Source organism: Oryctolagus cuniculus, chromosome 13 (assembly GCF_051225735.1).
Source record: "Oryctolagus cuniculus isolate XC-2025 breed Fujian yellow rabbit chromosome 13, ASM5122573v1, whole genome shotgun sequence".
Lineage (NCBI taxonomy): Eukaryota > Metazoa > Chordata > Mammalia > Lagomorpha > Leporidae > Oryctolagus > Oryctolagus cuniculus.
The window spans coordinates 83,821,373-83,893,461 of NC_142879.1; the positions used below are offsets into that span (position 1 = coordinate 83,821,373).

Genomic DNA, 72,089 nt, shown 5'->3' on the forward strand with positions numbered 1-72,089 from the left:
GTTCAGGGCATGGGAGGAATAGTCTTTTTCAATCAGGGCACAGCTGTTGGTTTGCTCCAATTCTGGCTTTCTGTCATGGTTTTGGGTGCCTCAGCTGAGTTTTGGGTTCATGATTGACAATTTCCTAAATTGTTTTTGGCTCTGAGTTTGTTTTGCCTTCTTCCATCCCAAATTTTGTATTCTGATGCAATACAAACAAGAGTTAAGACAGAGTATCCATTATGAAATAAAAACACAACAAACTGGCATTTCACGCTTAGACATTTACAGGTAACACGAACAACATGGGTTTTGTGTTTTGGAAAATAAAATGGAACGCTTCCAATTAGTGGACAGATATTTATTCCCTCTAAATTGAGTGTGAGTGCAATTTTCATGTTAAATCAATCAGAATTCAACAGCCAGTTAGCTGGGAGGTGTAGATGAATCTGGAAGCAGCCAGTTTCCTTGTGACTGAATCAAGCCCAAGATCACTAAGGACTCTTGGATTTCTTTGGCTTTTCCCACATTTTTCTTATTTATCATTGTTTGTAATGCATTTTCTGATGTAAGCTTTGGTATTGAGGCTGGCATATTGAGTTCAGGGCATGGGAGGAAGGTTCTTTTTCAATCAGGCACAGCTGTTGGCTTGCTCCAATTCTGGATTTCTGTCATTGTTTTGGGGACCTCAGCTGATTTTTGGTTTCTTGAGCGTCAATTTCCTAAATGTATTCTGGGTCTGAGTTTGCCTTCTTCCTTCCCAAATTATGTATTCTGACACAATACAAACAAGAGTTTACACAGAGTATCCATTTTGAAATACATAACACAACCAATTCATATTTCATGCTTAGAAATCTACAGGCAACACGACCAAGAGGAGTTTTTGTGTTTTGAAAAATGAAATGTTACCCTTTTGCTGAGGGGACAGGTATTAATTCCCTCCAAATCGAGTGTAAATTCAATCTGAATTCCACAGCCAGTCAGGTGAGAGGGGTGGATGAATCCAGAAACAGTTGGTTTCCTTGTGAGTAATTCAAGCCCAATATGACTAAGGACTCTTGGATTTCTTTGGTTTTTTTTCACATTTTTCTTATGTATTATGCTTTGTAATGTATTTTCTCATGTTACCTTTAGTTTTGTGGCAGGAGTATGGAGTTCAGGGCACGGTAGGAATGGTGTTTTGCAATCAGGGCACAGCTGTTGGCTTGCTCCAAGTCTTGCTTTCTGTTGTGGTTTTGGGTGCCTCAGCCGATTTTTATAAGTGTGGTTTTCAGGTTAATTAAATCAGAATTCCACAGCCAGTCAGCAGGGCGTGTGGATGAATCATAAACACCTGGTTTCCTTGTGACTAAATCAAGCCAAATATCACCAAGGACTCATGGATTTATTTGGCTTTTTCCACATTTTTCTTATTTCTCATGGTTTGTAATGAACTTTCTGATGTGAGCTTTGGTTTTGAGGCTGCAATATGGAGTTCAGGACACGGCAGATATGGTCTTTTTCAATCAGGGAGCAGCTGTTTGTTCGCTCCAATTCTGGCTTTCTGTCATGGTTTTGGGTTCCTCAGCTGATTTTTGCTTTCTTGAGTGGAAATTTCCTAAATGTTTTCTGGGTCTGAGTTTGTTTTGCCTTCTTCCTTCCCAAATTTGATATTCTGACACAATACAAACAAGAGTTTAGACAGAGTAGCCATTATGAAATAAAAAACACAACACTTTGATGTTTCATGCTTGAAATCTACAGGCAACACAATCAACATGAATTTTTGTGTTTTGGAAAAAGAAATGGAACCCTTCTAATGAGGGGACAGATGTTAATTCCCTCCCAATCGAGTGTGAGTTTGATGCTCAGGTTAATTCTATCAGAATTCCACAGCCAGTCAGGTGGGAGGTGTGGATGAATCTGGAAGTATCCGGTTTCCATTGACTAAATCAAGCCCAATATCACTAAGGACTCTTCGATTTCTTGGTCTTTTTTCACATTTTTTCTCATTTATCATGGTTTGTAATGAATTTTCTGATGTGTACTTTGGATTTGAGGCTAAAATATGGAGTTCAGGGCACAGGAGGAATGGTCTTTTTCAATCAGGGCATAGATGTTGGCTTGCTCCAATTCTGGCTTTCTGTCATGATTTTGGTTGCCTCAGCTGATTTTTCATTTCTGGAGCGGCAATTTCCTATACTTTTTCTGGGTCTGAGTTTGTTTTGCCTTCTTCCTTCCCAAATTTTGTGTTCTGACACAATACAAACAAGAGTTTAGACAGAGTAGCCATTAGGAAATAAAAAACACAACAAATTGGCGTTTCATGCTTAGAAATCTACAGGCAACACGACCAACATGAATTTTTATGTTTTGGAATAAGAAATGGAACCCTTATACTGAGGGGACAGATATTAATTCCCTCCAAATCGAGTGTGAGTGTGATTTTCAGGTTAATTCAATCAGAAAAATTTACGGGATAAGCAAAAGCAGTGTTAAGAGGAACATTTATATCAATAGGTGCCTACATCAAGAAATTGGAAATCCACTAAATAGATGAGCTTTCAATTCATCTCAAGCATCTAGAAAAACTGCAGCAAACCAGACCCAAATCTAGTAGGAGAAATGAAAAAATTAAAATCAGAGAAGAAATCAACAGGATTGAATCCAAAAAAAAATTACAAAAAATCAGCCAAACGAGAAGCTGTTTTTTTTTGAAAAAATAAACAAAATTGACACCCCACTGGCCCAACTCACTAAAAAAGGAAGAGAAATACCCAGATCAATAAAATCAGAGATCATAAGGAAACATAAAACAGACACCACGGAAATAAAGAGAATCATCAAAATTACTACAAGGAATTGTATGCCAGCAAATATGGAAACCTATCAGAAATGGATAGATTCCTGGACACATGCAACCTATCTACATTGAAGCAGGAAGACATAGAAAACCTAAACAGACCCATAACTGAGACAGAAATTGAAATGATCATAAAGGCCCTCCAAAAAAAAAAACAAAAAAAAAAGCTCAGGACCAGATGGATTCACTGCTGAATTCTACCAGACATTTAAAGAAGAACTGACTCCAATTCTTCCCAAACTATTCAGAACAATCAAAAAAGAGGGAATCCTCCCAAATTCTTTCTATGAAGCCAGCATCTCCTTAATTCCTAAGCCAGGAAAAGATGCAGCATGCAGCATTGAAAGAGTATTACAGGTCGGCGCTTCAGCTCACTAGGCTAATCCTCCGCCTTGCTGCGCCAGCACACCAGATTCTAGTCCCGGTCGGGGCTCCAGATTCTGTCCCGGTTGCCCCTCTTCCAGGCCAGCTCTCTGCTGTGGCCAGGGAGTGCAGTGGAGGTTGGCCCAAGTGCTTGCACCCTGCAACCCATGGGAGACCAGGATAAGACCTGGCTCCTGCCTTCAGATCAGTGCGGTGCACTGGCTGCAGTGTGCTGGCTGTGGCGGCCTTTGGAAGGTGAACCAACAGCAAAAGGAAGACCTTTCTCTATGTCTCTCTGTCTATCTCACTGTCCACTATGCCTGTCAAAAAAAAAAAAAGAAAAAGAAGAAAGAGAATTACAGACCAATATCCCTGATGAACATAGATGCAAAAATCCTCAATAAAATTCTGGCCAATAGAATGCAACAACACATCAGAAAGATCATCCACCCAGACCAAGTGGGATTTATCCCTGGCATACAGGGATGGTTCAATGTGTGCAAAACAATCAACGTGATACACCACATTAACAGACTGAAGAAGAAAAACCATATGATTACCTCAATAGATGCTGAGAAAGCATTTGATAAAATATAACACACTTTCATGATGAAAACTTTAAGCAAACTGGGTATGGAAGGAACATTCCTTAATACAATCAAAGCAATTTATGAAAAAAACACGGTCACCATCCTATTGAATGGGGAAAAGTTGTAAGCATTTCCACTGAGATCTGGTACCAGACATGGATGCCCACTCTCACCACTGCTATTCAATAGAGTTCTGGAAGTTTTAGCCAGAGCTATTATGCAAGAAAAAGAAATTAAAGTGATACAAATTGGGAAGGAAGAAGTCAAACTATCCCTCTTTGCAGATGATATGATTCTTTATTTAGGGGACCCAAAGAACTCTACTAAGAGACTATTGCAACTCATAGAATAGTTTGGCAAAGTTTCAGGATATAAAATCAATGCACAAAAATCAACAGCCTTTGTATACCCAGGCAATGCCACAGCTGAGAAAGAACTTCTAAGATCAATCCCATTCACAATAGCTACAAAAACAATCAAATACCTTGGAATAAACTTAACCAAGGACGTTAGGATCTCTACAATGAAAATTAAAAAACCTTAAAGAAAGATATAGAAAAGGCTACCAAAAAATGGAAAAATCTTCCATGCTCATGGATTGGAAGAATCAATATCATCAAAATGTCCATTCTCCCAAAAGCAATTTATACATTCAATGCAATTCCAATCAAGATACCAAAGACCTGCTTCTAGATCTGGAAAAATGATGCTGAAATTCATATGGAGGCACAAGAGACCTCGAATAGCTAAAGCAATCTTCTACAACAAAAACAAAGCCAGAGGCATCACAATAGCAGATTTCAGGACATACTACAGGGCAGTTGTTATCAAAACAGCATTGTACTGGTACAGAACAGATGGATAGACTAATGGAACACAATAGAAACACCAGAAATCAATCCAAACTTCTACAGTCACCTTATATTTATCAAGAATCCAAAACCAATCCCTGGAGTAAGGACAGTCTAGTCAATAAATTGTGCTGGGAAAATTGGATTTCCACATGCAAAAGCATGAAGCAAGATGCCGACCTTTCACCTTACACAAACATTCACTCAACAAGGATTAAAGACTTAAATCTAAGATCCGACACCATCAAATTATTAGAGAGCATTGGAGAAACCCTGCAAGATAAAGGTACTGCCAAAGACTTCTTGGAAAATACCCCAGAAGCACAAGCAGTCAAAGTCAAAATTAACATTTGGGATTGCATCAAATTGAGAAGTTTCTGTACTGCAAAAGAAACAGTCAGGAAAGTGAAGAGGCAACTGACAGAATGGGAAAAATATTTGCAAACTATGCAACAGATAAAGGGTTGATAACAAGAATCTACAAAGAAATCAAGAAACTCCACAACATCAAAACAAACAACCCACTTAAGAGATGGGCCAAGGACCTCAACAGACATTTTTCAAAAGAGGAAATCCAAATGGCCAACAGGCACATGAAAAAATGTTCAAGATCACTAGCAATCAGGGAGATGCAAATCAAAACCACAATGAGGTTTCACCTCACCCCGGTTAGAATGGCTCACATTCAGAAATCTACCAACAATAGATGCTGGAGAGGAGGTAGGGAAAAAGGGACACTAACGCACTGTTGGTGGGAATGCAAACTGGTGAAGCCACTGTGGAAGTCAGTCTGGAGATTCCTCAGAAACCTGAAGATAACCCTACCATTCAACCCAGCCATCCCACTCCTTGGAATTTACCCAAAGGAAATGAAATTGGGAAACAAACAAGCTATCTGCATATTAATGTTTATTGCAGCTCAATTCACAATAGCTAAGAGCTGGAACCAACCCAAATGCCCATCAACAGTAGACTGGATAAAGAAATTATGGGACGTGCACTCTATCAAATACTATCCAGAGGTGAAAAACAACGAAATCCAGTCATTTGCAACAAGAATGAGCAATCTGGAAAAATTATGCTGAGTGAATTAAGCCAGGCCAAAAGGGAAAAATTTCATATGTTCTCCCTGATCAGCGACAACTATCTGAGCACCAAAGGGGAAACCTGTTGAAGTAAAATGGACACTATGAGAAACAGTGACTTGATAAGCTCGTGTCCTGACTGTTGATGTACAATGTAATACTTTATCCATTCTAGTATTTTCTCATTGTTTTGTTCTAGTACTATTGGTTGAACTCTGTGATTAACACACAACTATTCTTAGGTGTTTAAATTTTAACTGAAAAGTGATACCTGTTAAATATAAGAGTGGGAATAAGAGAGGGAGGAGATGTACAATTTGGGACATGCTCAATTGGACTTGTCCCAAATGGTGGAGTTAGAATCATGCCAGGGGATCCCAATACAATCCCATCAAGGTGGCATGTACAATGCCATCTCACTAGTCCAAGTGGTCAAATTCAGTTCACAATTGATCACACTGATAGGTCTAAGAGTCAAAGGGACCACACAAACAAGACTAGTGTCTGCTAATACTAGCTGATAGAATCAAAAAGGGACAGAACGATCCATCATGGGAAGCGGGATACACAGCAGACTCATAGAATGGCAGATGTCGTAAATAGTACTCTGGCCTCAGAATCAGCCCTTAAGGCAATCGGACCTGGCTGAAGAGCCTATGAGAGTATTTTAGGCATGGAAAGCCAAGACACCCTGGTAAAAAAGACCTAAATGGAAGATCTCTGCGAGTGAGATCCCAGTGGAAAGAACGGGGCCATCAAAGAAGGAGGTACCTTTCTCTGAAGGGAGGAGAGAACTTCCACTTTGACTATGACCCTGTCAGAATAAGATCGAAATTGGCGAACTCAAAAGGCTTCCATAGCCTTGGCAACTCATGACTAGAGCCTAGCGAGATTACTGACGCCATAAACAAAAGTGTCAAATTGTTAAGTCAACAACAGGAGTCACTGTGTACTTACTTCTCATGTGGGATCTGTGCTTAGTGTGTTTTCCAATGTGAAGTAATGCTATAACTAGTACTGAAACAGTATTTTACACTTTCTGTTTCTGTGTGGGTGCAAACTGATGAAATCTTTACTTAATATATATTGAATCGATCTTCTGTATATAAAGATAATTGAAGATGAATCTTGATGTGAATGCAATGTGAGAGGGAGGAGGAGATGGGAGGGGTATCAGTGGGAGGGAAATTATGGGGGGAGGAAGCCATTGTAATCCATTAACTGTACTATGGATTTCTATATTTACTAAATAAAAATAAATTTAAAATAACAAGTGCCCATAATATCAGAGAAATGAAATTATCATGCAGTACTGATGCAAATGTAAAGTGATGCAGATGATATGGCCCACAGTACTGAAGACCTGCTGATGCTGTTCACTTTCTCACTCAGAAAGTTCAGAAGCAGTGCAGTACATCAGAAAGAAAGAGTGTGGGATTGTTTTGATGGCCTCCATCTTCTTTTAAAAATGTCCGTATCCAAGCAATTCTGAGACCTAACAGGATTACCCCCAATTAATCCTTACTCATCTAGGTAAGGCTCTAACTCTTAACACTATTGTAAGATTAAAATTCCACCTTCTTCATGTCTCAAGTTGGATTTATTCACAGTAAATCATATTCAAACCATTTCAGCATACAGTAAAGTATAATATGGTACAATATAGTACAATATGGACTGACTGTAAAGGCATACCGGTACATGAAATAAGCCATTACAAAATGATAATTATTTTGTGATTCACCTTCTATGAGGTAACTAGAGGAGACAAATTAATAGATATATAACGTAGAGAATTGACTTCCATGGTCTGTGGTGGAGGGGCATAGGGATTTGGTTTCTGAGGCACAAAGTTTTACCTGGGGAGATTAAAGAAAGATAGATGGATGGTGTTGATTATTGCAGAAGAATGTGTATAGGCTTACTGACATAGACATTCACAATTTAAAATGCCAAATGATAGGTTATACTTTTATCATATATAATACTGGATTTTAACAAATTAATAACCAAGTCCTCTTCCATAATCATTTGCAATTATACATACATACATCTATTTTAATGCTAATTTAGATGTAAATTTAGGTGTAACCAATGAAATATGATGATATAACATTTAACAGTACTTGAAAACATGACAAGCTATTTTATCAGGAGAGGGTAGAAATATACAATTTTGTATTATATCAAATTACAGAAAGAATCATATATATACATGTGTGTATGCAAAATGTACAAGACATATCTGAAAGTGTATCCTTATTCATTTACTTTTATTTGAAACACACACATGCACAGAGAGAGATAGATAGAGAGAGAGAGAGAGAAAGAGAAAGAGGAAGGGAGAGATAAAGAAAGAGAAAGAGAGGAGAGAGAGAGAGAGAGAGAGAGAGAGAGAGAGAGAGAAATAGACACAGAAGCATAGAAATCCCATAATCTTCTTTACTCCACAAATGCCTAAATAATGAAGGCTGTGTCAGGCTGGGTATCTTCGGGTGATGACAGAGACTCACCTGCAGTCTCCTAACTCTGTATTAGCAGGAAGCTGGAATTAGGAGCAGATTCAGGACATAAACACACACAATCTATATGGAATTCAGGTGATGACAGAGGTATATTTTCTAAAATTTTATTGATTTGTTTTCATTTTGATTCAAATGGAGAGAGAGATGAGGGAGAGTGGGAATATTTCATTTTCCAATTAATTCCACCCAAAATCACTTCATCCAAAAATATACCAGGATACTGAAATTTAATTTGGTCACCCATTTGGGAGGTAGGGAGTCAAATATTTTAGCCATCAACTACTGCCTCCGAGGACACATATTCACAGGAAATGGAGAAAGAGGAGAGTAGTGAGACTCAAAATGAAGCAATCTGATAGGGTATGTGGGTATTCAAAATGGCAACTTAAGCTAGTGACAAACACTCACCATCTTAGTAACCAGGAAATTGTTCATGTTCTATGTCTCCTTTATTTACATTCTTGATTTTGAGTCTGGTTCACTTGCATGTCCTAACTACTGATTGCATTCCCCTACTGACTCCTAAGCCTGTCATCCCATCTGAGGAGAGATAAAAGCTCAGCACTGAGCTAATACATTCTTCAAGATGTTTGCCAAATTAATAATTCTCAATTTTTAAACTGAAAGCAGTAGTTATTATTTATATTCTATTTTACAAATATCAAGAGAATAGATTTACTGTAATTCAAAAACAATTCTAAGCATATAAGGATATATATATGATTACTTCCATTTTTAGAGAGTATATTTAGATATAAAATAAATATTTCAAAACAAAAAAGCAAAAGTACTAGGATTTTAAACCAGATGACTTTAAAAATGAGAAAGTGGGAGGAGTTTAGAAAAAAAAAAAAACATTTTGATGTTTTGGCCAAGGCTAGCTCATAGTAATACCTTATACAAGTAAATGGAGAAATGAATAACGAGGCTTTCATTTTAGATATGTTCAGCATAAATTCACATTGGATAGCTACAAATAAGTATTCAATGGGGAATAGCAACTATGTTCTGAAACCTGTGGGAGAGGCTACCCTGGGAAGGAAGCAGGAATGTCATATCCAAGAGGGTCAAATCTGTAAAGAACTACAAGGTGTTGTGAATGGGAGAGTGTATGGAATACTTGGATGTGTAATACTGAGAAGAAAGTAGAATTATATTAGCAAGGAACTGGTTTGGAAGCAAAGCAGAAAGAACTTGAACCAGCCTAAATATGGAGTGTCCACATTGTAGGCAGTGGTAGAACACATTATACCACAGTTTTGTCCCCACTATTGTCTTTCTTAGCTTACTTCACTCACTTTGTGTCTTTCTACCTGCCAAATACATAATTTACTTTATTGCATAAAAAATTCAAGTACAGGGGCCAGCAATGAGGCTCACTTGGTTAATCCTCCACCTGCAGCACTGGCATCCCATATGGGCACTGGGTTCTAATCCCAGTTGCTCCTCTTCCAATTCAGCTCCCTGCTCTGGCCCAGGAGGGCAGTGGAGGGTTGACCAAATGCTTTGGCCCCTGCACCTGCATGGGAGACCAGGAGGAAGTACCTGGCACCTGGCTGCAGATGGGTGCAGTGTTGGCCGTGGCAGCCATGTGGGGAGTGAACCAAGGGAAGGAAGACCTTTCTCTCTGTCTCTCTCTCTCTCACTGTCTAACTCTATCTGTCAAATAAATAATAAAACAAAACAAAACAAATTCAACTACAGAAAACACTTTCAGTAGCATAAAGTAATAATGAAGAAAGGAATGATTTGCCTTAAGATATTATTTTGGAAAGGCAGCAATGCAACATGAATCTATAGACAGGCTGGGAGAATTGTATGGAGAGCTCTTTAAGGACTTGCCATGGGAGCTGGCATTGAGAAATAACAGGTTTAGCTACCACCTGCAAGGGCTGGCATCTCATATCGATGGAGCTTTCAGTCCTAGCAACTCAACTTACAATCCAAGCCTTTGAAAATGTGCCAGGGAAAGCATTGGGAGATGGGCCATTGCATTGGGTGGGAGACCCAGATGAATCTCTTGCTTCCTGGCTTTAATATTGCTTAACCTTCACCATTGTGACTCTTAGGGGAGTGAACCACCAGATGTAAGATTCTAAGATTCTCAGATTCATTCTCCCCTTCTTTTATTTTTGTAACTCTGCCCCCTTGAAAATAAAGCAATAAATCCTAAAAAAAAAAGCTAAATGCTGCAGATTCTGTTCCCTACACATTCCTATTCCTGCCCATGAATTCCATTCAGCCTCCAAGAAACTATTAGGAACCACACTATGCAAGAAATTCAACCACAAAAAATAATATTCAGTAATTTGTTTTCTTAACACTAGGTAACTTTTTCCTAGTTTTTTTTTAAATATTTATTTATTTGAAAGTCAGAGTTATACAGAGTGAGGAGAGGTAGAGAGAGAGAGAGAAAGGTCTTCCATCTGATGGTTCACTTCCCAATTGGCCACAGTGGCTGGAGCTGTGCCAATACCAAGCCAAGAGCCAGGAGATTTTTCCAGGTCTCCCACACAGGTGCAGGGGCCCTAGAACTTGGGCCATACTCTACTGATTTCCCAGCACAAAGTAGAGAACTGGATCAGAAGTGGAACAGCCAAGGCTGGTGCCACAACTCAATAGGCTAATCCTCTGCCTGCAGCGCTGGCACCCTGGGTGCTAGTCCCGGTCAGGGTGCTGGATTTTGTTCAGCTCTCTTCTGTGGCTCGGGAGTTCAGTGGAGGATGGCCCATGCCCCTGGGCCCTGTACCCACATGGGAGACCAGGAGAGGCACTTGGCTCCTAGCTTTGGAGCAGCCATTCTCAATGTCTAACTCTGCCTGTCAAAAAAAAACAAACAAGCAGAGCCAAGATGGTGGAATAGTGAAGGTGCGCACCGATAGTCTGGGAAAAGATAGTTTAATAAAAGTGGAGCTACCGTAGCCACAGGAAAAGGCTCAGGAAAAAATTGCAGAGGAAAGTCTGGATCTATTGGAGGTGACACGGAGGACCTACGAAGAGAGCAATGTTGCCCACCATGTGGAAGCCGAGCCATGGGAGCCACGCCACCACAGAAGCAGAAGCCAAGCCCCACAAGCTGCGCCGCTGCAGAAGCCGTGCTGCAGAGTTTGTGCACCAGCGCTGGAAGGGGAGGTGAAATAAAAACCTCGGTAACCCAAGACATTGGTGGGGAAAGGCAGAAAGAGCCTACAGGGAATGAAAGCCTCACTGGGGAAAGCTCACCAGGCAGACTGGTGGAGAGAAAAAATGAACAAATAAGGGGAACTGGCACAGACATTAATGTCTCTCTCCACTCACCTTACAAAGCCAAGCAAGACAATGAGCCAGTGCCATTTTATGTATGTAAAGAGGTGCCGGCCATTAGCCAAGCAGAAAAACCTGACTCTGGTGGGGAGAAATAATAGAAGGTTAAGACCTAGTTAGTGAAAGTGAGGAGCTAACGAACTGACACTGTGAAAATCTGAGGGGAGGGCGAGAGAACTCACCGAGTACACAAACTCGGTAACTTGGGGAAACTGGGGAGAGACTATTGAGAAATTTGAGACCACACTGAGGGCTGCATGGACTCTTTGTGTGGTCCCAGGGGTAACCAGACAAATACCCACAGGGGCCAGATTTCATACCTCAACTACCCTCAATTCCACTCAGTTGTGTGGAATTACTTCCCAACTGAGTCAGAAAAAAAAGAGAGAGTGAGAGAGAGAGCAAGCAAGTGGGAGAACAATCTGGGTGAGTCACCTTTGGCACACCCTTATCCCCAAAGAACCAAACAGAGCTCTCTGTCCACACCCATCACAGCCTTTAAGGATCCATGAAAAGCAGACAGTCCACTTAATATAGAGTCACAGTATAATGAGGAGAAATCAAATATCTCCAATATGCCAAACAACAAACGCAGAAAATGAGGTAACAAGAACAAGGAAGACAGTATGACACCCCCAAATGAAATACACATCCCAAATCAAGATTATGAAGATGATGAGATAGAAGAAATGCAAGAAGTGGATCTCAAAAAATTGATAAGAACACTAAGAAGTTCTCAAAAAAAATTCTTGAACTACAGAAATCTTTAATGGACAAGATAGAAAATCTCTCTCACGAAAATGAAATATTAAGGAGGAATCAAAATGAAATTAAAGAACCAGTAGAACATGAAACAGCGATAGTGATGAGAAATCATAAGGAAATGAAGAATTCAATTGATCAAATGACAAACACATTAGAGAGCCTTAAAAACAGAATGGGTGATGCAGAAGAGAGAATATTGGACTTAGAAGACCGAGCACAGGAAAATATACAGTCAAACTAAAGAAAAGAAGAGGAAATTAGAGATCTAAAAAATATTGTCAGGAATCTTCAAGATACTATTAAAAAACCCAACATTAGAACTCTAGGAGTTCCTGAAGGCATGGAGAGGGAGAAAGGATTAGAAGGCCTTTTTTAGTGAGATACTAGCAGAGAACTTTCCGGGTCTGGAGAAGGACAGAGACATCCTGTACAGGAAGCTCATAGAACCCCTAATATACATGACCAAAAGAGATCCTCACCACGTCACATTGTAATTAAACTCACTGCAGTGAAACATAAAGAAAAGATCCTAAAATGTGCAAGAGAGAAACGTCAGATTACTCTCAGAGGATCTCCAATCAGATTCACAGCTGACTTCTCATGAGAAATCCTACAAGCTGGTAGGGAATGGTGACATATAGCCCAGGTACTAAGAGAGAAAAACTTCCAGCCCAGAATATTATACCCTGCAAAGCTCTCATTCGTGAATGAAGGTGAAATAAAGACCTTTCACAGCAAACAGAAGTTGAAAGAATTTGTTGCCACTTGTCCAGCCCTGCAAAAGATGCTTAAAGATGTGTTACACACAGAAACACAGAAATATGGTCATCAATATGAAAGAAGGTAAATGAAGGAAACCTCACAGCAAAAGATCACAGGAAGTTCAAAACCTATATTAGAAAATATCTTTGGCAAATGGCAGGGCAAAGTTACTATGCAGCAATCGTCACATTGAATGTTAATGGCCTGAACTGTCCAGTTAAAAGACACCGATTGGCTGACTGGGTAAAGAAACAAAACCCATCTATTTGCTGCTTACAAGAAACACATCTTTCCAGCAAAGATGCATACAGACTGAAGGTGAAAGGCTGGAAAAAGATATACCACACCAGCAGAAATGAAAAATGGGCGGGCATAGCCATATTAATATCAGACAACATAAACTTTACCACAAAAACTGTTTAGAGAGAAAAAGAGGGGCACTATATAATGATCAAGGGATCAATTCAACAGGAAGATATGACGATTATCAATGTATATACACCTAATTACAGGGCACCAGTTTATTTAAAAGATTTGTTAATGTACTTAAAGGGAGACTTAGCCCACAATACAATAGTTCTGGGGGACTTCAATACTCCACTCTCAGAAATAGACAGATCAACAGGACAGAAAATAAACAAGGAGACAGTAGATTTAAATGACACTATAGCCCAAATGGAGCTAACAGATATATACAGAACTTTTCATCCTACACAGAAAGCATTTACTTTCTTCTCAGCAGTACATGGAAACTTCTCTAGGATTGACCAAATACTAGGCCATAAAGCAAGTCTCAGCAAATTCAAAAGAATTAGAATCATACCATTTGGAATTAGAATCATACCATGCAGCTGCTCAGACCATAAAGGAATGAAGTTGGAAATTAGCAACTCAGGAATCCCTAGAGCATATGCAAACACATGGAGATTGAACAACATGCTCCTGAATGAACAATGGGTCATAGAAGAAATTAAAAGAGAAATCAAAAATTTTCTGGAAGTAAATGAGGATAACAGCACAACATACCAAAACTTATGGGATACAGCAAAAGCAGTGTTAAGAGAAATGTTTATATCAATAGGTGCCTACATCAAGAAATTGGAAATGCACTAAATAGATGAGCTTTCAATTCATCTCAAGCATCTAGAAAATCTTCAGCAAAGCAGACCCAAATCTAGTAGGAGAAGAGAAATAAATAAATTCAGAGAAGAAATCAACAGGATTAATAAAAAAAAATTTTAAAAAATCAGCCAAACAAGAAGCTGTTTTTTTCAAAAAATTAAAAAATTGACACCCCATTGGCCCAACTAACTAAAAAAAGAAGAGAAATACCCAGATCAATAAAATCAGAGCTCATAAGGAAACATAAAACAGACACCACGGAAATAAAGAGAATCATCAAAATTACTACAAGGACTTGTATGCCAGCAAATATGGAAACCTATCAGAAATGGATAGATTCCTGGACACATGCAACCTATCTACATTGAAGCAGGAAGACATAGAAAACCTAAACAGACCCATAACTGAGACATAAATTGAAATGATCATAAAGGCCCTCGCAAAAAAGAAAAGCTCAGGACCAAATGGATTCACTGCTGAATTCTACCAGACATTTAAAGAAGAACTGACTCCAATTCTTCCCAAACTATTCAGAACAATCAAAAAAGAGGGAATCCTCCCAAATTCTCTCTATGAAGCCAGCATCTCCTTAATTCCTAAGCCAAGGAAAGATGCAGCATTGACAGAGAATTACAGAACAATATCCCTGATGAACATAGATGCAAAAATCCTCAATAAAATTCTGGCCAATAGAAACACATCAGAAAGATCATCCACCCAGACCAAGTGGGATTTATCCCTGGTATGCAAGGATGGTTCAATGTGCATGAAACAATCAATGTGATACACCACATTAACAGACTGAAGAAGAAAACAATATGATTATTTCAATCGATGCCGAGAAAGCATTTGATAAAATACAACAGCCTTTCATGATGAAAAATTTAAGCAAACTGGGTATGGAAGGAACATTCCTTAATACAATCAAAACAATTTATGAAAAACCCATGGCCAACATCCTATTGAATGGGGAAAAGTTGTAAGCATTTCCACTGAGATCTGGTACCAGACATGGATGCCCACTCTCACCACTGATATTCAATAGAGTTCTGGAAGTTTTAGCCAGAGCTATTGGGCAAGAAAAAGAAATTAAAGGGATACAAATTGGGAAGGAAGAAGTCAAATTATCCCTCTTTGCAGATGATATGATTCTTTATTTAGGGGACCCAAAGAACTCTACTAAGAGACTATTGCAACTCATAGAAGAGTTTGGCAAAGTTTCAGGATATAAAATCAATGCACAAAAATCAACAGCCTTTGTATACACAGGATATGCCATGGCTGAGGAAGAACTTCTAAGATCAATCCCATTCACAATAGCTACAAAAACAAATACATTGGAATAACATAACCAAGGACACTAAGGTCTCTACGATGAAAATTAAAAAACCTTAAAGAAAGATATAGAAGAGGCTACCAAAAAATAGAAAAATCTTCCATGCTCATGGATTGGAAGAATCAACATCATCAAAATGTCCCTTCACCTAAAAGCAATTTATAGGTTCAATGCAATTCAAATCAAAATACCAAAGACATTCTTCTCAGATCTAGAAAAAACTATGCTGAAATTCATATGGAGGCACAAGAGACCTTGAATGGCTAAAGCAATCTTCTACAACAAAAACAAAGCCAGAGGCATCACAATACCAGATTTCAGGACATACTACAGGGCAGTTGTAATCAAAACAGCATGGTACTGGTACAGAAACAGATGGATAGAGCAATGGAACAGAATAGAAATGCCAGAAATCAACCCAAACAACTACAGCCAACTTATATTTGACCAAGGATCTAAAACTAATTCCTGGAGCAAGGACAGTCTATTCAATAAATGGTGCTGGAAAACTGAATTTCCACATGCAGAATCATGAAGCAAGACCCATATCTTACACCTTACACAAAAATCCACTCAATATGGATTAAAAACCTAAATCTATGACCTGACACCATCAAGTTATTACAGAACATTGGAGAAACCCTTCAAGATATTGGCACAGGCAAAGAGTTTCAGGAAAAGACCCAGGAGGCACAGGCAGTCAAAGCCAAAATCAGCTATTGGGATTTCATCAAATTGAGAAGTTTCTGTACTGCAAAAGAAACAGGAGAGTGAAGAGACAACCAACAGAATGGGAAAAAATATTTGCAAACTATGCAACAGATAAAGGGTTAATAGCCAGAATCTACAAAGAGATCAAGACACTCCACACAAAAGAAAACAAAAACCAGATTGGCTAAGGACCTCAAAGATATTTTCAAAAGAGGAAATCCAAATGGCCAACAGGCACATGAAAATATGTTCAAGATCACTAGCAATCAGGGAAATGCAAATCAAAACCACAATGAGGTTTCACCTCACCCCGGTTAGAATGGCTCACATTCAGAAATCTACCAACAATAGATGCTGGAGAGGAGGTAGGGAAAAAGGGACACTAACCCACTGTTGGTGGGAATGCAAACTGGTGAAGCCACTATGGAAGTCAGTCTGGAGATTCCTCAGAAACCTGAAGATAACCCTAACGTTCGACCTAGCCATCCCACTCCTTGGAATTTACCCAAAGGAAATGAAATTGGGAAACAAACAAGCGGTCTGCACCCTAATGTTTATTGCAGCTCAAATCACAATACCCAAGACCTGGAACCAACGTAAATGCCCATCAGTGGTAGGCTGGATAAAGAAATTATGGGATATGTACTCTTTAGAATACTATACTGCAGTCAAAAACAATGAAATCCAGTCATTTGCAACAAAATGGAGGAATCTCGAACAAGTCATGCTGAGTGAAATAAGCCAGTCCCAAAGGGACTAATATTATATGGTATCCCTGATTGGCGACAAATAACTGAACACCAAATGGGAAATCTGTTGAAGTAAAATGGACACTATGAGAAACAGTGACTTGATCAGCTCTTGTCCTGACTGTTGATATACAATGTAATACTTTATCCATGTTAGTAGTTTTTTTTGTTCTAGTACAATTGGTTGAACTCTGTAATTAACACACAATTATTCTTAGGTGTTTAAATTTCAGCTGAAAAGTGACCCCTGTTAGGAATTTGGAAAACATTATGCTGACTGAAATAAGCCAGTCCCAATGGGACAAATATCATATATTCTCCCTGATCAGTGACAACTAACCGAGCACCAAAAATGAAATCTGTTAAAGAGAAATGAACACTATGAGAAACGGTGACTTGATCAGCCCTTGCCATGACTGTTGATCAACAACTTAATACGTTATCCCTCTTAGTAATTGTTTTGTTTGTGTTACTTAATACTTTTGGTTGAATACTGTAATCAATACACAGTTATTCTTTCTTTTATTATTTTCTTTTTTTTAACTTTTATTTAATGAATATAAATTTCCAAAGTACGATTTATGGATTACAATGGCTTCCCCCCATACCGTCCCTCCCACCCACAACCCTCCCCTTCCCACTCCCTCTCCCCTTCCATTCACATCAAGATTCATTTTCGATTATCTTAATATACAGAAGATCAGCTTAGTATACATTAAGTAAGGATTTCAACAGTTTGCTCCCACACAGAAACATAAAGTGAAAAATAATAGATGATTTTTTTTAAATGATGATGAAATCAGATCAGAACTATTGTCATGTTTAATCCCAGTAAGAGTCAAGTTGGGAATTGATAATTTCTTTTCTTTTTTTTTTACATAAGGTCAGTTTAATATACATTAAGTAAAGATTTCAACAGTTTGCACCCACATAGAAACACAAAGTGAAATATATTGTTTGAGTACTCATTATATCATTAAATCTCAATGTACAGCACATTAAGGACAGAGATCCTACATGAGGAGTAAGTGCACAGTGACTCCTGTTGTTGACTTTACAAATTGACACTCCTGTCTATGGCATCAGTAATCTCCCTATGCTCCAGTCATGAGTTTCCAAGGCTATGGAAGCCCTCTGAGTTCTCCGACTCTTATCTTGTTTAGACAAGGTCATAGTCAAAGTGGAGGTTCTCTCCTCCCTTCAGAGAAAGGTACCTCCTTCTTTGAAGACCTGTTCTTTCCACTGGGATCTCACTCACAGAGAACTTTTGCCAGAGTGTCTTGGCTTTCCATGCCTGAAATACTCTCATGGGCTTTTCAGCCAGATCCGAAAGCCTTTAGGGCTGATTCTGAGGCCAGAGTGCTGTTTAGGACATCTGCCATTCTATGAGTCTGCTGAGTATCGCACTTCCCATGTTGGATCACTCTCCCCTTTATTTATTCTATCAGTTAGTGTTAGCAGGTACTAGACTTGTTTATGTGCTGCCTTTGACTCTTAGTCCTTTCATTATGATCAATTGTGAACTGAAATTGATCACTTGGAATAGTGAGATGGCATTGGTATATGCCACCTTGATGGGATTGAATTGGAATCCCCTGGTATGTTTTTAACTCTACCATTTGGGGCAAGTCAGCTTGAGCATGTCCCAAATTATACATCTCTTCCCTCTCTTATTCCCACTCATGTTTAACAGGGATCACATTTCAGTTAAATTTCAACACTTAAGAATAACTGTGTATTAATTACAGAATTAAACCAGTCATATTAAGTAGAACAGACAAAAAAACTACTAAGAGGGATAATATATTAAGTTGTTCACAGTTATTCTTAAGTGTTGAAACTTAACTGAAAAGTGATTGCTGTTAAATATAAGAGTGGGAATAAGAGAGGGAATAGATGTGCAATTCGGGACATGCTCAAGCTGACATACCTCAAACGGTCGAGTTAGAAACATACCAGGGGATTCCAATTCAATCCCATCAAGGTGGCATGTGCCAATGCCATCTCACTAGTCCCAGTGATCAATTTCTGTTCACAATTGATCATAATGATGGGACTAAGAGCCAAAGGGATCACATAAACAAGACTGGTGTCTGCAGATACTAGCTGATAGAATAAAAAAGGGACAGAATCATCCAACATGGGAAGCGAGATACACAGCAGACCCATAGAATGGCAGATGTCCTAAACAGCACTATGACCTCAGAATCAGCCCTTAAAGCACATGAATCTGGCTGAAAAGCCCATGAGAGTATTTCAAGCATTGAAAGCCAAGACACTCTGGCAAAAAAAAAGACATAAATGAAAGATCTCCGTGAGATCCCAGTGGAAAGAACAGGTCATCAAAGAAGGAGGTACCTTTCTCTGAAGGGAAGAGAGAAAGAACTTCCTTTCTGAATATGAATTTGCCAAATATGATCAAAGTCAGTGATCTAAAAAGGTTGCCATAGCCTTGGGAACTCATGACAAGAGCCTAACCTGATTACTGATGTCATAAATAAGAGTGTCAATTTGTTAAGTCAATAACAGGAGTCACTGTGCACTTACTCCTCATGTAGGATCTCTGTCCTTAATGTGCTGTACAGTGTGACTTAATGCTATAACTAGTACTCAAACAGTATTTTTCACTTTGTGTTTCTATGTGGGTGCAAACTGTTGAAACATTTACTTAATATATGCTAAACTGACATTCTGTATATAAAGAGAATTGAAAGTGAATCTTGTGAATGGAAGGGGAGAGGGAGCGGGAGATGGGAGGGTTACGGGTGGGAGGGAAGTTATGAGGGGAAGCCATTGTACTCCATAAGCTGTAGTTTGGAAATTTATATTTATTAAATAAAAGTTTAAAAAAAGACTAATGTTGGCTAATACAAACTGACAGAATAAAAAAAGGGAAGAACGATCCAAGATGGGAAACTGGATACAGAGCAGACTCATAGAATGGCAGATGTCCTAAACAACACTCTGGCCTCAGAATCGGCCCGTAAGGCATTTGGATCTGGCTGAAGATCACTTGAGAGTATTTTAGGCATGGAATGCCAAGACACTCTAGCAAAAAAAAAAAAAGGACCTAAATGAGAGATCTCTGTGAGTGAGATCCCAGTAGAGAGAACAGGCCATCAAAGAAGAGGTGCCTTTCTCTTAAGGGAGGAGTGAACTTCCACTTTGACTATGACCTTGTCTAAATAAGATAGGAGTTGACGAACTCAAAAGGCATCCATAGCCTTGGCAACTCATGACAAGAGCCTAGGGAGATTACTGACGCCATAAACAAGAGTGTCAATTTTTTAAGTCAACAACAGGAATCACTGTGCACTTACTCCCCATGTAGGATCTCTGTCCTTAATGGGCTGTACGTTGTGACTTAATGCTATAACTAGTACTCCAAAAGTATTTTTCACTTTGTGTTTCTATGTGGGTGCAAACTGTTGAAATCTTTACTTAATATATACTAAATTGATCTCCTGTATATAAAGAGAATTGAAAATGAATCTTGATGTGAATGGAAGGGGAGAGGGAGCGGGAGATGGGAGGGTAGTGGGTGGGAGGGAAATTATGGGGGGGAAAAGCCCTTTTAACCCATAAGCTGTACTTTTTTACTAAATAAAAGTTTAAACAAACAAACAAACAAAAAGTGGAACAGCCGGGTCTCAAACCGGTACCCATTTGATGCCAGCACTTCAGGCCAGGGAATTAACCCACTGTGCCACAGTGCTGGCCACAACTTTTTACTAGTTCAGTGTAACTACCTCTACTATATCATTGATAAGACCGATAAATACAAATTCAGGCTTTATATTTTACAATAATTTAGGAGATTCTGTGTTCCAATTTGAATAACATGATAAACATGTTACCATTATAGCATCACAGAGACTAGAAACAAATTTGATATCAGGTTTGATATTTCTAATGCTTTATAATCATGACAATTTTATGTTGTCAAATATTTATTTCACGATTTTAATGAAATATACTCATAAAGCTGTTATATCACAATATAATGCAAACAAAAATAAACAACTTACTGGTGGTGTGTTCATTTTCTTTGGCCTTGGAAACATGTAGTGGGAATTAGGACTGTACCTGGATGAGAAGATAAATGGAAATGTGAGAGAACTGGTGTTATTTGCTCCTAGACTCAGAGCAATATCATGATAGAAGTGAATACAAAATACCAAATACATTAGCTGTAGAAAAGAACACCAATCAGCTTCCCTCAGTAGTAACAGTGCTTTACACATGACAAGGACCAAAGAAGATGTCCTTGAAAGAGCACCAACAGTGACTTGATTAGCTCTTGTCCTGACTGTTGATGTACAATGTAATACTTTATCCATGTTAGTATTTTTTTGTTCTAGTACTATTGGTTGAACTCTGTAATTAACACAATTATTCCTGGTGTTTAAATTTCAACTGAAAAGTGATCCCTGTTAGGAATTTGGAAAACATTATGCTGACTGAAATAAGCCAGTCCCAAAGGGACAAATATCATATGTTCTCCCTGATCGGTGACAACTAACTGAGCACCAAAAAGGAAACCTGTTAAAGAGAAATGAACACTACGAGAAACCGTGACTTGATCAGCCCTTGCCCTGACTGTTGGTGAACAACTTAATACGTTATCCCTCTTAGTAATTGTTTTGTTTGTGTTACTTAATACTTTTGGTTGAATACTGTAATCAATACACAGATATTCTTAAGTGTTGAAACTTAACTGAAAAGTGATCGTTGTTAAATATAAGAGTGTGAATAAGAGAGGGAAGTGATGTGCAATTCGGGACATGCTCAAGCTGACATACCTCAAACGGTCGAGTTAGAAACATACCAGGGGATTCCAATTCAATCCCATCGAGGCGGCATGTGCCAATGCCATCTCACTAGTCCCAGTGATCAATTTCTGTTCACAATTGTTCATAATGATGGGACTAAGAGCCAAAGGGATCACATAAACAAGACTAGTGTCTGCGAATAGTAGCTGATAGAATTAAAAGGGAGAGAATGGTCCAACATGGGAAGCGAGATACACAGCAGACCCATAGAATGGCAGATGTCCTAAACAGCACTCTGGCCTCAGAATCATCCTTTAAAACACATGAATCTGGCTTTAAAGCCCATGAGAATATTTCAGGCATGGAAAGCCAAGACACTCTGGCAAAAAAAAAAAAAAAAAAGACATAAATGAAAGATCTCCGTGATTGAGATCCCAGTGGAAAGAACAGGTCATTAAAGAAGGAAGTACCTTTCTCTGAAGGGAGGAGAGAAGTTCCACTTTGAATATGACCTTGTCTAAATATGATCAGAGCCGGTGAACTCAAAGGAATTCCATAGCCTTGGCAGCTCATGACAAGAGCCTAGGGTGATTACTGATGCCATACACAAGAGTGTTAATTTGTTAAGTGAACAACAGGAGTCACTGTGCACTTACCTTCATGTAGGATCTCTGTCCTTAATGTGCTGTACATTGTAATTTAATGCTATAACTAGTACTCAAACAGTGCTTTTCACTTTGTGTTTCTGTGTGGGTGCAAATTGTTGAAATCTTTACTTAATATATGCTAAACTGATCTTCTGTATAAAAAGAGAATTGAAAATGAATCTTGATGTGAATGGAAGGGGAGAGGGAGTAGGAAAGGGGAGGGTTGCAGGTGGGAGGGAAGTTATGGGGGAAAGCCATTGTACTCCATCAGCTCTACTTTGGAAATTTATATTCATTAAATAAAAGTTAAAATAAAGAAAGATCACCAACAATTATACTGATTGGCAGTGATAAGGCACACGTAATCTTTATGTCAAAAGAAACATGTACTTGCTACTTAATTTGTTTAAAATGTTACTGCCAAGAAGCAATTTTTTATTTTAAGAATGCTTGTGAGTCAAGTGGCAAAATGCCACAGAAAGAAACAAATGCTGCCACTAAAATCTACCCTATAGAAAAATACTTGGGTGATGTTAACTATTGTTTTGTTGCTACAAATACACTTCATGGTACTTCATATTGTTAGTTTCACTAGAACATATTTTGATGTTACACACTGAAAATTCTATAGAATATATTCTGCTTGTAACCACGATATTTTTGTCCACAGCTGTGTAGAAAAATGAATATAATACACATTTATTATGCTATATCTTTATAGTAATTATTGCAAAAGACACCTCCCAGTTTCCAAATATTCATGTAGTTCTTCCCTAAAATGCTTCTTGGCATTCAGTGAATATAACACCAACATGATTTGAAAAGTTATATTATGAAGAAGCCTCAGAACTTCCTGTTGGAGATACAGGACCCAGGCAAAATTTCATAGCAAACCATCAGACTTGGGAATGTTAAATGTTGTGATGCAAGTTAGTCTGCTGCTTGGGAAATACTATATCTAATACCAACATGCCCAGATGCGTGATTGATATTCTGCATATTCAAGGCAGCACCCTGCTAAGATGTCTATGAGGCAGTAGTTGGCGCATAAGCACTTGGATTCCTACCACCCACACATTATTAAAGGATGGAGTCCTGTACCTGAACACATATGTTAATTTCTTCTGATTTAACTTTGCATGGAATTAAATTCTTCCCTTCTCATCAAGGTTATTAATATTTGATGTTGAACAAATCCAGATACGTGTAAGCTCTCCTCCATTAGAAAACAATAATAGGGATCAGGGGCAAGATTGCAGAGTAGGGAAGGAGCTTGCTGCTCTATTCTTGGGGAAGATAGTTTTTAAAAAATGGAAAGAGTGCAGATTCAGGCAAGAGTTTTGGGTTAAAAAGCAGAGGAAGCTCTACATATTGGAGGGACAAAGTGGACCTACATGGAGGGATTCACAACTCAGAACTCCAGCAGCCAAGAGCCTCCACATCAGAGAGGAGAGTGTGGTGAGACCAGACTGCATAAGCCAACTCCATGGGTGAAAAAGCTGCAGGAAGAGCCTAGAGAGAATCTGACTTGGAGCCAATTGGGGGATAATGTACCTGCCAAACTAGAGGAGAAAAAAAAGAGGGGGCACATTTTCTCTGTCCATAGCACCCTGCAACTGCAACATGTAAGCAAGTGATATAGAACAAGTGCCATTTTGACACATATGACAGCTGCGCTAGCTTGTGTAAGCATCTTGAAAGCAGCCAAGCAGAGAATCCTGATCTGGTGGGGAGATCTGGCAGGGGGGTATGCTGCTTGAGACTGTGTGAGGCTTCTGTGCTAGGACTGTGTAAATACTGAGGTTGTGTGGGAGCAAAAAGGGAGTCACCGGGACTTTGAGCAGTCAGTGTGGGAGGCTCCACACAATCAGCATTCCCTGGTTACCAGGCAAGGGTCATTGCTGGAGAATCCAAACTTATACTGAAAACTGCACAGATCCTTTGTGTGGTCCTTGTGGCAGTGCCAATAAATAATATACCCTCTGGGGCTAGCACCCAGGCACTGGTCTCATTTGAGGAGAGGAGCTCAGATGAATCTACACCAACAGACAAGAAGAAACCTCCCCTCTAATAAAAAAAAGAGATTTAAGATGCCAAAATTGGTGTGTCACTTCAGACACACCCTTCACTCTGAAGCAATGAACAGAGCTCCCTGGCTACAATCACCACATGCCTTTAGGTATTTCCTGAAAGCAGACAATCTGATAATGAACACAGACATAGTCCACAGATAAAAGCTGCAACAGCAAAAATAAAATGACTATGTCCACAAATACTAAATAACAAATGCACCAAACAAGAATACGGAAGACAAAATGATGCCCCCCGAAGAACACAACACTACAATAATAGATTGTGAAGATGATGAGATTAAAAATATCCAGAAGTAGAATTCAAAATATTGATCACAGGATTGCTTAAAAGTAATCAGAAGAAAATGCATGAACTAATAAAATCTATACATGACATGAAAGAAATTTTCTCCCATGAAATTGAGAACTTAAGGAGAAATCAAAATGAAATCTTGGAAATGAAGAAGTCAATAGAGCAAATTAGAAAATGCAGTGGAAAGCCTTAACAAAATAATCTGTGAATCAAAAGAAAGAATATCTGACTTAGAAGACAAAAAAAAGGAAATCATTCAGAGAGATCAAACATAAGAAGAAATTAGAAAGTTAAAATACACTGTTGGTAAATTATAGATACTATCAAATGACCCAAAATAAAAGTTCTAGGAATTTATGAAGTTTTGGAAAGATGGGATGGATGAGAAGGCCTTTTTAGTGAAATAATTCCAGAAAACTTCCCTAATTTGGAGAAATAAAGGGACATTTAAGTCCGAGGAGCATATAGAACTCCTAAAAGAAATGACCAGAAAATATATTCACCATGATAGATTATAAGCAAACTTTCCACAGTAAATAAATAAAGAAAAGATTCTAAAATCTTCACAAGAGAAACACTAGATTTATTTCAGGGATCTCCAGTTAGACTCAGAGTGGACTTCTCATCAGAAATCCTACACGCTAGGAGGGTATATCACTATTATAAATGCATATGCACCTAATTACAGGGCACCTGACTATTTAAAACAAACATTAAAGGAAGCAAAGGGAGACATAAATTCAAACATAATAGTAATGGAGGGCTTCAATACCCCACATTCAGGAATGGACAGATCCACAAGACAGAAATTCAGCAAGGAAACAGCAGAGGTAATCAACACTATAGACCAAATGGATCTAATAAATATCCACAGAAATTTTCACCTTACAGTTCCAGAATACATATTATTCTCAGGAGTGTATGGAACTTTTTCTAGGATTGACCACATACTAGACCATAAAGCAAACATCAGCAAATTCCAAAACCAAAAAAAAAAAAAATCAGAATCATACTACGCTTCTTCTCACACCACAATGGAATGATGCTGGAAATCAGCAACTTAACAATCTCTGAAACATATGCAAACATATGGAGACTGAACAATATGCTTCAGAATAAAGAGTGGGTCATAGAAGAAATAAAAGTTGAAATAAAAAATTTTGGGAAACAAATGAAGCAACAACAAAATATCAAACTTACGGTGTACAGCAAAAGCAATGTTAAGAGGAAAGTTTGTAACAATTGGTGCCTATATCAAGAAACTGGAAATACACCAAATAAATGAGCTATCAATGCATCTCAAGGATCTAGAAAATGAGCAAACCAAACCAAAACTAATAGGAGAAAAGAAATATCAAAATTAGAGAGGAAATTTAAAAAATGAATCCAAAAAACAATATAAAAGATCAGCAAAATAAAGAGCTGTGGCCGGCGCCGCGGCTCAATAGGCTAATCCTCTGCCTGGTGGCGCCAGCACACCGGGTTCTAGTCTCGGGCGGGGTGCCGGATTCTGTCCTGGTTACCCCTCTTCCAGGCCAGCTCTCTGCTGTGGCCAGGGAGTGCAGTGGAGGATGGACCAAGTGCTTGGGTCCTGCACCCCATGGGAGACCAGGATAAGCACCTGGCTCCTGCCTTCAGATCAGCATGGTGCGCCAGCTGCAGCGTGCCGGCCATGGCAGCCATTGGAGGGCGAACCAATGGCAAAGGAAGACCTTTCTCTCTGTCTCTCTCTCTCTCACTGTCCACTCTGCCTGTAAAAAAAGAGATTTTTTTTAAATAAAATTGACACATAATTGGGCAACTAACCCAAAAAAAGATGCAAATGAATAAAACTAGAGATGAAAAAGAAAATGTAACAACAGACACCATGAAGTGAATTACAAGAAATTAATACAAAGAGCTGCATGTCAACAAGCTGGAAACATAAATGAAATGGACAGGTTCCTGGAAACAAACAACCTAGCTACATGGAGCAATGAATACATAGAAAACCTAAACAGACAAATTTCCAAGATGAAAATTGAATCAGTAATAAAGACCCTCTCGACAAACAAAAGCTGAGGTCCCGATGTCTTCACTGCTGAATTTTAACAGAAATTTAAAAGAGAACTAATATCAATTCTTCTCAAGTTATTCAAAACAATTGAAAGAGAGGGAATTTTCACAAATCTTTCCCTGAAGCCAGCATCACCTTAATTTCTAAACACGGAAAAAGACACAATAGAGAAAGAGAACTACACACCAATTTCCCTAAATCAAGTAGCGGCAAAATTCCTTAATAAAATTCTAGTCAATGGAATCCAACAACACATCTAAAGATCATTCACGCAGACCAAGTGGAATTTATCCTTGGAATGCATGGATGGTTCAATACTTGCAAATCAATCAATGTGATACATCACATTAACAAATTTAAGAACGAAACCAAATGATTATCTCTATATGCAGAGAAAGCATTTGATAAAATACAACACCCTTTCATGATGAAAACTGAGCAAATTGAGTATAGAGGAAAATCTCTTGACACAATCAAGGAAATTTATGACAAATATAGTCAGCATCCCATTGAATGAGGAAAAGTTAGAAGCATTCTCACTGAGATCTGGAACTAGACAAGGATGCCCACGCTCAACATTGCTATTCAGTATAATCCTGGAAGATTTAACCAGAGCCATTAGCCAGAAAAAGAAATCAAGGGACACAAATTGGTAAAGAGAAAGTCAAACTATCTCTATGTGCAGATGACATCTCTATTTGCAGATGGATCCAAAAGACTCCTCCAAGAGATTATGTGAACTCATGGAAGAGTTTGGTAATGTAGGAGGATATACAACCAATACACAGACATTAAAACAGCCTTTGTATACACAGATTGTATACACAATGGCATGTTTCAGAAAGAATTTCTCAGATCATTCCCATTCACAATAGCATGGAGTAAATTTAACCAACAATGCCAAAGATCTTTATGATGTGAATTATAAAATATTAAAAAAGAAACAGAAGATAAAAATGAAAAAAAAATCCATGTTCATGAATTATAAGAAGCAATATCATCAAAATGCCCGTTATTCTAAAAGCAATTTACGAATTCAATGTGATACCAATCAAAATAGCAAAGACATTCTTCTAAGATCTAGAAAAATGATGAAGAAACACAGGAGACCTTGCATAGCTAAAGCAATATTATAGAACAAAAACAAAGCCAGAGGCATCACAATACAAGGTCTCAAGACATGCTTCAAGGCAGTTATAATAAAAGCAGCCTAGTAATTGTGAAAAAAAAAAGATGGATGGACAAAATGAACAAACAAACAAACAAACAAACCACCAGAAGTCAATCCAAGCATCTTCAACCAACTTATATTCAACCAAAGAGCATAAACACACCCCTGGAGTAAGGACAGTCTCTTCAGCAAGTGGTGCTGGGAAAACTGGATTCCCACATGCAAAAATATGAAGCAAAACCCCTGCTTTACACCATACACAAAAATCCATTCAAAATGATCAAAGACATAAATCTATGAGCTGATAACACCATATTATTAAAAAACATTGGGGAAAGCCAGGAAGATAATTGGCTCAGGCAAAGAGTTCTTCGAAAAGAAACCAGAGGCACTGGCAATCAAAGCCATAATTAAGAAATGGGATTACACTCAGAAAGTGAAGAGGCTACTGATAGAATGGGAGAAATTATTTGTAAACTATGCAGCTGATGAAAGATTTATAACCAGGATATATAAAGAGATCAAGAAACTCCAGAACCATGAAACAAACAACCCAGTGAAGAAATGGGCCAAGCATTTAAATAGATGTTTTTCAAAATAGGAAATCCAGATGGCAAAGAGACAAATAAAAAATGTCTAGAATCACTAGCCATCAAGGAAATGCAATTTAAAACCACAGTGATGTGGTTGGCACTGTGGTGCAGTGGGTTAAATCCCTGGCCTGAAGTGCAGGCATCCCATATGGGTGCCAGTTCTAGTCCCAGCTGCTCCTCTTCCTATACAGCTCTCTGCTATGGCCTGGGAAAAAATAGAATATGTCCTAAGTCCTTGGGAACCTGCACCCATGTGGGAGACCCTGGAGAAGTTCCTGGCTTTGGATCAGCACTGCTGTAGGCATTGCAGCCATCTGGGGAGTGAACCATCAGGTGGAAGACCTCTATCTCTGTCTCTACCTCTCTCTGTAACTCTGTCTTTCAAATAAATTCAATAAATCTTTAAAAAGAACACAGTGAGGTTTCACCTCATTCCAGTTAGAATTGCTTTCATACAGAAATCAACAAGCAGCAAATGCTGATGAGAATGTGAGGCAAAAGGTACCCCAACCCATTGCTGGTGGGAATGTAAACTTGTAAAGCCACTATGAAAGACCATTTGGAAATACCTCAGAAATCTGAATATAGACCTACCATAGGACCCAGCCATTTCACTCCTGGGAATTTACCCAATGGAAATGAAATCAGCAAATGAAAAATGTTATCTGTACCTCGATGTTTATGAAAGCTGCATTCACAATAGCTAAGACATGGAATTGACCTAAATGCCCTTCAACTAAAGACTGGATAAGGAAATTATGGGATATATACTCTATTGTATACTACACAATGGATAAAAACAATGAAATCCATTCATTTGCAACAAAATGAATGAATCTGGAAAACATACTGAGTGAAATAAGACAGTCCCAATATACTAATACCATAATAGTTAGTGACAACTAAGAGAGCACCTAAAAGAAAATCCATAAAACTAAGATTGTCATTTTGAGAAGCAATGACTTGAACAGCTTTGGTCTTGACTGTTGAGAAACAGTTTTTTTTTTTTCTGTACGTCATACTATTTGTAGAACTCTTTCTTAACATTGAGTTAATCATGTGTTTATCTTTTTATTTAATAAATGTGAATTTACAAAGCGCAACTTTTGTATTGTGGCTCCCCCCCAAACTCCCTCCCTCCTGTGACCCTTCCCTCTCCCACTCCCTCTCCCATCCTGCTCTTCATCGAGTTTCATTTTCAATTACCTTCATATACAGAAAGCAACTTAGTATATACTAAGCAATGATTTCAACAGGCTGCCTTCACACAACCGCACAAGGTATAGGGTATTGTTCAACTAGTAATGTTGTCTTTAAGTTTCATAGTAAAGCACATTAAGGACAGAGATCCTACATGGGGAGCATGTACCCAGTGACTCCTGTTGTTGATTTAACAATTGGCACTCTTATTTATGATGTCAGCAATCACCCGAGGGAGCCCCTTGAGTTCACCAACTCTGAACTTGTTTAGTCAAGGCTGTATCACAGTGGAGGTTTATAAAGTCAATTGAAAATAAATCTCATTAAGCATAATGTTTGGAATAACACAGGAAGGAGGGATTTTGTAACTGTGAAGCTCTATTGTCCTGCATACTTTCCTACAGATTACTTCTAAAGGTACAATTTAAAATCTTGGTATGGGACCTCAAATCCCATCAAACTGGATAGTAAAAAATGCCATCTTAATTGTTAGAGTGAACATATTAAGTGTTAAATTGATAATATAGATAGGATTACATGTTAAATGGATCATATAAATAATATGAAATGTCTGGTAAAAATAAACAGAATTAAAAAGGAGAGAATATTCCAACATGGGAAGCAGTACACAGAGCAGACACATAGAATGAGAATCACATTAAAAAACACTCTGTCCTCAGAATCAGCCCATAAGGCATTCTGGTCAGGTTAAAGTCACATGAGAGCAAGTCAAGCATCAAAAGCCAAGACAATGTGGTACAAAATGTTCTACATAAAGGATCTCTGTGAGAGAGACCCCAGTGGAAAGAAGTGGCCATAAAAGAAGGATGTACTTTGGTCTGACAGGTGGAGAGTACTTCAACTTTGCTTGTGGACTTGTCTAGATACTGATGCAGATTTTGGATACAAAGGCTACTATAGCCTTTGTAGCTTCCATAACCTAGGCAGCTCATGATAAGAGTTTTGGGTGATCACTGATATCATACATAAGACTGTTATTTGTTACATTAACAACAGGAGTCACTGTGCGCATACTCTCCATAAAGGACTTCTGTCTGCAATGAATTGTATTATGAGAATTAACTGTAAAACTAGTTCTCGGTTTGTGTGTGTGTTTGTCTGTGTGTGTTTGTTCGTATGTGTAAATTGTTGAAATCTACTTTGTAAAAGTTGGTCTTCTATGTATAAAGTTAAATAAAAATGTATCTTAAAGGATAATGGGACTTGGAATGAGCAAGGAAGGAGGAGTGGGGTGAGAGTGGAGGAGGGAGGGCAGCATAGTGAGAAGAATCACTATATTCCTAAAGTTGTACTGATGAGATCTGTACTCAATAAATAAAATGTTTCTTTGAAATATAAAAAGAAACAAGAAGAATGATTTGTATGTTTCCTGAGTAATCGCTTCACTCTCAACACAAAATGCATGGTGCAAAAGAATTCATCTTCAACCACACACTAATGAAGTGGAACTCCAGTGGTTAAATTTTAGGGTTTCAAACTCATATTTGAAAGGCATGTGTCAAAAATAGATGAATTCTTATTTCAGCTCAATTCACAATAGCTAGAACCTGGAATCAACCCAAATGCCCATCAACAGTAGACTGGATAAAGAAATTATGGGTCATGTACTCCATAGAATACGATACAGCAGAAAAAAAAAAAAACAACGAAATCCTGTCATTTGCAACAAAATGGAGCAATCTGGAAAACATCATGCTGAGTGAATTAAGCCAGTCCCAAAGGGACAAATATCATATGTTCTACCTGATTGGTGACAACTAACCGAGCACCAAAAAGGAAACATGGTGAAGTGAAATGGATACTATAAGAAACAGTGACTTGATCAGCCCTTGTCCTGACTGTTGATCTACAAGTTAAAACTTTATCACTTTTAGTATTTTTTGTTCTACTTAAAACTGTTGGTTGAACTCTTTAATTAACACACAATTATTCTTAGGTATTTAAATTCAACTGAAAAGTGATCTCTGTTAAATGTAAGAGTGGGAATAAGAGAGGGAGGAGACGTACAATTTGGGACATGCTCAATTGGACTTGCCCCAAATGGTGGAGTTAGAAACATGCCACGGGATTCCAATTCAATCCCATCAAGGTGACATGTACCCATGCCATCTCACTAGTCCAAGTGATCAACTTCAGTTTACAATTGATCATACTGATAGACCTACGAGTCAAAGGGATCACATAAACAAGACGAGTGTCTGCTAATACTAGCTGACAGAATCAAAAAGGGAGAGAACGATCCAACATGAGAAGCGGGATACACAGCAGACTCATAGAAAGGCAGATGTCCTAAACAGCACCCTGGCCTCAGAATCAGCCCTTAAGGCATTCGGACCTGGCTGAAGAGCCCATGAGAGTATTTTAGGCATGGAAAGCCAAGACACTCTGGCAAAAAAAAAAAAAAACCCTAAAGGAAAGATCTCTGCGAGTGAGATCCCAGTGGAAAGAATGGGGCCATCAAAGAAGGAGGTACCTTTCTCTGAAGGGAGGAGAAAACTTCCACTTTGACTATGACCTTGTTGACATAAGATCAATGTCAGTGAACTCAAAATGCTTCCATAGCCTTGGCAACTCATGACTAGAGCCTAGGGAGATTACTGATGCCTTAAACAAGAGTGCCAATTTTTTAAGTTAACAACAGGAGTCACTGTGCACTTACTCCTCATGTAGGATCTCTGACCTTTATGTGTTGTTCAATGTGAACTAATGCTATAATTAGTACTCAAACAGTATTTTACACTTAATCGTTCTGTATGGGTGCAAACTGTTGAAATCTTTACTTAATATACACTAAAGTGATCTGTACATAAAGATAATTGAAAATGAATCTTGATGTGAATGGAATGGGAGAGGCAGCAGGAGATGGGAGGGTTGTGGGTGGGCGGGAATTTATGGGGGAAGCCATTGTAATGCATAAACTGTACTTTAGAAATTTATATTCACTAAATAAATGTTAAAAATGGATAAATTCAAATGTGGGAACAGGTTTTATGATGCTTATTATTTGTTTTCCCTTTGTTTTCAATTCTGATAATTATACTGTATTTCTAAACACACATCTGCTTATTACAGATACATGTATAAAATATGGAAAACATGATGCTATTCTACTTCAAGATACTTAAACAAGAAGCCAATATTCCTATGGCAACTTATATCTAATCCATCAAAAGATATTTGCTGTGACCTAATCAAATAATTAGTGTGTTATTCATGGGTAATATTCCAGAATTCAGAAAACTACTATAGTACATTTACTAGAATAAAATAATGAGCTTTACTGTGGGTGCATTTAAATTCATTGCACAAAACAAAAGTTCCAGTCTCTGGGAATTAATTCAAAACTCTTGAAATCCATTTCTCTATACATTCATCTGATGATCTATCAAATCTTTATTTATAGCTCTGAGAGTCAGATCTTAACTTTCTCTGTTCGCTAGTTTCTTCTATAAATCATGCAAGATGTCAACACAAGAATTACATAGAGCCTCTACTGCCACGTTGTTCTTCTCTAACAGGGAATGGCTATGGCTAATATGAACTTCAGTGGGAGTAAGACAGTGTACTGGTTTTAGGCCCACAACCTCTCCCTGGTTTCCTTTATTGCACAGATATGATTTTCCCTGTTCAAATTCCTGTGTTTTCTCTATACTACCATTGCCCTAAGTGATATTGTACAAATGTGGGAACCTTAAACTTGAGCTTCCAAGCCTAAGTTCCCTCATCTCAGAGCTCAGAAACTAGTACATGATGAAAAAAATAGGTCTTGGCTGGCACCGCCGCTCACTAGGCTAATCCTCTGCCTTGCAGTGCTGGCACACTGGGTTCTATTCCCGGTCTGGGCACCAGATTCCGTCCCGGTTGCCCCTCTTCCAGGCCAGCTCTCTGCGGTGGCCAGGGAGTGCAGTGGAGGATGGCCCAAGTGCTTGGGCCCTGCACCCCATGGGAGACCAGGATAAGTACCTGTCTCCTGCCTTCAGATCAGCGAGGTGCTCCAGCCACAGTGTGCCGGCCATGGCGGCCATTGGAAGGTGAACAAATGGGAAAAGGAAGACCTTTCTCTCTGTCTCTCTCCCTCTCACTGTCCACTCTGCCTGTCAAAAAAATTTAAAAAAGAAAAAATAGGTCTCAATTTCATATTACTTGAGATAAAAATGAAATTTCAGGGATTAATGAGCTAGCTCAGCACCATGGGCTTTGTGAGTTTATATGTCCTTTCCAGGAATTTGCTCTCTTTGTTCATCACACACCTCTGCCAACAGGAGTTGTTCCTTCTGGGAATGGAGATATAGTTTCCAAGGGAAACTCCAATATGAGAAAAATTGTGAACATCATACTCACCAAAAATTGGCTAATCACAAGCCACTCCTTTGTCTGACTCTTCTGAGTCAATAAGGAAGCTATAGTGATTAATTTGTCCTGAATACAGAAGATTATATAGTCCAAGTGGTACAAATAAAGGGAGTGATGAGCAAAGAGTGAGTCTAGCGAATTAAAATAACCTCAAGGATTATTAACTGAATTTAGCCTTTTCTTTTTAAATATTTAATTATTTGCAAGGCAGAGAAATGAAAGACAAAAACAGAGACACTGACACATGAAGCATCTTTTTTCCTGGCTCACTTCCCAAGATGCTAAAATAAACAGGTTTTGGCGAGGACAGAGCCAGGAGCAAGTAATTTTATTTACATCTGCTATATGGGCACATTCCAAAGCATTTGGGTCATGTTCCATTGCCTTCCCAGGTTCATTAATAGAATATACACAAAGTAACACTACAATATAGGAGGCCAGCATTGCAAGCAGTGGCCAATCCCATTGCAAACTAATGTGTGCCACAAACACTAGTCATTTCAGATCCATCATTAAAATATTTAGTCATATACCTCTGTTGCCTCATCATGTATTTTTCTATTAATTTAGTTCATAATTTTATTGTTTAAAAAGACAAACAATATACACCTTGAAGTTTTAGACATAACCATTTGATAAGAAGAGGAAATCAAAGGGATACAAATTAAAAAGTGGGAATTCAGATTATTTCTATTTGAAAATGACATGGTTCTCAATATAGGGAAGCCAAAAGAGTCCACTTGTAAATGATTAGAATTCATAAAAAACTTTGTTAAAGTAGCATAATATAATAGTAACACGTAAAAGTCAATAGCCTTTCTATACCCAGACATTGCCATGGCCAAACATCTAAACAGAAAGATTTCCAATAAACAACCTAAGTATCCATCTCAAGAGTCCTAGAAAACAAGAATAAGCCAAATACAAGATGAAATGAATAGCATAGGTCATAAATGGAATGTTAACATTAAAGATAAGCAAAATAAAATTTTATTTTTAATAGAAGAAACAATCCTTTCGCTAGGTTATAAAAACTAGGTTCAAGTAAATAAAATCAAAGAAGGGGAAACTATAATGCATATCACAGATATAATAGGCATCACTAATTTATATTAAAAAGGATAAATGAAAAATTTTAAAAAAATTGTTTATTTGTGGATACATATAACCTACCAAAACTGAGCCAAGTAGATATAACATATCTGAGAATCCAGGTCTCCCATGGGGCTGCGGCTTTGGGTGATGATCATTGTGAATGTTGTTCTTTAGCTACAGCCAACATGCTCTCGATGCAGGATGTTGGTCATAGAGGAAGCCACCTGCTAGCAAGAGGTAGGAAGTACACAGTGACCTTACTTTCTGCTTGCTGTCGCTGCCAATCTATAAATGCCCTTTAGAAGAAGCCTATTGGCAGCCAGTGGTGGTTACAAGATAGCAGAATAGGGAGGGAGCGTATTTCTCTAGCCCAGGGGAAAATGGTTTTAAAAAAGTGGTAGTCTTGGGGAAGAGTTATGAAAAAAAGGCAGAGGAAACTCTATTACATGGAGGGCATGGGCTCGCATGGCTCAGGACTCCAATATCCAAGAGCCTATGCACCATTGCTGCAAAGTGAGGTGAGACAAGACGGCAGTAGCCTGAGACTCTGGTGAAAAAGCAGAAGGAAGACCCTAGAGGAAGTGAGGTTTGAAGCTATATGAGGGAAAGTGCACCAGCCTAACTGGAGGAGAGAGAAAAAAAAAGAGGGTATGAACACATTTCTCTCTGATCACCTTACAAAGCCATACAAGCCAATAGAGCAGGCACCAATTTGGACATACATAAAAGCTGCACCAACTCATTTCTGTGCCCAGCAATCAGCCGACTGGAGATTACTGACTCCAGTGGGGAGAAATAACAGAAGGTTAGGAGCTTGTGAATGTGTGAAGCTTCAGAACTGTGACTGTGGAAAAAAATGAGTGTGTGTGGAAGAACTCATGGTGTGCATGAGACTTTGAGCAGTCTCAGTGGGACACCACAAGCTCCAGAAGTCCTGGGCACCTGGTTAGAGACATTGCTGGAAAATCTTAACTTATACTGAGGATTGCACAGATCCTTTGTGCGATCCTTGGGACAGAGCAGAGGAATATTATATCCACTTTGGCTGGTGCTCAGGCACTGGACTCCATCAAGAAGAAGAGCTCAGCTGAGCAGAAATAATTCCATTCTGATTAAAAAAAGAGAGTGACGATTTACCATGTCAAACCTGAGAGTATCAACTTAGGCATGCCCTTAACTCTAGAGAACTGAACAGAGCTCTCTGGCTACATCCACTGCAAGCCTCTAGACATTCACTGAAAGCAGACATTCCACTTATCTATAGAGTCATAGTACAAGGATAAAAGACGCCAAAGTGGGGGGAAAAAAAAGAAGAAACCAACGAGTACCTCCACAAATGCTGAACAACAAATGCAACAACCCAAAGGACAAGAATAAGGAAGACAACATCATGCTCCCAAAAGAACAGAACACTTCATTACAAGATTATGAAGATGATGAGATAGAAGAAATGCAAGAAATAGAATTCCAAAAATTAATGATAAGATTATACAGAAGTAATCAAAAGCAAAAGCATGGACTACTAAAATCCATGGAGAACATGAAAGAAAATCTCTCATGAAATTAAAATCCTTTTTTTATTTTTTTATTTAGTAAATATAAATTACCAAAGTACAGATTTTGGATTACATGTGCTCACCCCTTAACTTCCCTCCCATATGCACACCTCCCATCCCCCACTCCCTCTCCCATTCCATTCACATCAAGATTCATTTTTAATTATCTTTACATAAGAAGATCAATTCAGTATATATTAAGTAAAGGTTTCATCAGTTTACACCCACACAGAAACACAAAGTGTAAAAATACAGTTTCAATACTAGTTATAGCATTACTTCACATTGGACAACACACTAAGGACAGATCCCACATGAGAAGTAAGTACACAGTGACTCCTGTTGTTGACTTAACAATTTGACACTCACAAATGAACTCTCAAATTTATAAACCATTTTATAGCCAGCAGAATCTGATCTTCTGAGATATTCTCAAATGCTACAAGTTATCATTTGACTAAACCACATTTGGATGCATAATGCAACTACTGTGTGTTCAACAGTTTATTTGATTCTCAGTTCTCACACCAGTTAGCTTGGGGTTGGGGAGTGAATGATTGGCTTTGACAAAGATTTTACTCTCCACACAAGGGTGTGAAGGCATTTAATCCCAATTAGGAGAGATTAATCATTGGGAACAGGTGGGACCCTAATGAAGTGATTAGGCTAAATCAATTCATGTGATTATTGAGTGACTGCTTATTCCCAGGTGTGTGCTATAGAAACTACTTCATATTTGAAGCTCCTGCAATTTCATTATTTTTCATTTGGTCTCTGTGCCACCCAAACCTCTGCCAACAAGATGACCCTCAACAGATACTGCCCTCCGACCTTTGGACCAAACCAAGAGACAAATACCATTTCTTTCTAAATGACTGAGTCTGTACCATTCTGTTATTAGCATCAAACAAAACCTGACTCAGAACCTAGGAAGAGCTGTGCTGACAGCACTGAATTGTAAACTAGTGACCTCGTTTCTCAACCAAAGGATATCAGATCCCATGTGGAAGTTCATTTCCCCATGTGGATTCTGTAATCACCATCAATTTGGAAAGCTGTGAGGCCCCAGGGTTCACACAAACCCTTTTCCTTTAGACACAGGACAGGACATCAGGGTCCTGGCTACTGGCCCAGCTCCCCTCCTGTGCCCATAGAATACTGGTCTCTGACACTCACCACTTTCCAGCTTCCAATGAGTCCCAGCATCCTCCTGAGGGCTCCTGAGTGTGGTGAGGGAAGTTCACAGAGCAGCAATGGGTGAAACACCCGAGACCTCTCTCAGGAACTAACCCAGAATGCCTAACATTGGGATGCCAGAAAAGAAGACGCTGTGTGGTTCAGCAGTGTTGCCTTTGAACACCTGATTTTAAAGTCTGCCCTAACAATGCATAACATCAGAGAACACACAGCCCATCCAAATGCTCCTAGCATGAGGGCCATAGCTTGGGGTTGTGGCAGGTGGGGGCAGAGAGGAACTCTGCTTGGTCTCAGGTCTGAAACTGCCTCATCTTTGCAGCTTGATCCTCCCAACAGCAGGGGCCACTCTCACCTCCCTGATGATCATGACATCAGAGCACTGTCCCTCCCTCCTTTTTCCAGGACCCTATTAAAATCTTGTGACCCTTGGACTTTCAATAATGGTCTCGCGTGTAACAGAATGCTGAATCTTTCCGGTATTCTGGGTCTTTATATTATTTATATTCTTGGCTCCTTTTTAAGGTCATTTGACTTTTTTTTAAAAAAATTGACTCCAGGACTATTTTAAGATACTAAAACATACATTACATAGATTGACCTCGCTTTCTCTTGTATCTATTACAGATATTCACTTGTAGTTCTATATTCTGTAATTTAATATTTAATAATCCTGCACATCTGTTCTATAATATAAAGCATAATTGTCATAGAACACTGAAAGCTATCTCCCTCAGAACACAGCTGTATAAGCTGCTCTCCTTTTATTTTCTGTCTTCAACAATGTCCAGATGTGCAGTTAGGAAATTTAAAAAACAGAAAATTTTATGTATAAGGATATGCTTCTAAGCAGCAAAACCATCAATAAATGTTAATTAAACTATTATATACGGAGATACTCCCATAAAATTCAAAACAAATAAAAACTGACCAGAGAATTATGCAGGATTACTGTGTATAAGATCAATATATAAACCCAATGCATGCCAGTAAGAATGAAACAGGCAACAATATTAAATTACAGAATACAGAACTACAAGTGAATATCTGTAATAGATACAAGAGAAAGCGAGGTCAATCTATGTAATGTATGTTTTAGTATCTTAAAATAGTCCTGGAGTCAATTTTTTTAAAAAAAAGTCAAATGACCTTAAAAAGGAGCCAAGAATATAAATAATATAAAGACCCAGAATACCGGAAAGATTCAGCATTCTGTTACACGCGAGACCATTATTGAAAGTCCAAGGGTCACAAGATTTTAATAGGGTCCTGGAAAAAGGAGGGAGGGACAGTGCTCTGATGTCATGATCATCAGGGAGGTGAGAGTGGCCCCTGCTGTTGGGAGGATCAAGCTGCAAAGATGAGGCAGTTTCAGACCTGAGACCAAGCAGAGTTCCTCTCTGCCCCCACCTGCCACAACCCCAAGCTATGGCCCTCATGCTAGGAGCATTTGGATGGGCTGTGTGTTCTCTGATGTTATGCATTGTTAGGGCAGACTTTAAAATCAGGTGTTCAAAGGCAACACTGCTGAACCACACAGCGTCTTCTTTTCTGGCATCCCAATGTTAGGCATTCTGGGTTAGTTCCTGAGAGAGGTCTCGGGTGTTTCACCCATTGCTGCTCTGTGAACTTCCCTCACCACACTCAGGAGCCCTCAGGAGGATGCTGGGACTCATTGGAAGCTGGAAAGTGGTGAGTGTCAGAGACCAGTATTCTATGGGCACAGGAGGGGAGCTGGGCCAGTAGCCAGGACCCTGATGTCCTGTCCTGTGTCTAAAGGAAAAGGGTTTGTGTGAACCCTGGGGCCTCACAGCTTTCCAAATTGATGGTGATTACAGAATCCACATGGGGAAATGAACTTCCACATGGGATCTGATATCCTTTGGTTGAGAAACGAGGTCACTAGTTTACAATTCAGTGCTGTCAGCACAGCTCTTCCTAGGTTCTGAGTCAGGTTTTGTTTGATGCTAATAACAGAATGGTACAGACTCAGTCATTTAGAAAGAAATGGTATTTGTCTCTTGGTTTGGTCCAAAGGTCGGAGGGCAGTATCTGTTGAGGGTCATCTTGTTGGCAGAGGTTTGGGTGGCACAGAGACCAAATGAAAAATAATGAAATTGCAGGAGCTTCAAATATGAAGTAGTTTCTATAGCACACACCTGGGAATAAGCAGTCACTCAATAATCACATGAATTGATTTAGCCTAATCACTTCATTAGGGTCCCACCTGTTCCCAATGATTAATCTCTCCTAATTGGGATTAAATGCCTTCACACCCTTGTGTGGAGAGTAAAATCTTTGTCAAAGCCAATCATTCACTCCCCAACCCCAAGCTAACTGGTGTGAGAACTGAGAATCAAATAAACTGTTGAACACACAGTAGTTGCATTATGCATCCAAATGTGGTTTAGTCAAATGATAACTTGTAGCATTTGAGAATATCTCAGAAGATCAGATTCTGCTGGCTATAAAATGGTTTATAAATTTGAGAGTTCATTTGTGAGTGTCAAATTGTTAAGTCAACAACAGGAGTCACTGTGTACTTACTTCTCATGTGGGATCTGTCCTTAGTGTGTTGTCCAATGTGAAGTAATGCTATAACTAGTATTGAAACTGTATTTTTACACTTTGTGTTTCTGTGTGGGTGTAAACTGATGAAACCTTTACTTAATATATACTGAATTGATCTTCTTATGTAAAGATAATTAAAAATGAATCTTGATGTGAATGGAATGGGAGAGGGAGTGGGGGATGGGAGGTGTGCATATGGGAGGGAAGTTAAGGGGTGAGCACATGTAATCCAAAATCTGTACTTTGGTAATTTATATTTACTAAATAAAAAAATAAAAAAAGGATTTTAATTTCATGAGAGATTTTCTTTCATGTTCTCCATGGATTTTAGTAGTCCATGCTTTTGCTTTTGATTACTTCTGTATAATCTTATCATTAATTTTTGGAATTCTATTTCTTGCATTTCTTCTATCTCATCATCTTCATAATCTTGTAATGAAGTGTTCTGTTCTTTTGGGAGCATGATGTTGTCTTCCTTATTCTTGTCCTTTGGGTTGTTGCATTTGTTGTTCAGCATTTGTGGAGGTACTCGTTGGTTTCTTCTTTTTTTTCCCCCCACTTTGGCGTCTTTTATCCTTGTACTATGACTCTATAGATAAGTGGAATGTCTGCTTTCAGTGAATGTCTAGAGGCTTGCAGTGGATGTAGCCAGAGAGCTCTGTTCAGTTCTCTAGAGTTAAGGGCATGCCTAAGTTGATACTCTCAGGTTTGACATGGTAAATCGTCACTCTCTTTTTTTAATCAGAATGGAATTATTTCTGCTCAGCTGAGCTCTTCTTCTTGATGGAGTCCAGTGCCTGAGCACCAGCCAAAGTGGATATAATATTCCTCTGCTCTGTCCCAAGGATCGCACAAAGGATCTGTGCAATCCTCAGTATAAGTTAAGATTTTCCAGCAATGTCTCTAACCAGGTGCCCAGGACTTCTGGAGCTTGTGGTGTCCCACTGAGACTGCTCAAAGTCTCATGCACACCATGAGTTCTTCCACACACACTCATTTTTTTCCACAGTCACAGTTCTGAAGCTTCACACATTCACAAGCTCCTAACCTTCTGTTATTTCTCCCCACTGGAGTCAGTAATCTCCAGTCGGCTGATTGCTGGGCACAGAAATGAGTTGGTGCAGCTTTTATGTATGTCCAAATTGGTGCCTGCTCTATTGGCTTGTATGGCTTTGTAAGGTGATCAGAGAGAAATGTGTTCATACCCTCTTTTTTTTTCTCTCTCCTCCAGTTAGGCTGGTGCACTTTCCCTCATATAGCTTCAAACCTCACTTCCTCTAGGGTCTTCCTTCTGCTTTTTCACCAGAGTCTCAGGCTACTGCCGTCTTGTCTCACCTCACTTTGCAGCAATGGTGCATAGGCTCTTGGATATTGGAGTCCTGAGCCATGCGAGCCCATGCCCTCCATGTAATAGAGTTTCCTCTGCCTTTTTTTCATAACTCTTCCCCAAGACTACCACTTTTTTAAAACCATTTTCCCCTGGGCTAGAGAAATACGCTCCCTCCCTATTCTGCTATCTTGTAACCACCACTGGCTGCCAATAGGCTTCTTCTAAAGGGCATTTATAGATTGGCAGCGACAGCAAGCAGAAAGTAAGGTCACTGTGTACTTCCTACCTCTTGCTAGCAGGTGGCTTCCTCTATGACCAACATCCTGCATCGAGAGCATGTTGGCTGTAGCTAAAGAACAACATTCACAATGATCATCACCCAAAGCCGCAGCCCCATGGGAGACCTGGATTCTCAGATATGTTATATCTACTTGGCTCAGTTTTGGTAGGTTATATGTATCCACAAATAAACAATTTTTTTAAAATTTTTCATTTATCCTTTTTAATATAAATTAGTGATGCCTATTATATCTGTGATATGCATTATAGTTTCCCCTTCTTTGATTTTATTTACTTGAACCTAGTTTTTATAACCTAGCGAAAGGATTGTTTCTTCTATTAAAAATAAAATTTTATTTTGCTTATCTTTAATGTTAACATTCCATTTATGACCTATGCTATTCATTTCATCTTGTATTTGGCTTATTCTTGTTTTCTAGGACTCTTGAGATGGATACTTAGGTTGTTTATTGGAAATCTTTCTGTTTAGATGTTTGGCCATGGCAATGTCTGGGTATAGAAAGGCTATTGACTTTTACGTGTTACTATTATATTATGCTACTTTAACAAAGTTTTTTATGAATTCTAATCATTTACAAGTGGACTCTTTTGGCTTCCCTATATTGAGAACCATGTCATTTTCAAATAGAAATAATCTGAATTCCCACTTTTTAATTTGTATCCCTTTGATTTCCTCTTCTTATCAAATGGTTATGTCTAAAACTTCAAGGTGTATATTGTTTGTCTTTTTAAACAATAAAATTATGAACTAAATTAATAGAAAAATACATGATGAGGCAACAGAGGTATATGACTAAATATTTTAATGATGGATCTGAAATGACTAGTGTTTGTGGCACACATTAGTTTGCAATGGGATTGGCCACTGCTTGCAATGCTGGCCTCCTATATTGTAGTGTTACTTTGTGTATATTCTATTAATGAACCTGGGAAGGCAATGGAACATGACCCAAATGCTTTGGAATGTGCCCATATAGCAGATGTAAATAAAATTACTTGCTCCTGGCTCTGTCCTCGCCAAAACCTGTTTATTTTAGCATCTTGGGAAGTGAGCCAGGAAAAAAGATGCTTCATGTGTCAGTGTCTCTGTTTTTGTCTTTCATTTCTCTGCCTTGCAAATAATTAAATATTTAAAAAGAAAAGGCTAAATTCAGTTAATAATCCTTGAGGTTATTTTAATTCGCTAGACTCACTCTTTGCTCATCACTCCCTTTATTTGTACCACTTGGACTATATAATCTTCTGTATTCAGGACAAATTAATCACTATAGCTTCCTTATTGACTCAGAAGAGTCAGACAAAGGAGTGGCTTGTGATTAGCCAATTTTTGGTGAGTATGATGTTCACAATTTTTCTCATATTGGAGTTTCCCTTGGAAACTATATCTCCATTCCCAGAAGGAACAACTCCTGTTGGCAGAGGTGTGTGATGAACAAAGAGAGCAAATTCCTGGAAAGGACATATAAACTCACAAAGCCCATGGTGCTGAGCTAGCTCATTAATCCCTGAAATTTCATTTTTATCTCAAGTAATATGAAATTGAGACCTATTTTTTCTTTTTTAAATTTTTTTGACAGGCAGAGTGGACAGTGAGAGGGAGAGAGACAGAGAGAAAGGTCTTCCTTTTCCCATTTGTTCACCTTCCAATGGCCGCCATGGCCGGCACACTGTGGCTGGAGCACCTCGCTGATCTGAAGGCAGGAGACAGGTACTTATCCTGGTCTCCCATGGGGTGCAGGGCCCAAGCACTTGGGCCATCCTCCACTGCACTCCCTGGCCACCGCAGAGAGCTGGCCTGGAAGAGGGGCAACCGGGACGGAATCTGGTGCCCAGACCGGGAATAGAACCCAGTGTGCCAGCACTGCAAGGCAGAGGATTAGCCTAGTGAGCGGCGGTGCCAGCCAAGACCTATTTTTTTCATCATGTACTAGTTTCTGAGCTCTGAGATGAGGGAACTTAGGCTTGGAAGCTCAAGTTTAAGGTTCCCACATTTGTACAATATCACTTAGGACAATGGTAGTATAGAGAAAACACAGGAATTTGAACAGGGAAAATCATATCTGTGCAATAAAGGAAACCAGGGAGAGGTTGTGGGCCTAAAACCAGTACACTGTCTTACTCCCACTGAAGTTCATATTAGCCATAGCCATTCCCTGTTAGAGAAGAACAACGTGGCAGTAGAGGCTCTATGTAATTCTTGTGTTGACATCTTGCATGATTTATAGAAGAAACTAGCGAACAGAGAAAGTTAAGATCTGACTCTCAGAGCTATAAATAAAGATTTGATAGATCATCAGATGAATGTATAGAGAAATGGATTTCAAGAGTTTTGAATTAATTCCCAGAGACTGGAACTTTTGTTTTGTGCAATGAATTTAAATGCACCCACAGTAAAGCTCATTATTTTATTCTAGTAAATGTACTATAGTAGTTTTCTGAATTCTGGAATATTACCCATGAATAACACACTAATTATTTGATTAGGTCACAGCAAATATCTTTTGATGGATTAGATATAAGTTGCCATAGGAATATTGGCTTCTTGTTTAAGTATCTTGAAGTAGAATAGCATCATGTTTTCCATATTTTATACATGTATCTGTAATAAGCAGATGTGTGTTTAGAAATACAGTATAATTATCAGAATTGAAAACAAAGGGAAAACAAATAATAAGCATCATAAAACCTGTTCCCACATTTGAATTTATCCATTTTTAACTTTTATTTAGTAAATATAAATTTCTAAAGTACAGTTTATGCATTACAATGGCTTCCCCCATAAATTCCCGCCCACCCACAACCCTCCCATCTCCTGCTGCCTCTCCCATTCCATTCACATCAAGATTCATTTTCAATTATCTTTATGTACAGATCACTTTAGTGTATATTAAGTAAAGATTTCAACAGTTTGCACCCATACAGAACGATTAAGTGTAAAATACTGTTTGAGTACTAATTATAGCATTAGTTCACATTGAACAACACATAAAGGTCAGAGATCCTACATGAGGAGTAAGTGCACAGTGACTCCTGTTGTTAACTTAAAAAATTGGCACTCTTGTTTAAGGCATCAGTAATCTCCCTAGGCTCTAGTCATGAGTTGCCAAGGCTATGGAAGCATTTTGAGTTCACTGACATTGATCTTATGTCAACAAGGTCATAGTCAAAGTGGAAGTTTTCTCCTCCCTTCAGAGAAAGGTACCTCCTTCTTTGATGGCCCCATTCTTTCCACTGGGATCTCACTCGCAGAGATCTTTCCTTTAGGGTTTTTTTTTTTTTTTGCCAGAGTGTCTTGGCTTTCCATGCCTAAAATACTCTCATGGGCTCTTCAGCCAGGTCCGAATGCCTTAAGGGCTGATTCTGAGGCCAGGGTGCTGTTTAGGACATCTGCCTTTCTATGAGTCTGCTGTGTATCCCGCTTCTCATGTTGGATCGTTCTCTCCCTTTTTGATTCTGTCAGCTAGTATTAGCAGACACTCGTCTTGTTTATGTGATCCCTTTGACTCGTAGGTCTATCAGTATGATCAATTGTAAACTGAAGTTGATCACTTGGACTAGTGAGATGGCATGGGTACATGTCACCTTGATGGGATTGAATTGGAATCCCGTGGCATGTTTCTAACTCCACCATTTGGGGCAAGTCCAATTGAGCATGTCCCAAATTGTACGTCTCCTCCCTCTCTTATTCCCACTCTTACATTTAACAGAGATCACTTTTCAGTTGAATTTAAATACCTAAGAATAATTGTGTGTTAATTAAAGAGTTCAACCAACAGTTTTAAGTAGAACAAAAAATACTAAAAGTGATAAAGTTTTAACTTGTAGATCAACAGTCAGGACAAGGGCTGATCAAGTCACTGTTTCTTATAGTATCCATTTCACTTCACCATGTTTCCTTTTTGGTGCTCGGTTAGTTGTCACCAATCAGGTAGAACATATGATATTTGTCCCTTTGGGACTGGCTTAATTCACTCAGCATGATGTTTTCCAGATTGCTCCATTTTGTTGCAAATGACAGGATTTCGTTGTTTTTTTTTTTTTCTGCTGTATCGTATTCTATGGAGTACATGACCCATAATTTCTTTATCCAGTCTACTGTTGATGGGCATTTGGGTTGATTCCAGGTTCTAGCTATTGTGAATTGAGCTGAAATAAGAATTCATCTATTTTTGACACATGCCTTTCAAATATGAGTTTGAAACCCTAAAATTTAACCACTGGAGTTCCACTTCATTAGTGTGTGGTTGAAGATGAATTCTTTTGCATCATGCATTTTGTGTTGAGAGTGAAGCGATTACTCAGGAAACATACAAATCATTCTTCTTGTTTCTTTTTATATTTCAAAGAAACATTTTATTTATTGAGTACAGATCTCATCAGTACAACTTTAGGAATATAGTGATTCTTCTCACTATGCTGCCCTCCCTCCTCCACTCTCACCCCACTCCTCCTTCCTTGCTCATTCCAAGTCCCATTATCCTTTAAGATACATTTTTATTTAACTTTATACATAGAAGACCAACTTTTACAAAGTAGATTTCAACAATTTACACATACGAACAAACACACACAGACAAACACACACACAAACCGAGAACTAGTTTTACAGTTAATTCTCATAATACAATTCATTGCAGACAGAAGTCCTTTATGGAGAGTATGCGCACAGTGACTCCTGTTGTTAATGTAACAAATAACAGTCTTATGTATGATATCAGTGATCACCCAAAACTCTTATCATGAGCTGCCTAGGTTATGGAAGCTACAAAGGCTATAGTAGCCTTTGTATCCAAAATCTGCATCAGTATCTAGACAAGTCCACAAGCAAAGTTGAAGTACTCTCCACCTGTCAGACCAAAGTACATCCTTCTTTTATGGCCACTTCTTTCCACTGGAGTCTCTCTCACAGAGATCCTTTATGTAGAACATTTTGTACCACATTGTCTTGGCTTTTGATGCTTGACTTGCTCTCATGTGACTTTAACCTGACCAGAATGCCTTATGGGCTGATTCTGAGGACAGAGTGTTTTTTAATGTGATTCTCATTCTATGTGTCTGCTCTGTGTACTGCTTCCCATGTTGGAATATTCTCTCCTTTTTAATTCTGTTTATTTTTACCAGACATTTCATATTATTTATATGATCCATTTAACATGTAATCCTATCTATATTATCAATTTAACACTTAATATGTTCACTCTAACAATTAAGATGGCATTTTTTACTATCCAGTTTGATGGGATTTGAGGTCCCATACCAAGATTTTAAATTGTACCTTTAGAAGTAATCTGTAGGAAAGTATGCAGGACAATAGAGCTTCACAGTTACAAAATCCCTCCTTCCTGTGTTATTCCAAACATTATGCTTAATGAGATTTATTTTCAATTGACTTTATAAACCTCCACTGTGATACAGCCTTGACTAAACAAGTTCAGAGTTGGTGAACTCAAGGGGCTCCCTCGGGTGATTGCTGACATCATAAATAAGAGTGCCAATTGTTAAATCAACAACAGGAGTCACTGGGTACATGCTCCCCATGTAGGATCTCTGTCCTTAATGTGCTTTACTATGAAACTTAAAGACAACATTACTAGTTGAACAATACCCTATACCTTGTGCGGTTGTGTGAAGGCAGCCTGTTGAAATCATTGCTTAGTATATACTAAGTTGCTTTCTGTATATGAAGGTAATTGAAAATGAAACTCGATGAAGAGCAGGATGGGAGAGGGAGTGGGAGAGGGAAGGGTCACAGGAGGGAGGGAGTTTGGGGGGGAGCCACAATACAAAAGTTGCGCTTTGTAAATTCACATTTATTAAATAAAAAGATAAACACATGATTAACTCAATGTTAAGAAAGAGTTCTACAAATAGTATGACGTACAGAAAAAAAAAAAACTGTTTCTCAACAGTCAAGACCAAAGCTGTTCAAGTCATTGCTTCTCAAAATGACAATCTTAGTTTTATGGATTTTCTTTTAGGTGCTCTCTTAGTTGTCACTAACTATTATGGTATTAGTATATTGGGACTGTCTTATTTCACTCAGTATGTTTTCCAGATTCATTCATTTTGTTGCAAATGAATGGATTTCATTGTTTTTATCCATTGTGTAGTATACAATAGAGTATATATCCCATAATTTCCTTATCCAGTCTTTAGTTGAAGGGCATTTAGGTCAATTCCATGTCTTAGCTATTGTGAATGCAGCTTTCATAAACATCGAGGTACAGATAACATTTTTCATTTGCTGATTTCATTTCCATTGGGTAAATTCCCAGGAGTGAAATGGCTGGGTCCTATGGTAGGTCTATATTCAGATTTCTGAGGTATTTCCAAATGGTCTTTCATAGTGGCTTTACAAGTTTACATTCCCACCAGCAATGGGTTGGGGTACCTTTTGCCTCACATTCTCATCAGCATTTGCTGCTTGTTGATTTCTGTATGAAAGCAATTCTAACTGGAATGAGGTGAAACCTCACTGTGTTCTTTTTAAAGATTTATTGAATTTATTTGAAAGACAGAGTTACAGAGAGAGGTAGAGACAGAGATAGAGGTCTTCCACCTGATGGTTCACTCCCCAGATGGCTGCAATGCCTACAGCAGTGCTGATCCAAAGCCAGGAACTTCTCCAGGGTCTCCCACATGGGTGCAGGTTCCCAAGGACTTAGGACATATTCTATTTTTTCCCAGGCCATAGCAGAGAGCTGTATAGGAAGAGGAGCAGCTGGGACTAGAACTGGCACCCATATGGGATGCCTGCACTTCAGGCCAGGGATTTAACCCACTGCACCACAGTGCCAACCACATCACTGTGGTTTTAAATTGCATTTCCTTGATGGCTAGTGATTCTAGACATTTTTTATTTGTCTCTTTGCCATCTGGATTTCCTATTTTGAAAAACATCTATTTAAATGCTTGGCCCATTTCTTCACTGGGTTGTTTGTTTCATGGTTCTGGAGTTTCTTGATCTCTTTATATATCCTGGTTATAAATCTTTCATCAGCTGCATAGTTTACAAATAATTTCTCCCATTCTATCAGTAGCCTCTTCACTTTCTGAGTGTAATCCCATTTCTTAATTATGGCTTTGATTGCCAGTGCCTCTGGTTTCTTTTCGAAGAACTCTTTGCCTGAGCCAATTATCTTCCTGGCTTTCCCCAATGTTTTTTAATAATATGGTGTTATCAGCTCATAGATTTATGTCTTTGATCATTTTGAATGGATTTTTGTGTATGGTGTAAAGCAGGGGTTTTGCTTCATATTTTTGCATGTGGGAATCCAGTTTTCCCAGCACCACTTGCTGAAGAGACTGTCCTTACTCCAGGGGTGTGTTTATGCTCTTTGGTTGAATATAAGTTGGTTGAAGATGCTTGGATTGACTTCTGGTGGTTTGTTTGTTTGTTTGTTTGTTCATTTTGTCCATCCATCTTTTTTTTTTTTCACAATTACTAGGCTGCTTTTATTATAACTGCCTTGAAGCATGTCTTGAGACCTTGTATTGTGATGCCTCTGGCTTTGTTTTTGTTCTATAATATTGCTTTAGCTATGCAAGGTCTCCTGTGTTTCTTCATCATTTTTCTAGATCTTAGAAGAATGTCTTTGCTATTTTGATTGGTATCACATTGAATTCGTAAATTGCTTTTAGAATAACGGGCATTTTGATGATATTGCTTCTTATAATTCATGAACATGGATTTTTTTTTTCATTTTTATCTTCTGTTTCTTTTTTAATATTTTATAATTCACATCATAAAGATCTTTGGCATTGTTGGTTAAATTTACTCCATGCTATTGTGAATGGGAATGATCTGAGAAATTCTTTCTGAAACATGCCATTGTGTATACAATCTGTGTATACAAAGGCTGTTTTAATGTCTGTGTATTGGTTGTATATCCTCCTACATTACCAAACTCTTCCATGAGTTCACATAATCTCTTGGAGGAGTCTTTTGGATCCATCTGCAAATAGAGATGTCATCTGCACATAGAGATAGTTTGACTTTCTCTTTACCAATTTGTGTCCCTTGATTTCTTTTTCTGGCTAATGGCTCTGGTTAAATCTTCCAGGATTATACTGAATAGCAATGTTGAGCGTGGGCATCCTTGTCTAGTTCCAGATCTCAGTGAGAATGCTTCTAACTTTTCCTCATTCAATGGGATGCTGACTATATTTGTCATAAATTTCCTTGATTGTGTCAAGAGATTTTCCTCTATACTCAATTTGCTCAGTTTTCATCATGAAAGGGTGTTGTATTTTATCAAATGCTTTCTCTGCATATAGAGATAATCATTTGGTTTCGTTCTTAAATTTGTTAATGTGATGTATCACATTGATTGATTTGCAAGTATTGAACCATCCATGCATTCCAAGGATAAATTCCACTTGGTCTGCGTGAATGATCTTTAGATGTGTTGTTGGATTCCATTGACTAGAATTTTATTAAGGAATTTTGCCGCTACTTGATTTAGGGAAATTGGTGTGTAGTTCTCTTTCTCTATTGTGTCTTTTTCCGTGTTTAGAAATTAAGGTGATGCTGGCTTCAGGGAAAGATTTGTGAAAATTCCCTCTCTTTCAATTGTTTTGAATAACTTGAGAAGAATTGATATTAGTTCTCTTTTAAATTTCTGTTAAAATTCAGCAGTGAAGACATCGGGACCTCAGCTTTTGTTTGTCGAGAGGGTCTTTATTACTGATTCAATTTTCATCTTGGAAATTTGTCTGTTTAGGTTTTCTATGTATTCATTGCTCCATGTAGCTAGGTTGTTTGTTTCCAGGAACCTGTCCATTTCATTTATGTTTCCAGCTTGTTGACATGCAGCTCTTTGTATTAATTTCTTGTAATTCACTTCATGGTGTCTGTTGTTACATTTTCTTTTTCATCTCTAGTTTTATTCATTTGCATCTTTTTTTGGGTTAGTTGCCCAATTATGTGTCAATTTTATTTAAAAAAAATCTCTTTTTTTACAGGCAGAGTGGACAGTGAGAGAGAGAGAGACAGAGAGAAAGGTCTTCCTTTGCCATTGGTTCGCCCTCCAATGGCTGCCATGGCCGGCACGCTGCAGCTGGCGCACCATGCTGATCTGAAGGCAGGAGCCAGGTGCTTATCCTGGTCTCCCATGGGGTGCAGGACCCAAGCACTTGGTCCATCCTCCACTGCACTCCCTGGCCACAGCAGAGAGCTGGCCTGGAAGAGGGGTAACCAGGACAGAATCCGGCACCCCGCCCGAGACTAGAACCCGGTGTGCTGGCGCCACCAGGCAGAGGATTAGCCTATTGAGCCGCGGCGCCGGCCACAGCTCTTTATTTTGCTGATCTTTTATATTGTTTTTTGGATTCATTTTTTAAATTTCCTCTCTAATTTTGATATTTCTTTTCTCCTATTAGTTTTGGTTTGGTTTGCTCATTTTCTAGATCCTTGAGATGCATTGATAGCTCATTTATTTGGTGTATTTCCAGTTTCTTGATATAGGCACCAATTGTTACAAACTTTCCTCTTAACATTGCTTTTGCTGTACACCGTAAGTTTGATATTTTGTTGTTGCTTCATTTGTTTCCCAAAATTTTTTATTTCAACTTTTATTTCTTCTATGACCCACTCTTTATTCTGAAGCATATTGTTCAGTCTCCATATGTTTGCATATGTTTCAGAGATTGTTAAGTTGCTGATTTCCAGCATCATTCCATTGTGGTGTGAGAAGAAGCGTAGTATGATTCTGATTTTTTTTTTTTTGGTTTTGGAATTTGCTGATGTTTGCTTTATGGTCTAGTATGTGGTCAATCCTAGAAAAAGTTCCATACACTCCTGAGAATAATATGTATTCTGGAACTGTAAGGTGAAAATTTCTGTGGATATTTATTAGATCCATTTGGTCTATAGTGTTGATTACCTCTGCTGTTTCCTTGCTGAATTTCTGTCTTGTGGATCTGTCCATTCCTGAATGTGGGGTATTGAAGCCCTCCATTACTATTATGTTTGAATTTATGTCTCCCTTTGCTTCCTTTAATGTTTGTTTTAAATAGTCAGGTGCCCTGTAATTAGGTGCATATGCATTTATAATAGTGATATACCCTCCTAGCGTGTAGGATTTCTGATGAGAAGTCCACTCTGAGTCTAACTGGAGATCCCTGAAATAAATCTAGTGTTTCTCTTGTGAAGATTTTAGAATCTTTTCTTTATTTATTTACTGTGGAAAGTTTGCTTATAATCTATCATGGTGAATATATTTTCTGGTCATTTCTTTTAGGAGTTCTATATGCTCCTCGGACTTAAATGTCCCTTTATTTCTCCAAATTAGGGAAGTTTTCTGGAATTATTTCACTAAAAAGGCCTTCTCATCCATCCCATCTTTCCAAAACTTCATAAATTCCTAGAACTTTTATTTTGGGTCATTTGATAGTATCTATAATTTACCAACAGTGTATTTTAACTTTCTAATTTCTTCTTATGTTTGATCTCTCTGAATGATTTCCTTTTTTTTGTCTTCTAAGTCAGATATTCTTTCTTTTGATTCACAGATTATTTTGTTAAGGCTTTCCACTGCATTTTCTAATTTGCTCTATTGACTTCTTCATTTCCAAGATTTCATTTTGATTTCTCCTTAAGTTCTCAATTTCATGGGAGAAAATTTCTTTCATGTCATGTATAGATTTTATTAGTTCATGCATTTTCTTCTGATTACTTTTAAGCAATCCTGTGATCAATATTTTGAATTCTACTTCTGGATATTTTTAATCTCATCATCTTCACAATCTATTATTGTAGTGTTGTGTTCTTCGGGGGGCATCATTTTGTCTTCCGTATTCTTGTTTGGTGCATTTGTTATTTAGTATTTGTGGACATAGTCATTTTATTTTTGCTGTTGCAGCTTTTATCTGTGGACTATGTCTGTGTTCATTATCAGATTGTCTGCTTTCAGGAAATACCTAAAGGCATGTGGTGATTGTAGCCAGGGAGCTCTGTTCATTGCTTCAGAGTGAAGGGTGTGTCTGAAGTGACACACCAATTTTGGCATCTTAAATCTCTTTTTTTTATTAGAGGGGAGGTTTCTTCTTGTCTGTTGGTGTAGATTCATCTGAGCTCCTCTCCTCAAATGAGACCAGTGCCTGGGTGCTAGCCCCAGAGGGTATATTATTTATTGGCACTGCCACAAGGACCACACAAAGGATCTGTGCAGTTTTCAGTATAAGTTTGGATTCTCCAGCAATGACCCTTGCCTGGTAACCAGGGAATGCTGATTGTGTGGAGCCTCCCACACTGACTGCTCAAAGTCCCGGTGACTCCCTTTTTGCTCCCACACAACCTCAGTATTTACACAGTCCTAGCACAGAAGCCTCACACAGTCTCAAGCAGCATACCCCCCTGCCAGATCTCCCCACCAGATCAGGATTCTCTGCTTGGCTGCTTTCAAGATGCTTACACAAGCTAGCGCAGCTGTCATATGTGTCAAAATGGCACTTGTTCTATATCACTTGCTTACATGTTGCAGTTGCAGGGTGCTATGGACAGAGAAAATGTGCCCCCTCTTTTTTTTCTCCTCTAGTTTGGCAGGTACATTATCCCCCAATTGGCTCCAAGTCAGATTCTCTCTAGGCTCTTCCTGCAGCTTTTTCACCCATGGAGTTGGCTTATGCAGTCTGGTCTCACCACACTCTCCTCTCTGATGTGGAGGCTCTTGGCTGCTGGAGTTCTGAGTTGTGAATCCCTCCATGTAGGTCCACTTTGTCCCTCCAATATGTAGAGCTTCCTCTGCTTTTTAACCCAAAACTCTTGCCTGAATCTGCACTCTTTCCATTTTTTAAAAACTATCTTCCCCAAGAATAGAGCAGCAAGCTCCTTCCCTACTCTGCAATCTTGCCCCTGATCCCTATTATTGTTTTCTAATGGAGGAGAGCTTACACGTATCTGGATTTGTTCAACATCAAATATTAATAACCTTGATGAGAAGGGAAGAATTTAATTCCATGCAAAGTTAAATCAGAAGAAATTAACATATGTGTTCAGGTACAGGACTCCATCCTTTAATAATGTGTGGGTGGTAGGAATCCAAGTGCTTATGCACCAACTACTGCCTCATAGACATCTTAGCAGGGTGCTGCCTTGAATATGCAGAATATCAATCACGCATCTGGGCATGTTGGTATTAGATATAGTATTTCCCAAGCAGCAGACTAACTTGCATCACAACATTTAACATTCCCAAGTCTGATGGTTTGCTATGAAATTTTGCCTGGGTCCTGTATCTCCAACAGGAAGTTCTGAGGCTTCTTCATAATATAACTTTTCAAATCATGTTGGTGTTATATTCACTGAATGCCAAGAAGCATTTTAGGGAAGAACTACATGAATATTTGGAAACTGGGAGGTGTCTTTTGCAATAATTACTATAAAGATATAGCATAATAAATGTGTATTATATTCATTTTTCTACACAGCTGTGGACAAAAATATCGTGGTTACAAGCAGAATATATTCTATAGAATTTTCAGTGTGTAACATCAAAATATGTTCTAGTGAAACTAACAATATGAAGTACCATGAAGTGTATTTGTAGCAACAAAACAATAGTTAACATCACCCAAGTATTTTTCTATAGGGTAGATTTTAGTGGCAGCATTTGTTTCTTTCTGTGGTATTTTGCCACTTGACTCACAAGCATTCTTAAAATAAAAAATTGCTTCTTGGCAGTAACATTTTAAACAAATTAAGTAGCAAGTACATGTTTCTTTTGACATAAAGATTACGTGTGCCTTATCACTGCCAATCAGTATAATTGTTGGTGATCTTTCTTTATTTTAACTTTTATTTAATGAATATAAATTTCCAAAGTAGAGCTGATGGAGTACAATGGCTTTCCCCCATAACTTCCCTCCCACCTGCAACCCTCCCCTTTCCTACTCCCTCTCCCCTTCCATTCACATCAAGATTCATTTTCAATTCTCTTTTTATACAGAAGATCAGTTTAGCATATATTAAGTAAAGATTTCAACAATTTGCACCCACACAGAAACACAAAGTGAAAAGCACTGTTTGAGTACTAGTTATAGCATTAAATTACAATGTACAGCACATTAAGGACAGAGATCCTACATGAAGGTAAGTGCACAGTGACTCCTGTTGTTCACTTAACAAATTAACACTCTTGTGTATGGCATCAGTAATCACCCTAGGCTCTTGTCATGAGCTGCCAAGGCTATGGAATTCCTTTGAGTTCACCGGCTCTGATCATATTTAGACAAGGTCATATTCAAAGTGGAACTTCTCTCCTCCCTTCAGAGAAAGGTACTTCCTTCTTTAATGACCTGTTCTTTCCACTGGGATCTCAATCACGGAGATCTTTCATTTATGTCTTTTTTTTTTTTTTTGCCAGAGTGTCTTGGCTTTCCATGCCTGAAATATTCTCATGGGCTTTAAAGCCAGATTCATGTGTTTTAAAGGATGATTCTGAGGCCAGAGTGCTGTTTAGGACATCTGCCATTCTATGGGTCTGCTGTGTATCTCGCTTCCCATGTTGGACCATTCTCTCCCTTTTAATTCTATCAGCTACTATTCGCAGACACTAGTCTTGTTTATGTGATCCCTTTGGCTCTTAGTCCCATCATTATGAACAATTGTGAACAGAAATTGATCACTGGGACTAGTGAGATGGCATTGGCACATGCCGCCTCGATGGGATTGAATTGGAATCCCCTGGTATGTTTCTAACTCGACCGTTTGAGGTATGTCAGCTTGAGCATGTCCCGAATTGCACATCACTTCCCTCTCTTATTCACACTCTTATATTTAACAACGATCACTTTTCAGTTAAGTTTCAACACTTAAGAATATCTGTGTATTGATTACAGTATTCAACCAAAAGTATTAAGTAACACAAACAAAACAATTACTAAGAGGGATAACGTATTAAGTTGTTCACCAACAGTCAGGGCAAGGGCTGATCAAGTCACGGTTTCTCGTAGTGTTCATTTCTCTTTAACAGGTTTCCTTTTTGGTGCTCAGTTAGTTGTCACCGATCAGGGAGAACATATGATATTTGTCCCTTTGGGACTGGCTTATTTCAGTCAGCATAATGTTTTCCAAATTCCTAACAGGGATCACTTTTCAGTTGAAATTTAAACACCAGGAATAATTGTGTTAATTACAGAGTTCAACCAATAGTACTAGAACAAAAAAATACTAACATGGATAAAGTATTACATTGTACATCAACAGTCAGGACAAGAGCTAATCAAGTCACTGTTGGTGCTCTTTCAAGGACATCTTCTTTGGTCCTTGTCATGTGTAAAGCACTGTTACTACTGAGGGAAGCTGATTGGTGTTCTTTTCTACAGCTAATGTATTTGGTATTTTGTATTCACTTCTATCATGATATTGCTCTGAGTCTAGGAGCAAATAACACCAGTTCTCTCACATTTCCATTTATCTTCTCATCCAGGTACAGTCCTAATTCCCACTACATGTTTCCAAGGCCAAAGAAAATGAACACACCACCAGTAAGTTGTTTATTTTTGTTTGCATTATATTGTGATATAACAGCTTTATGAGTATATTTCATTAAAATCGTGAAATAAATATTTGACAACATAAAATTGTCATGATTATAAAGCATTAGAAATATCAAACCTGATATCAAATTTGTTTCTAGTCTCTGTGATGCTATAATGTTAACATACTTATCATGTTATTCAAATTGGAACATAGGATCTCCTAAATTATTGTAAAATATAAAGCCTGAATTTGTATTTATTGGTCTTTTCAATGATATAGTAGAGGTGGTTTAGTGCCAACATAGTAATATACACTGAACTAGTAAAAAGTTGTGGCCAGCACTGTGGCACAGTGGGTTAATTCCCTGGCCTGAAGTGCTGGCATTAAATGGGTGCCGGTTAGAGACCCGGTTGTTACACATCTTTTTTTGTTGTTATTTAGTAAAAAAGTACAGCTTATGGATTAAAAGGGCTTTTTCCCCCATAAATTCCCAACCACCCACCACCCTCCCATCTCCTGCTCCCTCTCCCCTTCCATTCACATCAAGATTCATTTTCAATTCTCTTTTTATACAGAAGATCAGTTTAGCATATATTAAGTAAAGATTTCAACAATTTGCACCCACACAGAAACACAAAGTTAAAAATACTTTTGGAGTGCTAGTTATAGCATTAAATCACAATGTACAGCAAATTAAGGACAGAGATCCTACATGGGGAGTAAGTGCACAGTGATTCCTGTTGTTGACTTAACAAATTGACACTCTTGTGTATGCCATCAGTAATCACCCGAGGCTCTTGTCATGAGCTGCCAAGGCTATGGAATTCCTTTGAGTTCACCGGCTCTGATCATATTTAGACAAGGTCATATTCAAAGTGGAAGTTCACTCCTCCCTTAAGAGAAAGGCACCTCTTCTTTGATGGCCTGTTTTTCTACTGGGATCTCAATCATAGAGATCTTTAATTTAGGTCCTTTTTTTTTTGCTAGAGTGTCTTGGCTTTCCATGCCTGAAATACTCTCATCAGCTCTTCAGCCAAATCCAAATGATTTATGGGCTGCTTATGAGGCCAGAGTGCTGTTTAGGATATTTGCCATTCTATGGGTCAGCTGTGTATCTCGCTTCCCATGTTGGACCATTCTCTCCCTTTTAATTCTATCAGCTACTATTCGCAGACACTAGTCTTGTTTATGTGATCCCTTTGGCTCTTAGCCCCATCATTATGATCAATTGTGAACAGAAATTGATCACTGGGACTAGTGAGATGGCATTGGCACATGCCACCTTGATGGGATTGAATTGGAATCCCCTGGTATGTTTCTAACTCGACCGTTTGAGGTATGTCAGCTTGAGCATGTCCCGAATTGTACATCACTTCCCTCTCTTATTCACACTCTTATGTTTAACAACGATCACTTTTCAGTTAAGTTTCAACACTTAAGAATATCTGTGTATTGATTACAGTATTCAACCAAAATACAAACAAAACAGTTACTAAGAGGGATAACGTATTAAGTTGTTCACCAACAGTCAGGGCAAGGGCTGATCAAGTCACCATTTCTCATAGTGTTCATTTCTCTTTAACAGATTTCATTTTTGGTGCTCGGTTATTTGTCACTAATCAGGGAGAACATATGATATGATATGTGTTAATTACAGAGTTCAACCAATAGTACTAGAAAAAAAATACTAACATGGATAAAGTATTACATTGTACATCAACAGTCATGAAAAGAGCTGATCAAGTCACAGTTTCTCCTAGTGTCCATTTTACTTCAACAGGTTTCCCCTTGGTGTTCAGTTATTTGTCGCCGATCAGGGATACCATATAATATTAGTTCCTTTGGGCCTGGCCTAGTTCATTCAGCGAAATGGTGTTCAGACTCCTCCATCTTGTTGCAAATGACTGGATTACAATGTTTTTTACTGCTGTATAGTATTCTATAGAGTACATGTCCCATAATTTCTTTATCCAGTCTGCCATTGATGGGCATTTAGGTTGGTTCCAGGTCTTGGCTATTGTGAATTGTGGTGCAATAAACATTAGGGTGCAGACTGCTTGTTTGTTTCCCAATTTCAGTTACTGTGGGTAAATTCCAAGCAGTGGGATGGCTGGGTTGAGTGGTAGGGTTATATTCAGGTTTCTGAGGAATCTCCAGACTGACTTCCACAGTGGCTTCACCAGTTTGCATTCCCACCAACAGTGCGTTAGTGTCCCTTTTTCCCCACCTCCTCTCCAGCATCTATTATTGGTAGATTTCTGAATGTGAGCCATTCTAACTGGGGTGAGGTGAAACCTCATTGTGGTTTTGATTTGCATCTCCCTGATTGCTAGTGATCTTGAACATTTTTTCATGTGTCTGTTGGCCATTTGGATTTCCTCTTTTGAAAAATGTCTGTTGAGGTCCTTGGCCCATCTCTTAAGTTGGTTCTTTGTTTTGATCTTGTGGAGTTTCTTGATTTCTTTGTAGATTCTGGTTATCAACCCTTTATCAGTTTCATAGTTTGCAAATATATTTTCCCATTCTGTCAGTTGTCTCTTCACTTTCCTGACTGTTTCTTTTGCAGTACAGAAACTTCTCAATTTGATGCAATCCCAAATGTTAATTTTGGCTTTGATTTCCTGTGCTTCTGGGGTGTTTTCCAAGAACTCATTGCCGGTACCCATATCTTACAGAGTTTTTCCAATTCTCTCTAATAATTTGATGGTGTCAGATCATAGATTGAAGTCTTTAATTCATGTTGAGTGGATTTTTGTGTAAGGTGAAAGGTAGGGGTCTTGCTTCATGATTCTGCATGTGGAAATCCAATTTTCATAGCACCATTATTTAAATAGACTGCCCTAACTCCAGGGATTGCTTTTGGATGCTTGATCAAATATGAGTTGGCTGTAGATGTTTGAATTGATTTCTGGTGTTTCAATTCTGTTCCATTGGTCTATCCATCTGTTTCTGTACCAGCACCATGCTGTTTTGATAACAACTGCACTGTACTATGTCCTGAACTCTGGTACTTGGATGCCTCCAGCTTTGTTTTTGTTGTAGAAGATTGCTTTAGCTATTCGAGGTCTCCTGTGTCTCCATATAAATTTCAGCACCATTTTTTTCCAGATTCTTGATCTGTTTGTAAATTCTGGTTATTACCGTAAAGTCCATAGATAATGTCCAGAAAACACAAACAAACACAAAGGCTGTAGCAAGATCTGGGATTGAGATAGACACAACACACCAGATATTTTTACTTTCATCCAGGAGTATCTGGACAAATACTTGTGCAATGTGGATGAAATTAAAAAAAAAAAAAAACACTGTAAAAGTGGTTTTGGAGAAAAGCAAGATCTTTTTGTTCGGCAATTGCATCCAATGTCATATTTACAAACACAAATATCATGTTTTCTCGGTTTCTAAAGCTTTCTGCCTGGAAAACTCAAATGTGTGGAGGATTTGATTCCAGGTGGTACCAATTAGCATCTTTGAGCAGAAAACAAAAAGCATCATGCTAAAATGCATTCAAAACAGTAAATTCCGTAGAGAATGTCTGAAATCAAAAACAAACACAGAGGCTGTAGCAAGGTCTGGGATTGAGATAGCCACAACACACCAGATGTTTCTACTTTCATTCCGGATAATCCTGAAAATCTGTTGTGGTTTTCATATCAAATTTAACAAAAAAAAATCACCGTCAAAGTGGTTTTGGAGAAAAGCGCAATCTTTCTGTTCGGCAAGTGCATCCACTGTCATATTTACAAACACAACGATCATGTTTTCTCAGGTTTCTGAAGCTTTCTGCCTAGAAAACTCGAATGTGTGAAGGAATTGACTCCATGTGGAACCAATTAACGTTTGCCGGCAGAAAACAAAAACTTACATGTTAAATGCATTCAAAACTTCAAAACTGTAAAGTCTGTAGAGAATGTCCAGAAAACACAAAAAAAAAAAACACAGAGGCTGTAGCAAGATCTGGGATTCAGATAGCCAAAACACACCAGATATTTTTCTTTTCATCCAAAAGTATCTGGACAAACTGTTCTGGTTTTTGGGTGAAATTTAACCAAAAACTCACCGTCAAAGTGGTTTGAGAAAAGCACTATATTTCTCTTTGGCAAATGCATCCATTGGCAAATGCATCCAATATCAGGTTTACAAACACAAATATCATGTTTTCTAGGGTTTCTGAAGCTTTATGCCTAGAAAACTCAAATGTGTGGAGGATTTGACTCCATGTGGTACTAATTAGTGTTTGCCAGCAGAAAACAAATACTTACATGCTAAAATGCATTCAAAACCGTAAAGTCCGTAGAGAATGTCCAGAAAACACAAACAAACACAGAGGCTGTAGCAAGATCTGGGATTGAGATAGCCACAACATACCAGATATTTTTGTTTTCATCCAGGAGTATCTGGACAAATAGTTGTGGAATTTGGGTGAAATAAAAAAAAAAAGCCACCACCAAAGTGGTTTTGGAGAAAACCACATTCTTTCTGTTCGGCAAATGCATCCCATGTCATGTTTACAAACACAAATATCATGTTTAATCTGGTTTCTGAAGCCTTCTGCCTAGAAAACACGAATGTGTGGAGAATTTGACTCCAGGTGGAACCAATTAGCATTTGCCAGAAGAAAACACAAACAGCCACAGAGGCTGTAGCAAGATCTGGGATTGAGATAGCCACAACCCACCAGATATTTCTGAGTTCATCCAAGCATATCCGGACAAATTCTTCTGGAATTCAGGTGAAATTTAACCAAAAAATCACCGTCAAAGTGGTTTTGGAAAAGCACAATCTTTCTGTTTGGCAAGTTGATCCAATGTCATGTTTATAAACACAAATATCATGTTTAATCAGGTTTCTGCAGCCTTCAGCCTAGAAAACGGAATGTGTGGAGGATTTGACTCCATGTGGAACCAATTACTGTTTGCCAGGAGAAAACAAAAACTTACATGCTAAAATGCATTCAAAATTGTAAAGTCCCTAGAAAATGTCCAGAAAACACAAACAAACACAGAGGCTGTAGCAAGATCTGGGATTGAGATAGCCACAACACACCAGATAGTTTTGTTTTCATCCAGGAGTATCTGGACAAATTGTTTGGTTTTGGGAGAAATTTAACCAAAAAACCACCGTCAAAGTGGTTTTGGAGAAAAGCACAATTTTCTGTTCAGTAAATACATCCCATGTCATGTTTACAAACACAAGTATCATGTTTTCTCAGGTTTCTGAAGCTTTCTGCCTAGAAAACTCGAATGTGTGGAGGATTTGACTCCAGGTGGAACCAATTAGCATTTGCTGGCAGAAAAAAAAAGTGTTATTCTAAAGTGCATTCAAAACCTTAAAGTCCATAGAGAATGTTCAGAAAACACAAACAAACACACAGGCTGTAGCAACATCTTGGAATGAGATAGCCACAACACACCAGATATTTCTGCTTTCATCCCGGGAAATCCTGAAAATTTGTTGTGGTTTTCTGGTGAAATTTAACCAAAAAATCACTGTCAAAGTGGTTTTGGAGAAAAGCACAATCTTTCTGTTCGGCAACTGCATCCAATGTCATGTTTACAAACACAAATATCATGTTTTCTCAGGTTTCTGAAGCTTTCTGCCTGGAAAACTCGAATGTGTGGAGGATTTGACTCCATGTGGTACTAATTAGTGTTTGCCAGCAGAATACAAAAACTTACATGCTAAAATGCATTCAAAACCGTAAAGTCCATAGGGAATGTCCAGAAAACACAAACACAGAGGTTGTAGCACGATCTGGGATTGCGATAGCCACAACACACCAGCTATTTTTTTTTTCATCCAGGAGTATCTGGCCAAGTTGTTGTGGTTTTTGGGTGAAATTTAACCAAAAAATCACCGTGAAAGTGGTTTTGGAGAAAAGCACAATTTTTCTGTTCAGTAAATACATCCCATGTCATGTTTACAAACACAAATATCGTGTTTAATCTGGTTTCTGAAGCTTTCTGCATAAAAAACTCGAATGTGTGGAGGATTTGACTCCATGTGGAACCCATTAGTGTTTGCTGGCAGAAAACAAAAAGTGTCATGCTAAAATGCATTCAAAACCTTAAAGTTCGTAGAGAACGTCCAGAAAACACAAACAAACACAGAGGCTGTAGCAAGATCTGGGATTGAGATCGCCATAGCTCACCAGATATTTCTGCGTTCATCCCACTGTATCCGGATAAATTGTTGTGGAATTCGGGTGAAATTTAACCAGAAAATAGACCTGAAAGTGGTTTTGGAGAAAACCACATTCTTTCTGTTCGGCAAATGCATCACATGTCTGGTTCACAAACACAAATATCATGTTTTCTAGGGTTACTGAAGCTTTCTGCCTAGAACACTCGAATGTGTGAAGGATTTGATTCCAGGTGGAACCAATTACACTCTGTGAGCCAAAAATAAAAAGTGTCATCCTAAAATGCCTTCAAAACCAATGTGCATAGATAATGTCCAGAAAACACAAACGAACACAGAGGCTGTAGCAAGATCTGGGATTGAGATAGCCACAACACACCAGATAGTTTTGTTTTCATCCAGGAGTATCTGGACAAATTGTTTGGTTTTGGGAGAAATTTAACCAAAAAATCACTGTCAAAGTGGTTTTGGAGAAAAGCACAATCTTTCTGTTCGGCAAATGCATCCCATGTCATGTTTACAAACACAAATATCATGTTTAATCTGGTTTCTGAAGCCTTCTGCCTAGAAAACTCGAAAGTGTGGAAGATTTGACTCAATGTGGTAGCAATTAGTCTTTGCCAGGAGAAAACAAAAACTTACATGCTAAAATGCATTCAATACCGTAAAGTCCATAGAGAATGTCCAGAAAACACAGACAAACACAGACGCTGTAGCAAGATCTGGGACTGAGATAGCCACAACATACCAAGTATTTTTGTTTTCATGCAGGAGTAGCTGGACAAATTGTGTGGAATTTGGTAAAATTAAAAAAAAGCCACCATCAAATTGGTTTGGGAGAAAAGCACAATCTTTCTGTTAGGCAAATGCAAGAAATATCATGTTTACAAACACAAATATCATGTTTTCTCGGGTTTCTGAAATTTTCTACCTCGGAAACTCGAATGTGTGGAGGATTTAACTCCATGTGGAACCAATTAGCGTTTGCCAGCAGAAAACAAAAAGTGTCATGCTAAAATGCATTCAAAACTGTAACGTCAGAAGAGAATGTCCAGAAAACACAAACACACACAGAGGCTGTAGCAAGATCTCGGATTGAGATAGCAATAACACACCAGATATTACTGCGTTCATCCCAGCATATCCGGACAAATTGTTGTGGAATTCGGGTGAAATTTAACCAAAAAATCACAGTGAAAGTGGTTTTGGAGTAAAGCACAATCTTTCTTTTTGGTAAATGCATCCCATGTGATGTTTACAAACACAACTATCATGTTTTCTCGGATTTCTGAAGCTTTCTGCTTAGAAATCTCGAATGTTTCGAGGATTTTCTCCATGTGGTACCAGTTAGCATTGCCGGGAGAAACAGAAACTTACAGGCTAAAATGCATTCAAAACCGTAAAGTCCGTAGAGAATGTCCAGAAAACACAAACGAACACAGAGGCTGTAGCAAGATCTCGGATTGAGATAGCCACAACATGCCAGATATATCTGCTTTCATCCCGGCAAATCCTGACAAATTGTTGTGGAATTCAGGTGAAATAAAAAAAAATAAAATAAAACACCATCAAAGTGGTTTGTAGATAAGGAAAATCTTTCTTTTCAGCCAGTGGATCCAATGTCATGTTTACAAATACAAATATCATGTTTTCTCAGGTTTCTGAAGCTTTCTTCCTAGAACAATCGAATGTGTGGAGGATATGATTCCATGTGGTAACAATTAGCATTTACCAGCAGAAAACAAAAACTTACATGCTAAAATGCATTCAAAACCGTAAAGTCTGTAGAGAATGTCCAGCAAACACAAACACACACACAGGCTGTAGCACGATCTCGGATTGAGATAGCAATAACACACCAGATATTACTGCGTTCATCCCAGCATATCCGGACAAATTGTTGTGGAATTCGGGTGAAATTTAACCAAAAAATCACAGTGAAAGTGGTTTTGGAGTAAAGCACAATCTTTCTTTTTGGTAAATGCATCCCATGTGATGTTTACAAACACAACTATCATGTTTTCTCGGATTTCTGAAGCTTTCTGCTTAGAAATCTCGAATGTTTCGAGGATTTTCTCCATGTGGTACCAGTTAGCGTTGCCGGGAGAAACAGAAACTTACAGGCTAAAATGCATTCAAAACCGTAAAGTCCGTAGAGAATGTCCAGAAAACACAAACGAACACAGAGGCTGTAGCAAGATCTAGGATTGAGATAGCCACAACACACCAGATAATTTTGTTTTCATCCAGGAGTATCTGGACAAATTGTTTGGTTTTGGGAGAAATTTAACCAAAATATCACCGTCAAAGTGGTTTTAGAGGAAAGCACAATTTTCTGTTCAGTAAATACATCCCATGTCATGTTTACAAACACAAGTATCATGTTTTCTCAGGTTTCTGAAGCTTTCTGCCTAGAAAACTCGAATGTGTGGAGGATTTGACTCCAGGTGGAACCAATTAGCGTTTGCTGGCAGAAAAAAAAAAGTGTTATTCTAAAGTGCATTCAAAACCGTAAAGTCCATAGAGAATGTCCAGAAAACACAAACACACACACAGGCTGTAGCAACATCTTGGAATGAGATAGCCACAACACACCAGATATTACTGCGTTCATCCCAGCATATCCGGACAAATTGTTGTGGAATTCGGGTGAAATTTAACCAAAAAATCACAGTGAAAGTGGTTTTGGAGTAAAGCACAATCTTTCTTTTTGGTAAATGCATCCCATGTGATGTTTACAAACACAACTATCATGTTTTCTCGGATTTCTGAAGCTTTCTGCTTAGAAATCTCGAATGTTTCGAGGATTTTCTCCATGTGGTACCAGTTAGCGTTGCCGGGAGAAACAGAAACTTACAGGCTAAAATGCATTCAAAACCGTAAAGTCCGTAGAGAATGTCCAGAAAACACAAACGAACACAGAGGCTGTAGCAAGATCTAGGATTGAGATAGCCACAACACACCAGATAGTTTTGTTTTCATCCAGGAGTATCTGGACAAATTGTTTGGTTTTGGGAGAAATTTAACCAAAATATCACCGTCAAAGTGGTTTTAGAGGAAAGCACAATTTTCTGTTCAGTAAATACATCCCATGTCATGTTTACAAACACAAGTATCATGTTTTCTCAGGTTTCTGAAGCTTTCTGCCTAGAAAACTCGAATGTGTGGAGGATTTGACTCCAGGTGGAACCAATTAGCGTTTGCTGGCAGAAAAAAAAAAGTGTTATTCTAAAATGCATTCAAAACCTTAAAGTCCATAGAGAATGTTCAGAAAACACAAACAAACACACAGGCTGTAGCAACATCTTGGAATGAGATAGCCACAACACACCAGATATTTCTGCTTTCATCCCGGGAAATCCTGAAAATTTGTTGTGGTTTTCTGGTGAAATTTAACCAAAAAATCACTGTCAAAGTGGTTTTGGAGAAAAGCACAATCTTTCTGTTCGGCAACTGCATCCAATGTCATGTTTACAAACACAAATATCATGTTTAATCTGGTTTCTGAAGCCTTCTGCCTAGAAAACTCGAATGTGTGGAAGATTTGACTCAATGTGGTAGCAATTAGTCTTTGCCAGGAGAAAACAAAAACTTACATGCTAAAATACATTCAATACCGTAAAGTCCATAGAGAATGTCCAGAAAACACAAACACAGAGGTTGTAGCATGATCTGGGATTGCGATAGCCACAACATACCAGCTATTTTTTTTTTCATCCAGGAGTATCTGGCCAAGTTGTTGTGGTTTTCGGGTGAAATTTAACCAAAAAATCACCGTGAAAGTGGTTTTGGAGAAAAGCACAATTTTTCTGTTCAGTAAATACATCGCATGTCATGTTTACAAACACAAATATCATGTTTTCTTGCTTTCTGAAGCTTTCTGCATAAAAAACTCGAATGTGTGGAGGATTTGACTCCATGTGGAACCCTTAGTGTTTGCCGGCAGAAAACAAAATGAGTCATGCTAAAATGCATTCAAAACCTTAAAGTTCGTAGAGAACGTCTAGAAAACACAAACAAACACAGAGGCTGTAGCAAGATCTGGGATTGAGATCGCCATAACTCACCAGATATTTCTGCATTCATCCCAGTGTATCCGGATAAATTGTTATGGAATTCGGGTGAAATTTAACCAGAAAATCGACCTGAAAGTGGTTTTGGAGAAAACCACATTCTTTCTGTTCGGCAAATGCATCCCATGTCTGGTTCACAAACACAAATATCATGTTTTCTAGTGATACTGAAGCTTTCTGCCTAGAACACTTGAATGTGTGAAGGATTTGATTCCAGGTGGAACCAATTACCCTCTGTGAGCCAAAAATAAAAAGTGTCATCCTAAAATGCATTCAAAACCAAAGTCCATAGATAATGTCCAGAAAACACAAACACACACAGAGGCTGTAGCAAGATCTGGGATTGAGATAGCCACAACACACCAGATAGTTTCGTTTTCATCCAGGAGTATCTGGACAAATTGTTTGGTTTTGGGAGAAATTTAACCAAAATATCACCGTCAAAGTGGTTTTAGAGGAAAGCACAATTTTCTGTTCAGTAAATACATCCCATGTCATGTTTACAAACACAAGTATCATGTTTTCTCAGGTTTCTGAAGCTTTCTGCCTAGAAAACTCGAATGTGTGGAGGATTTGACTCCAGGTGGAACCAGTTAGCGTTTGCTGGCAGAAAAAAAAAAGTGTTATTCTAAAGTGCATTCAAAACCTTAAAGTCCATAGAGAATGTCCAGAAAACACAAACACACACACAGGCTGTAGCAACATCTTGGAATGAGATAGCCACAACACACCAGATATTACTGCGTTCATCCCAGCATATCCGGACAAATTGTTGTGGAATTCGGGTGAAATTTAACCAAAAAATCACAGTGAAAGTGGTTTTGGAGTAAAGCACAATCTTTCTTTTTGGTAAATGCATCCCATGTGATGTTTACAAACACAACTATCATGTTTTCTCGGATTTCTGAAGCTTTCTGCTTAGAAATCTCGAATGTTTCGAGGATTTTCTCCATGTGGTACCAGTTAGCGTTGCCGGGAGAAACAGAAACTTACAGGCTAAAATGCATTCAAAACCGTAAAGTCCGTAGAGAATGTCCAGAAAACACAAACGAACACAGAGGCTGTAGCAAGATCTAGGATTGAGATAGCCACAACACACCAGATAGTTTTGTTTTCATCCAGGAGTATCTGGACAAATTGTTTGGTTTTGGGAGAAATTTAACCAAAATATCACCGTCAAAGTGGTTTTAGAGGAAAGCACAATTTTCTGTTCAGTAAATACATCCCATGTCATGTTTACAAACACAAGTATCATGTTTTCTCAGGTTTCTGAAGCTTTCTGCCTAGAAAACTCGAATGTGTGGAGGATTTGACTCCAGGTGGAACCAATTAGCGTTTGCTGGCAGAAAAAAAAAAAGTGTTATTCTAAAATGCATTCAAAACCTTAAAGTCCATAGAGAATGTTCAGAAAACACAAACAAACACACAGGCTGTAGCAACATCTTGGAATGAGATAGCCACAACACACCAGATATTTCTGCTTTCATCCCGGGAAATCCTGAAAATTTGTTGTGGTTTTCTGGTGAAATTTAACCAAACAATCACTGTCAAAGTGGTTTTGGAGAAAAGCACAATCTTTCTGTTCGGCAACTGCATCCAATGTCATGTTTACAAACACAAATATCATGTTTTCTCAGGTTTCTGAAGCTTTCTGCCTGGAAAACTCGAATGTGTGGAGGATTTGACTCCATGTGGTACTAATTAGTGTTTGCCAGCAGAAAACAAAAACTTACATGCTAAAATGCATTCAAAACCGTAAAGTCTGTAGAGAATGTCCAGAAAACACAAACAAACACAGAGGCTGTAGCAAGATCTCGGATTGAGATAGCCACAACATGCCAGATATATCTGCTTTCATCCCGGAAAATCCTGACAAATTGTTGTGGAATTCAGGTGAAATAAAAAAAAATAAAATAAAACACCATCAAAGTGGTTTGTAGATAAGGAAAATCTTTCTTTTCAGCCAGTGGATCCAATGTCATGTTTACAAATACAAATATCATGTTTTCTCAGGTTTCTGAAGCTTTCTTCCTAGAACAATCGAATGTGTGGAGGATATGATTCCATGTGGTAACAATTAGCATTTACCAGCAGAAAACAAAAACTTACATGCTAAAATGCATTCAAAACCGTAAAGTCTGTAGAGAATGTCCAGAAAACACAAGCAAACACAGAGGCTGTAGCAAGATCTGGGATTGAGATAGCCACAACCCACCAGATATTTTTGTTTTCACCAGGAGTATCTGGACAAATTGTTGTGGTTTTCGGGTGAAATTTAACCAAAAAATCACCGTCAAAGTGGTTTTGGAGAAAAGCACAATCTTTCTGTTCGGCAAATGCATCCCATGTCATGTTTACAAACACAAATATCATGTTTAATCTGGTTTCTGAAGCCTTCTGCCTAGAAAACTCGAATGTGTGGAAGATTTGACTCAATGTGGTAGCAGTTAGCCTTTGCCAGGAGAAAACAAAAACTTACATGCTAAAATGCATTCAATACCGTAAAGTCCATAGAGAATGTCCAGAAAACACAGACAAACACAGATCCTGTAGCAAGATCTGGGACTGAGATAGCCACAACATACCAAATATTTTTGTATTCATGCAGGAGTAGCTGGACAAATTGTTGTGGAATTTGGTAAGATTAAAAAAAAGCCACCATCAAATTGATTTGGGAAAAAGCACAATCTTTCTGTTAGGCAAATGCAAGCAATATCATGTTTACAAACACAAATATCATGTTTTCTCGGGTTTCTGAAATTTTCTACCTCGGAAATTCAAATGTGTGGAGGATTTAACTCCATGTGGAACCAATTAATGTTTGCCAGCAGAAAACAAAAAGTGTCATGCTAAAATGCATTCAAAACTGTAACGTCAGAAGAGAATGTCCAGAAAACACAAACACACACAGAGGCTGTAGCAAGATCTCGGATTGAGATAGCAATAACACACCAGATATTACTGCGTTCATCCCAGCATATCCGGACAAATTGTTGTGGAATTCGGGTGAAATTTAACCAAAAAATCACAGTGAAAGTGGTTTTGGAGTAAAGCACAATCTTTCTTTTTGGTAAATGCATCCCATGTGATGTTTACAAACACAACTATCATGTTTTCTCGGATTTCTGAAGCTTTCTGCTTAGAAATCTCAAATGTTTCGAGGATTTTCTCCATGTGGTACCAGTTAGCGTTGCCGGGAGAAACAGAAACTTACAGGCTAAAATGCATTCAAAACCGTAAAGTCCGTAGAGAATGTCCAGAAAAAACAAACGAAAACAGAGGCTGTAGCAAGATCTAGGATTGAGATAGACACAACACACCAGATATTTCTGCTTTCATCCCAGGAAATCCTGAAAATTTGTTGTGGTTTTCTGGTGAAATTTAACCAAAAAATCACTGTCAAAGTGGTTTTGGAGAAAAGCACAATCTTTCTGTTCGGCAACTGCATCCAATGTCATGTTTACAAACACAAATATCATGTTTAATCTGGTTTCTGAAGCCTTCTGCCTAGAAAACTCGAATGTGTGGAAGATTTGACTCAATGTGGTAGCAATTAGTCTTTGCCAGGAGAAAACAAAAACTTACATGCTAAAATGCATTCAATACCGTAAAGCCCATAGAGAATGTCCAGAAAACACAAACACAGAGGTTGTAGCACGATCTGGGATTGCGATAGCCACAACACACCAGCTATTTTTTTTTTTTTTCATCCAGGAGTATCTGGCCAAGTTGTTGTGGTTTTCGGGTGAAATTTAACCAAAACATCACCGTGAAAGTGGTTTTGGAGAAAAGCACAATTTTCCTGTTCAGTAAATACATCGCATGTCATGTTTACAAACACAAATATCATGTTTTCTTGCTTTCTGAAGCTTTCTGCATAAAAACTCGAATGTGTGGAGGATTTGACTCCATGTGGAACCCATTAGTGTTTGCCGGCAGAAAACAAAAAGTGTCATGCTAAAATGCATTCAAAACTTTAAAGTTCATAGAGAACGTTCAGAAAACACAAACAAACACAGAGGCTGTAGCAAGATCTGGGATTGAGATCGCCATCACTCACCAGATATTTCTGCGTTCATCCCAGTGTATCCGGATAAATTGTTATGGAATTCGGGTGAAATTTAACCAGAAAATCGACCTGAAAGTGGTTTTGGAGAAAACCACAATCTTTCTGTTCGGCAAATGCATCACATGTCTGGTTCACAAACACAAATATCATGTTTTCTAGGGTTTCTGAAGCTTTCTGCCTAGAACACTCGAATGTGTGAAGGATTTGATTCCAGGTGGAACCAATTACCCTCTGTGAGCCAAAAATAAAAAATGTCATCCTAAAATGCCTTCAAAACCTATGTCCATAGATAATGTCCAGAAAACACAAACACAGAGGCTGTAGCAAGATCTGGGATTGAGGTAGCCACAACACACCAGATAGTTTTGTTTTCATCCAGGAGTATCTGGACAAATTGTTTGGTTTTGGGAGAAATTTAACCAAAAAATCACTGTCAAAGTGGTTTTGGAGAAAAGCACAATTTTCTGTTCAGTAAATACATCCCATGTCATGTTTACAAACACAAATATCATGTTTTCTCAGGTTTCTGAAGCTTGCTGCCTAGAAAACTCGAATGTGTGGAGGATTTGACTCCAGGTGGAACCAATTAGCGTTTGCTGGCAGAAAAAAAAAAAGTGTTATTTAAAATGCATTCAAAACCTTAAAGTCCATAGAGAATGTTCAGAAAACACAAAAAAACACACAGGCTGTAGCAACATCTTGGAATGAGATAGCCACAACACACCAGATATTTCTGCTTTCATCCTGGGAAATCCTGAAAATTTGTTGTGGTTTTCTGGTGAAATTTAACCAAAAAATCACTGTCAAAGTGGTTTTGGAGAAAAGCACAATCTTTCTGTTCGGCAACTGCATCCAATGTCATGTTTACAAACACAAATATCATGTTTTCTCAGGTTTCTGAAGCTTTCTGCCTGGAAAACTCGAATGTGTGGAGGATTTGACTCCATGTGGTACTAATTAGCGTTTGCCAGCAGAAAACAAAAACTTACATGCTAAAATGCATTCAAAACCGTAAAGTCCGTAGGAATGTCCAGAAAACACAAACAAACACAGAGGCTGTAGCAAGATCTCGGATTGAGATAGCCACAACATGC

At 38.4% G+C, this 72,089-nt stretch overlaps 1 long non-coding RNA gene across 2 annotated transcripts; it reads right to left on the reverse strand.

Annotated features, from left to right (window-relative positions):
• Positions 1-7,364: 7,364 nt before the first annotated feature.
• On the reverse strand, positions 7,365-38,363 carry LOC149122706 (uncharacterized). 2 transcript variants are annotated; one of them, XR_016219361.1, is made up of 4 exons: positions 38,012-38,363; positions 21,015-21,072; positions 8,227-8,258; positions 7,365-7,572 (listed from the first exon to the last, which is right to left on the reverse strand). It is a non-coding gene; the product is annotated as an uncharacterized LOC149122706 (long non-coding RNA). The 2 variants fall into 2 exon arrangements; XR_016219362.1 differs by lacking the exon at positions 8,227-8,258.
• Positions 38,364-72,089: the final 33,726 nt, after the last annotated feature.